The following is a 72,089-nucleotide window of genomic DNA, read 5'->3' on the forward strand; positions in this document are numbered from 1 at the left end:
AAAAAAGTCCCAGAGATTGAATTTTTACCATCTAGCTAACCAATTACCCAGCAGAGTAGACAGAGCTACCCTGTTTCTTTGAATCTGGCAGTGCCAATTGTGTCCCAGTCAAGCCCACCAGGAACAACCTGACCCAGAGTGTCTGGCAAGAGAAGAATTAGGTCAAAATGCTCTTCCATCCTGGATGGCTTTAAATAACAATATAGGATTAAAAGTCATACAAAGAATATACTTCAATTAACTGGTCCTCTTACTGTTTTCCTAAGATAACAATGACTGAATGGCTTCATAAGCCCTAGGACAGAGGCACATCATTTAACCCTGTTTGGAATGACAATTCTCATAAAAAGAATTGTCATTCCAAGCCTCAGAACCTGGTCAGCATACTTGTCCATCATGAATGAAGGGAAAGTTGGAAGTAACAGAGATAGACATGCAGTCAGAAGAGGATGGAAGTGGCAGAAATAATGTGATAAGCAGCAGATCCCTTTCCTTCTAGCCTGTTTCTACCAGAATCAATACAACTCTGCCACCCCCACTCCAAACCACCCCACACAAGGAGCCCCAGCAAGCACCAGCTCAGCTGCCCCTCTGCTAGGACCTGCCCAACCTGCTGAGAATGCTCCTGCTGTTCTTTGGTAAATGGTCATCCTTTTCCCTTCATCTTGCTTCACGGAACATTCCTGTTCTGTGACTCACAACCTTGTGACTAAGAAGCTGTGAATTCCAAACTTATTTCATATTCTAGCCATTTTCAAACTTGTTTTTAGAAAAAACAGCAGCTATGGGTTGAATGTTTGTCACCTCCAAAGCTCATGTTGAAACTTCACCCTCAACATGGTGTTTGAAAGGTGGAGCCTTTAAGAAGTGATCAGATGATGAGAGCTATGATCGAGCACCACATGTTGTACATAGACATTGATATTTAACTCCATACCCCACAGATACGTACCATCAACTAGGTTACAATAAAAAATAAATGAAAATTTTTTTAAAAAAAGATTATGAGAGCTGTGCCCTCACAAATGGTTAATTTGTGATTTCACAAATGGATTAATGGGTTAGTGGATGAGAGTGGGAATGGCATTAGTGTCTTTATAAGGACAGAAAGTGAGCATGTTAATACATGCTTGCCCCTGTCACCATGTGATGCTTTTCACCGCCTTGAGATTCTGCAGAGAGTCCCCACCAGGAAGAAGGTCCTCACCAGATGTTCTCCCTTGACCTTGGACTTTCCAGCCTCCAAAACTGTAAGAAATAAATTCTGTTTCTTTATAAGTGACCCACTTCCAAGTATTCTGTTATAAGTGACAGAAGACTATTACAACAGCTAAACTCTTTTTTTCTAATAAATATATAAAAAGGTAAAAGGGATTTTCCCTGGTTGAAGCAGGGGACAGACACAAAATTCCCACACTTCCCTGTGTCCCTCTTCCCCTGGCAGCCTCTGGGGACACTGTCCAAGGAAATCTGGCTTCTTAGAATACAATATGAAAACAACTGACAACTGAATGCCTGGCAAATGTGCTAAGGGGAGAGCATCCTCAGGCCTCCGTCCTGCTCCCAGGGCACAGAATTTCCTTAAATGACCGCCTGGGAACAGCATAGGTCAACAGCTTGGCTACTGCTCAAAAATGTACGAGAATTCTGTTATCTCTTTCCTCCAGGAATAACACCTATGCTCAAAGCACTGTTCTTGTTGTCAGAGGAGAAGGGAACCAAATTCTAGAACCTTCTAAATTGCATGAGTATAACAGGCAAAATAGATATGCCATCTTCAGAGCCAAAACAAATAATAAGCTAGATGGGAACTTTCTATTGGCTACTCCTGGTTTTTTGAAAAGCAGAGATCTCACCTCTCAAAATGAACTTTGGTTTTCTTATTCAAATTATATAGTTTCCCATTATGATTAGAAGTGAGCAGCTTATTTTCTTCCTTATTTATGCTTTTCTTAAAAATGAGTACTTTGTTTTAAAAAAAAAGGAGGAAAAAACCTAATATCAATAATTGTTGCAAAAAAGTAGATTTACAATACTTGCAGGTAGATAGGAAGAAATACACTGAAATACACACGCTTACACACATGCACCCACTCAGCAGACAACGACTTCATGCATTTAGACATTGTATACACTAATTCTTAACTACTGTAATCACTGGTCAATCTATTCTAGACTTTCCCCTAGTTTATGTAGTAATTACAAATGGATCTCTTAATCTGAGATTGGACCTCCTCAATAGTCCCTGTTTCTGAGATTTTCAACAACTTCACCTGGTATAAAAACCCTGGCAATATCTCTTCTGTTATACATTTCATTCCTTTAAAAGGAAGTCATTCGATAGCCAGAGGTTGGCTCTCTCTCTCTTGCACACTCTCTTTCTCTCTCATTCTCTTAATCTCTCTCCCCGAAGTGCTCAGCCTTCTATCTACACTTCAACCTTTCCTCCCTCCCAAACTACCTAAGACTTCCAGTGGCTACATGCTGATGAATCTAAAAACAATGCCATCCTCAGCAACCCTCTTTAACACAAGACAGTTTAAAACTTCCTCCTTTTAGAGGTATATTATCCATTTCGAGTTTCAAATCCTAGGGAGTGCAATCATTGAAATACAATTTAGACACAGCACAACAGAATTTTAGGCCACAATGTGAGATAATTTCCATCTAGGTATTTAAACTTGATGTCAAAGTCCATTGTGTATCTGTTCTTAGTTCTCCTATGGTTTCTAGAAATTGACAATGTTTAGAGAGCAAAATAACACCGGTGTTGGTTAACTATCTACAGCATTAACTCATCGAAAAACATCCAACATAATGGTGCCCAGGCTTGAAAGATCTGGCTGCACTAATTCTTTCAAAGTCCCTTCCTGGAAGTTCTATTTAAGTGGCCTACAGTGATGAGGTTTGCTGAACTTCCTGAGCGTAGGTAGTCCTAATTCTGCTAACAAAATAGGATACCAACAGGTTTTTCCTTCCTTTCTTTGGGTCTCAGGTGTTTTTTGTTTTTGTTTGTTGTTTTTCCTATTTGTAAATTAAAGGAATGGAACCAAAGACCCAGAACATCTCTTCTAGCAAGACCAGAGTCTTAGGTTTGAATCCCGACTCTGCCACTTACAATCTGAGTGGCTTGGGCACATTACTTGAGCCACCATAGCTCACTTTTCTTGTCCCAGAGTGGCTTGGGCACATTACTTGAGCCACCATAGCTCACTTTTCTTGTCCCAGAGTGGTTGTGAACAACAGACTTGGTGCTGGGCCAACTCTTTGCTATTCCCATTGAGATCTGGAGGCTAATTCCTCTCCCCTTGAATACAATCTGGCCTTAGTGACTTGCCTGAACAAGTGACCTCTGAGGCCATGCCACAAGAAGTCTTCTGGCTTCAATCTCAACCTCTTCAAACAGTAGCTCTGGAAACCCTGAGCTACCATGTAAGAAGTTCGACAACCTTGAGACCACCATGCTGGACAGGCCATGTAGAGAGATGCTGAGATAACATAAAGAAAAAGAGATTCCTGTCTCACCCCAAGCTGTTCTAGCCCCAAGATATTCATGTCTCATGAATGTCTCATGTCTCATCTGAGGCCCCAAACATCATGTGGAGCAGAGACTAAGCCTAGGTGATCCCACCAAGACTTCCTAAGTCACAGACTCATAAGCAAAATAATGATTATCATAATTCTAAATCACCAAATTTGGGGGTGGTTTGTTACACAGCAAGTGATAACAAGAGCGCCCACATGAGACTCTTAAGGAAGAGACAGTGCCTAACTCATCTTTATATTCCCCATGAGTGTCAAATACAGAGTTTCACAGGTATCTGTTCACTCTTCATTGCCAAAGAAATGCCATGCCTGTCAGCAGACCACGGCTGAAAACTGAGTCCAGCAATTCCCAAGGTAGTGCTGAGCCAAATGAAGCCTTCCTAATGCTCTACTGATTTATCCCCTCCTGGTGTTTAGCTAAAACTTTGCAGGTCCCCTGGATAGCTGTGGGGACACAAACAAACCCACCAGAGAAAACCTCAAGGAGATTCTGGTGAGGTTAAGATGTCAGGAAAATGCATAGGAGAGCACGTACGTTAATGGGATTTGCCTATGTAAGGAAGAAGCATTAGGGCCGAAAAATGGACCTCTACATTAACTTCCATGAAATATGTAGTCAAAGACTTTTGCGCCATACATAATATTTCTTGCCAAATTACTAGTAGCTTGATGCACAACAAATTCCACTTAGTTGCTGTAGCAAAACACAGATATGCTAATAGTGCCAGTGATTTGGGGGCTGTGGGAAGAGAAGTTTGTTGTATCTCTTTAATGCTACCCCATTCATATGGAAATGAATATACAGGCCGGTTGAACAGAAGCAAGCACTGATAACATACTCAGTGGATTCAGTCAGAGTAGGTTACTATGCTCAAAATAATGCCTTTACATACCCTCACCAGCATCCTAATTTTCTTTTTTTAAAAAAAGTTAAATTATTTAGAAAATTGCTTCTGATTTCACTTCAACTTGCCCATACAGATATACAACTAATATATTCTTAGTCATAATAGGCATTCAGAAATGAAGACTCAGAGTTCTTGAGTTAGAATCCACGGAGATTAAAACAAAAAATTAAACAGATATGGATCCACACTGCCCAAACCTCATCTTCCTCCTTCTTCATGCGTGTCATTAATTGCTGCAAGTTGGCCAGAACGTTAAGCCTCACCAGCCCAAATATTTGAGTAATTCTGGACTTTTCAGCTAAATTTCTCAGAGCAAGCCAAGCATGCACCCACTGTACGCCAGACATGACTTCAGAAAATGTTTTCTCCATCCCCAGTTTTGAAACAGCCTGATGCTGACTATAGTAACTTCCGCCCACTATTTAAATGACTAGGTAGTATTATAGGAGATTTATCAAATCAGCAACTTATTTAGCAATTTAAGGCTTGCTTGGGATTATGATATAAAAGACAATGTAAAGGCTAATGTATTGGGGTGGAAATAATTTTTATAAACAGGAAATTTTAAAAAGAGGCTTGTAGACACAAATAAGATCACATTTAACAGAACAGAATGAAGTCCCTGGTTTTTCTCTCAAAACCTTATCATTCAGTTTAACAATGTGAATGAACAGGCAGGCTCCAAATTTGGACCATCTGAGTTCAAGTTCTAACTTTACTCCTTATTACTTATGCGACCTTCAAAAAATGAAACATCTCTGTACCTTATAAGATGAAGATGAGGATTAAAATGAGTTAATAACGGTGCCTGGCTCAGAGTAAGATCAAAATAATTGCTTATTAACTACTGTTTTTCCCTCATAGGTTTGTTGTATTATAGGGCAGATATGAAGATTAAATGGCATTATTATGTAAATCACAGTACATGACATAAAAAGTGCTCAACACATGCTTATTATTATTATAATTATAATTATAAATTTTGAACTAAAAGAAATTTTAAAACTCAACCAGACCAAAACTTTCATTTTAAATATAAGGAAACTAAAGCCCACAGAATGGAAAAAAATTGTTCATGTCACTAAGCTATCACATTATAAAATTAGGATTTCATTTATTAATTCAATCATTTACATATTCAGCAAGTATTACTGAATAGCAACCAATCAAGTTGGTGAGCCCAGTTTAATGTACAGAATATAGTGAGGAACACAAAGGACAAAGTTTGTGGTATTTGAATCTTGGTCCTCATCCAGTACACTTTGCACTATAGTGCTTGTAGTGTGTAGTTGAAATAAACCAAAAACTGACCTGATATCAACCTAAAAATGTGCCTTAACTAGCTTTATCTTCTTGGAAAAACAACTTCAGCTCTCTGTGCCTTGATTACTTTGAAGATAAAATAGGAAGGTTGATCTAAGGGCCTTTCTAGATACGTTATATAATTGTTCTACCTACGCCTTTGTCTCTTAATCAATTATCTAATTCTTGATCCACTAGAACACACATTGTACTCATCAAAGACCTCCATCCCCAAGTGAGAAGGAATTAACACCTGTTGATAACACCAGATGGGTCCAAACCAAGTTTCTATTTCTATAGTTAGACAAGTTCAGATGGTAAGAAAATACAGTAATCCCTCCTGTTTTTAAAGCAAACACCATGACCTCCTACATTCTGAGACTGTTCATCAATTATAAACCACTTGACTCATTCAGTGAATCTGCTCCAGGGAGAGGTCTGCAAACCCAGTAAATTAATTGGAAGAAGGCTGATGAGATCACTCGTAGGATTCAAGGGAAACAGCAAAAACTGAAAGTAACACAAATTTTCAGACACTTCTGTATTAAAACTATCCAGCACTTCACTGAGGAAAAGAAAATACTACTTCCAGACAGGTCTGAAATCTTACAAACCATTGTGTGTATTAAATATTTAGCCTCTTACAGAACTTCAATATTAAACTTTTAAAAGTCCTCTTTACTTGTGACATTGTGGAGTTAACTTTAAACCAAAGAAAAACCACTTCACTATAATTTTCAAGTTTCTGTGGTTAAGGGATGCATTGTTCCATTTAGGTATGGTTATCATCTGTGGCAAGGAGTTTTCAAAGACAGCACTCCATGACCCACACTGGCATTCATGCCCTTCGGAAATGCCCTCCCCTTGAGTGTGGACTAGAAGTAGTGACATGCATCTAATGAGTAAAATACAGCAAGAAAGAGAGAATGTTGCTTTCATGATCAGATTACAGAAGACTGTCTTGCTAGACTCTATTGACTTCCCAGTCTGCATCCTTTGAGGAAACAAGCTGCCGTGTTGGAAAGATTCACATAGCAAGAAACAGGGTGGCCTCTAGACAACATCCAGTGGAGAACTGAGGCTCTTGGTACAGCAACCCATGAGGAACTGGATCCTATCAAGAGCCACATGAGTTTGGAAGCTAAGTTTCCCAAGTTGAGCCTTGAGATGACTACAGCCCAGCCAGCATCTTGATTGCAGCCTGTGAGAGACCTTGCGGTAGAGTACCAGCTAAGATGTGCCTGGATTCTTAACCAACAGAAACTGTAGTAAATGTATGTGATTTTACACCAGTAAGTTTTAGGGTAATTTTTTATGCAGCAGTAGATACCTAATGCATCATTCCAGATAACATGCACACACATACACACACAAAAACACACACACATGCATCCTGAAATTTTTAAAAAGTCAATCCTAGTCTACCAGTACTGAGACTGTATATATAGTCCCATCACTGACTATTTCTTGAGATCAGATCAGATCAGATCAGACGAGATCAAGGGAATAAGTATATTGATAGTTTTATATCCTTCTCTCCCAGTAGAGTTGGTCTAAAACTGATTACTCTATAACCCTGGCCTTTCATTTCCAGAGTGAGCCTTAGACATTAGCTTTTCTGGTCTTTTCCCTTACCTCTGACATGTTTGTGTAATTCCTGGAACAAGACTTCTTTGCTTTTTATTTGACCACCAAAATAGCTGAAGACATGTATTAAACACTGGTCACTTGGCTATGCCTAATCTTTGCCTGTCCCCTCCCTTAGGAAGCTGGAACTGACATTTCTACTTCCAGCCGCTATGTGAATACCTGCTTCAACCATATATCTACCCACAATCGGAAAGCTGCTTCCTATCTTATGTTGAAGAAAAACAAAGTGAATCAAAAGATTGTAATATTTTAATCTCTAGAAGAGATTTTAGTGATCGTGTTGACCTTCCAAAAGACCACCAGAAAAATGAATCGAGCAAAGCTAAGTTTACTGGAACTATTACAGTAAAAGAGATTAAATATATCTCAAATGGAATAATTAGAAAAAAATATTTATGGGGTTTTGGGTTCTGGGCTGCATGATTTTAAGGCAGGTCTCAGAAGGCATAAAACTGGGCAAAGTGTATGACACAGTAGCTTTGGAGTAGTGGACACAGTAAGTCAAGGGCCTTAAAGTGAGCCTTGATCCTTTTAGTTTATTTTTTAGCTGAAATTCACATAACATAAAATGAACCATTTTAAACTAAACAACTCAGTGGCAACTAGTACATTCACAATATTGTGCAATCACCACCTCTATATAATTCCAAAAAGAACAGGAAAACCCTCACCCACAGCAGTTGCTTCCCATTCCCTTAGTTCCCAAGGCTTACTTGTGGGTTTACATATTCTGGATATTTCCTATAAATGAAACCAAACAATATGTGACCTTTTGTGTTTGGTGCAACCTATTAGCTTAGATAATTGAACTGTTTTAGTTGGTCAACAGTCTTACATTCCAAGGGCAAATATGACCCACAGTAAGCAGCTAGATTACATTTTCTTGGTCCCACTATTGTTTAGCACAGAAATGGGAAAATGTGCTTGATCACAGAATTATTTAGCATAGGAACAGGAAAGAATGTTTATTTATTTCTAGAACTCCCATTTTTGTCATTCTTCATGTTTGTGGATATGATCAGTCCAGATCTTCATTAGTGTTTGATAGAGTTTCTTATGGTGGTTATTTCAACTCTCAAGTTTTCTTTTTCTTTTTGTTCTGGAATATAATTTCTTGGATCACTTGACTGGTGCACAGCAGCATTTAAGACTCTGGACACCAAACATTTGAGCACTGCAAGTAGGACAAATACTAAAAGAAGGAATTTGATTAGAGTTTATAGTCCACTTTCAAGCTAAGATCCAAGAACACCCAAATTAAATCAAGAAAATAGCTCCCAACCCCAATTCAAAGAAACTGAAGAACCATATATGGAAGTACTAACAAATTTACATAATTTCGTGATTTTTTGTTTGTCTCCTAGGTCTTTTTAGTAAAATTAAAGACACTAGAGAAGTCTGTAGAGCTGTGATGGCAAAAATTTTCTCCTAGCACACAATCCACCTCAAAGAGCCAGTGTTATATACACCTTGAACCATCTGCTAAATCTCATGAGCTTCTTAGGCAAGAAGTTCTATGGTATTTGTGACACTGTCTAGCTCTCTTCTTTTTCAAACCATAGCATATAAGATTCTCCCACTTTGGGGGCCTCTTGTAAGATATGAAGTAAAGGGACTTAATGACAAGAGAAGGCAGCCCAGAGTTGCACTTCAGTTGTTAAAGGCTTTGAACTCTAAATGAGGCCCAGTTTTTCTCCTTCTTGAATTAAATTATCTAGAGATCTGTTTTTCTTAGAAGAGAAATTCATGGCTCAGGATAGATTCTGGATGATATCAGGAACTCTCCTGAATTCAAACATCAGTTTAGCAACATAACAGATCTGTGCCCAATTTTATGGGTAGTTGCTAACATACTTTACACTGCAAATTCAATAACAGACATTAGGGGCCATCCGATGGTCTATTTTCAGGCAAAATTTTACAGTGGGGTTATTTAAAAGTACAGAAAAGTGTTGGGCCATTCATCAAGAGTAGTACAAGACCAGGAAATGAAATTTGTCCTGTAGAGATCATCAGTTTAGGCTAACCAAAGGACTCGGAGACAAGCCGAAGTAATGAGCTTTTCTTTTTTTTTTTTTTTTTAAATTTTATTTTCTCGATATACATTGTGGCTGATTATTGCTCCCCATCACCAAAACCTCCCTCCCTTCTCCCTCCCCCCCTCCCCCCCAACAATGTCCTTTCTGTTTGCTTGTTGTATCAACTTCAAGTAGTTGTGGTTGTTATATCTTCTTCCCCACCCCCCGGGTTTGTGTGTGTGTGTGTGTGTGTGTGTGTGTGTGTGTGTGAATTTATATATTAATTTTTAGCTCCCTCCAATAAGTGAGAACATGTGGTATTTCTCTTTCTGTGCCTGACTTGTTTCACTTAATATAATTCTCTCAAGGTCCATCCATGTTGTTGCAAATGGCAGTATTTCATTCGTTTTTATAGCTGAGTAGTATTCCATTGTGTAGATGTACCACATTTTCCGTATCCACTCATATGATGATGGACATTTGGGCTGTTTCCAACTCTTGGCTATTGTAAAGAGTGCTGCGATAAACATTGGGGAACAGGTATACCTTCGACTTGATGATTTCCATTCCTCTGGGTATATTCCCAACAGTGGGATAGCTGGGTCGTATGGTAGATCTATCTGCAGTTGTTTGAGGAATCTCCATACCATTTTCCATAGAGGCTGCACCATTTTGCAGTCCCACCAACAATGTATGAGAGGTCCTTTTTCTCCGCAACCTCGCCAGCATTTATCGTTCAGAGTCTTTTGGATTTTAGCCATCCTAACTGGGGTTAGGTGGTATCTCAGTGTGGTTTTGATTTGCATTTCCCAGATGCTGAGTGATGTTGAGCATTTTTTCATATGTCTGTTGGCCATTTGGATATCTTCCTTAGAGAAATGCCTACTTAGCTCTTTTGCCCATTTTTTAATTGGGTTGCTTGTTTTCTTCTTGTAAAGTTGTTTGAGTTCCTTGTATATTCTGGATATTAATCCTTTGTCAGATGTATATTTTGCAAATATTTTCTCCCACTCTGTTGGTTGTCTTTTAACTCTGTTAATTGTTTCTTTTGCTGTGCAGAAGCTTTTTAGTTTGATATAATCCCATTTGTTTATTTTTCCTTTGGTTGCCCGTGCTTTTGGGGTCGTATTCATGAAGTCTGTGTCCAGTCCTATTTCCTGAAGTGTTTCTCCTATGTTTTCTTTAAGAAGTTTTATTGTTTCAGGGTGTATATTTAAATCCTTAATCCATTTGGAGTTGATTTTAGTATACAGTGAGAGGTATGGATCTAGTTTCATTCTCCTGCATATGGATATCCAGTCATCCCAGCACCATTTGCTGAAGAGGCAGTCCCTTCCCCAGTGAATAGGCTTGGTGCCTTTGTCAAAGATCAGATGGCAGTAAGTGTGTGGGTTGATTTCTGGATTCTCTATTCTATTCCATTGGTCAGTGTGTCTGTTTTTATGCCAGTACCATACTGTTTTGGTTATTATAGCTTTGTAGTATAGCTTAAAGTCTGGTAGTGTTATGCCTCCAGCTTTATTTTTTTTTGCTGAGCATTGCTTTGGCTATGCGCGGTCTTTTATTGTTCCATATAAATGACTGGATAGTTTTTTCCATTTCTGAGAAAAATGTCTTTGGAATTTTGATGGGGATTGCATTGAATTTGTATATCACTTTGGGTAGTATGGACATTTTCACTATGTTGATTCTTCCAATCCAAGAGCATGGGATATCTTTCCATCTTCTTGTATCCTCTCTAAATTCTCTCAGCAGTGGCTTGTAATTCTCATTATAGAGATTTTTCACCTCTTTGGTTAACTCAATTCCTAAGTATTTTATTTTTTTGGTAGCTATTGTAAATGGGCAGGCTTTCTTGATTTCTCGTTCTGCATGTTCACTATTGGAGAAAAGAAATGCTACTGATTTTTCTGTGTTGATTTTGTATCATGCTACTGTGCTGAAATCATTTATCAATTCCAGCAGTTTTTTTGTAGAGGTATTAGGCTGTTCGATATATAGGATCATGTCATCTGCAAACAGGGACAGTTTGACTTCATCTTTTCCAATCTGGATGCCCTTTATTTCCTTCTCTTCTCTGATTGCTCTGGCTAGTACTTCCAACACTATGTTGAATAGGGGTGGTGAGAGTGGGAATCCTTGTCTAGTTCCTGTTCTTAAAGGAAAAGCTTTCAGCTTTTCCCCATTCAGGATGATATTGGCAGTGGGTTTGGTATATATGGCTTTAATTATGTTGAGATACTTTCCCTCTATACCTAACTTATAGAGGGTCTTTGTCAAGAATGAGTGCTGAATTTTATCAAATGCTTTTTCAGCATCTATAGAGATGATCATATGGTCCTTGTGTTCGAGTTTATTAATATGGTGTATCACATTTATTGATTTGCGTATGTTGAACCAACCTTGCATCCCTGGAATGAATCCCACTTGATCGTGATGAATAATTTTTCGTATGTGTTGCTGTATTCTGTTTGCTAGTATTTTAGTGAGGATTTTTGTATCTATAGTCATCAAGGATATCAGCCTGTAGTTTTCTTTTTTGGTTATATCTTTACCTGGTTTTGGTATCAGGATGATGTTTGCTTCATAGAATGAGTTTGGGAGATTTGCGTCCATTTCAATCTTTTGGAATAGTTTGTAAAGAATCGGTGTCAATTCCTCTTTGAATGTTTGGTAAAATTCTGCTGTGAATCCATCTGGTCCTGGGCTTTTCTTTGTTGGGAGCCTTCTGATAACAGCTTCAATCTCCTTTATTGTTATTGGTCTGTTCAAATTTTCTGCATCTTCATGTTTCAGTTTTGGGAGCTTGTGTGTGTCCAGAAATTTATCCATTTCCTCCAGAGTTTCAAATTTGTTGCCGTACAGTTGTTTATAGTAGTCTCGAATGATTCCTTGTATTTCAGATGAATCAGTTGTAATATCGCCTTTTTCATTTCTAATTTTTGTTATTTGAGTCTTCTCTCTTCTTTTTTTTGTTAGCCATGCTAATGGTTTGTCAATTTTATTTATCTTTTCAAAAAACCAACTTTTTGATTCGTTGATCTTTTGAATTGTTTTTTGGTTTTCAATTTCATTTAGTTCTGCTCTGATCTTAATGATTTCTTTCCTTCTGCTAACTTTAGGCTTGGATTGTTCTTGTTTTTCTAGTTCTTTAAGGTGAAGTGTTAGGTTGTTCACTTGCCATCTTTCCATTCTTCTGAAGTGAGCGTTTAATGCAATAAATTTCCCCCTCAATACTGCTTTTGCAGTATCCCACAGGTTTTGGTATGATATATCATTGTTTTCATTAGTTTCAATAAATTTTTTGATTTCCTGCTTGATTTCTTCTTGGACCCATATGTCATTGAGTACAATGCTGTTTAATTTCCATGTGTTTGTATAGTTTCCAGAGTTTCATTTGTTATTAATTTCTAGTTTTAATTCATTGTGGTCTGAGAAGATACATGGGATAATTCCAATTTTTTTGAATTTATTGAGACTTGATTTGTGACCTAATATGTGATCTATCCCAGAGAATGATCCATGTGCTGATGAGAAGAATGAATATTCTGAGGTTGTTGGGTGGAATGTTCTGTAGATATCTGCCAATTCCAATTGGTCTAGAGTCTTGTTTAGATCTTGTGTTTCTCTACTGATTCTTTGCCTAGATGATCTGTCTAATATTGACAGTGGGGTGTTCAGGTCCCCTGCTATTATGGTATTAGTGTCTATTTCCTTCTTTAGGTCTAATAGAGTTTGTTTTATAAATCTGGCTGCTCCAACATTGGGTGTGTACGTATTTATGATTGTTATGTCTTCTTGATGGATCAGTCCTTTTATCATTAAGTAGTGTCCCTCCTTGTCTCTTTTTATGGTTTTTAGTTTAAAGTCTATTTTGTCAGATATAAGAATAGCTACTCCAGCTCGTTTTTCTTTTCTGTTTGCATGGTAAATCTTTTTCCATCCTTTCACTCTTAGTCTATGTGAATCTTTATGGGTGAGGTGGGTCTCTTGTAGGCAGCATATAGTTGGGTCCTCCTTTTTGATCCAGTCAGCCAGTCTGTGTCTTTTGATTGGGGAATTTAAGCCTTTTACATTAAGAGTTGTTATTGAAAGGTGTTGATTTATTCCTAGCATTTTATTGGTTGTTTGCTTGTCTTAGGTCTCTTTTGTTCCTTGCTTTCTGATTTACTGATTGGTTTCTGTGTTTGTTGGTTCCTTACGTTGTAGATAGCGTTTTTGTTAGTTTGTTTTCTCTTCATGAATGCCATTTTTATTATACTAGTGGGTTTTGATTTTTCTTGGGTTTTTAGTGCAGTGGTAGTTATTTTTCAGGAACCAAACCCAGTACTCCCTTGAGGATTTCTTGTAAGGGTGGTCGTGTGGTAGTGAACTCCCGCAGTTTTTGTTTGTCTGAGAAATATACTATTTGCCCTTCATTTCGGAAGGATAGCCTTGCAGGGTAAAGTACTCTTGGCTGGCAATCTTTGTCTTTTAGTATTTTGAAAATATCATCCCATTCCTTTCTAGCTTTTAGGGTTTGTGATGAAAAGTCTGATGTTAGCCTGATTGGTGCTCCCTTATAGGTGGTTTGACGCTTCTCTCTTGCAGCTTTAAGATTCTCTCTTTGTCTCTGAGTTTTGCCAATTTGACTATGACATGTCTTGGAGAAGGCCTTTTTGGGTTGAATACGTTTGGAGATCATTGAGCTTCCTGGATCTGAAGATCTGTGACTTTTCCTATACCTGGGAAGTTTTCTGCCACTATTTTGTTGAATATGTTTTCAATGGAATCTCCATTTTCCTCCCCTTCTGGAATACCCATGACTCGGAAATTTGAGCGCTTAAGGTTGTCTGATATCTCTCTCAGATTTTCTTCCATGTCCTTGATTCTTTTTTCTTTCTTTTTGTCTGCTTGTGTTATTTCAAACAGCCCATCTTCAAGTTCAGAGGTTCTCTCTTCAACTTCGACAAGCCTGCTGGTTAAACTCTCTGTTGTGTTTTTTATTTTGCTGAATAACTTCTTCAGTTCAGCAAGTTCTGCTACATTTTTTTTCAGGACATTGATTTCTTTGTACATTTCCTCTTTCAGATCCTGTGTGCTTTTCCTCATTTCATCATGATGTCTAGCAGTGTTTTCTTGTATCTCATTCAGTTTCCTTAGAATTATCACTCGAAATTCCTTGTCAGTCATTTCAAGGGCTTCTTGTTCTATAGGATCTAGAGTTTGAGATTTATTAACTTTTGGTGGTGTACTTTCTTGATTTTTTGTATTTCTGGAGTCTTTTTTTTGATGTTTATTCATTGTGGCAGGGGGTTTCACAGTCCACCGGTTTGAGACTAATGAATAACTAGGATGTTGCTGTGGTTGCCAATTTCGTATGGCTACCTCCGTGGCTGCTCAGTTGGCCTCTAGTGCCTTGTGTGTGTGGTTGCCTCGGGTCTTGGGCTTCTCCGGGGAGCCACCTTTCTGGTCAGCTTGGACTCTGCTGGGCTGGTGGATCACATACCACAGGGTGTGTGATCTCTGTTGAGCTTTCACTTCCTGTGCAGGACTTCTCCCTTTTCCGTGTGCTCTGGCCCAGGCTGTTGGATCGTGCAGTGGCGACCCCACAGGGTATGTGGTTTCTGTCTAGTCTCCGCCTCCCTGGCCGCACTTCTCCCCAGTCTGTGCGCACTGTGCTGCGCTGGGGTGTGTCTTCCGCAACCCTCGTCTATCAGCTGGGCCTTCAAGACCCTGCTCAGCACCGCCTCGCCCAGGAAGTCTACCAGGTTTCTGCTAGGCACAGACGGCCAGTCCCTCTGGGTGCCTTTGTAGCACTGTGTAGATCTTTCTCGGGACTTGTTCACCTTTGTATCCCCCTGGTATAAACCGAGTCTAGCGCCCGCCTGCAGCCAGCTCTCCGGCAGGTTCAAGCGGACCTGGGAACTCTCCTACCACACTATTCCCAACCAGAAATTCGTTAGGCTTTTTTCCGAACTGGTGGCCGCAGAGATGGTATCTGCCTCCCAGTAACAGGAAGTTTACCGGGGGCAGGGGTCCAGGGTGCGGTGGAGTGAGAGTCAGCCCGCCCGTACTTCCTTGCCCTTCCAACACTGGCCGGGGATGCCCTACGCCACCAACCCGCCAGAGAACCACGGAGGGAGTGGGAGGGGAGGCCGGCCCGCAGGCTCAGGAAAGCCCCGCGCCAGGCCAAGCAAGTGGGAGGGCTCAGTGGTAGCCAAGCCGGGCGGAGCTGCCCGGACCTGGGAAAATGGAGGGAGCCCCGGGGCAGTGAGTGGCCTGGTGATGCAGGCGGGAGCCGGGTGGGCATCTGCCGCCCACAGGACTGGTCCAGGGGTCACTCACGGTGCTGTGCCAGGTCGGGTGCTCGCTCTCTGTCTCTGGTTTGCCGCCTATCCCGTTCTCGGCCGCTGCCGCCTCGGGCTGTTCAGTTGCGGCGCGGCTCGGGTGCTCCCAGGAATCCTCTTTTTTTTTTTTTTTTTTTTTAATTTTTATTTCCAGGAATCTTCTTTAATGCCGGCCTGAAAGCTCGACTCCTGAATAGCGCAGCTGGCCGCCTTCAGTGCGGCCCCGGCCTCCGGGATCCTGGCTGCATCCACAGCAGCCCTGGCGCCGTGTTCCCTGTTTCAAGACTCGCTTTTGCAGCTAAGAAACAGTTCTTTTCCTGCTCCACACTTCAAAGCTGTTGCCTGTAAGTGAGGCAGCCTCTCCTGCCGAGGGCAAAGTGGCGGTTACCCCCCACGACCGGCCAGCAGCAGCGGTCCTCCCTTAAGAGATGGCAAGAGGAGGGTCCACAAGTTTCCCGGCTGCCTGAGGCCCAGTGGCCCCCTTTTCCACCTCAGCTACTCCGCGCCAGCCGCCGCAGCCGCCGCCATCTTGAAAGTCTGACAGTAATGAGCTTTTCTTATAAGGTCTGGAAAAAAAATGAAACAGTCTCCAAATATACAATATTGTTCCCTAAATCTTTCCCAAGCTCTATTTCTAGCAAAGTTTAATTACAAAGCCAAGCTCCTTCAAAAGATCCTGATTTTTTCTATTACCCTTCCTTTTATAAGCTGAAGAAGTCAATCTTTGTGCTACCTAGTGGTCATACCAGGAAACTCAAAGATAAATTTTATTTAAAAGCCATCCTTAACAGTTTGATTGCTCTGATTTGGTGATTCTACCTTGGAAAGTGAAAATCAAGAAGAGATATCAAAGGGAACGAGATATGAATATAAGTCATTATATACAAAGGCAAAAACTACTAATAAGCAGTATTTTTTAATCTCACAAGAAATAGTAGCAATGGTTATTAAGTATTTAACTTGTGTCAACAAAAAAAGAACTTCTTGTCAAATAAATTAAAAATATTCAGTATTTAGCAGAATATTATGGTGATAAAAAAAGAACCTCTATTATCTGGATACAGAATAATTTGGTTATTTTTTTGAAAGAAAGCCCAAATCGTCTCTTGATTCTCCCAGGCAGGGGCAACGGGGGGCCTTGGGCCTCGGCCACGTCCCCCTGACACATACAACAAGAAGGGCCCTGGGTTCCTGAGCTGGGATGGTAGGGGGTGAGGGCTTTTCCACACCCCCCTGACATCTGCATCCAGCCCAGCAATGATCAAGCCACCACTAGAAGCCCCCCAGTCTCCCCTATGGGAATGAGGGGGGGTGCCACAGGCCTCAATCCCACCCGTCCTCCTTCCTCCTTCTTCCATCTCATTTCCTTCCCCTTTCCCCTCTCCCCCTCCCTCCCAACTGCTCCACAACAACACCCTAGAATGTAAAAAATATTAATAAAATTTCATTTTCTTTAAAAAACAAATTTAAAAAAGAAAGCCCAAATCTTAATTTTAAATTTTGTACACACTGACCAATGGAATAGAATAGAGAATCCAGAAATCAACCCACACACTTACTGCCATCTGATCTTTGACAAAGGCACCAAGCCTATTCACTGGGGAAGGGACTGCCTCTTCAGCAAGTGGTGCTGGGATAACTGGATATCGATATGCAGGAGAATGAAACTAGATCCATACCTCTCACCGTATCCTAAAATCAACTCAAAATGGATTAAGGATTTAAATATACACCCTGAGACAATAAAACTTCTTAAAGAAAACATAGGGGAAACACTTCAGGAAATAGGACTGGGCACAGACTTCATGAATACGACCCCAAAAGCACGGGCAACCAAAGGAAAAATAAACAAATGGGATTATATCAAACTAAAAAGCTTCTGCACAGCAAAAGAAACAATTAAAAGAGTTAAAAGACAACCAACAGAGTGGGAGAAAATATTTGCAAAATATACATCTGACAAAGGATTAATATCCAGAATATATAAGGAACTCAAACAACTTTACAAGAAGAAAACAAGCAACCCAATTAAAAAATGGGCAAAAGAGCTAAGTAGGCATTTCTCTAAGGAAGATATCCAAATGGCCAACAGACATATGAAAAAATGCTCAACATCACTCAGCATCCGGGAAATGCAAATCAAAACCACATTGAGATACCATCTAACCCCAGTTAGGATGGCTAAAATCCAAAAGACTATGAACGATAAATGCTGGCGAGGCTGCGGAGAAAAAGGAACTCTCATACATTGTTGGTGGGACTGCAAAATGGTGCAGCCTCTATGGAAAATGGTATGGAGGTTCCTTAAACAATTGCAAATAGATCTACCATACGACCCAGCCATCCCACTGTTGGGAATATACCCAGAGGAATGGAAATCATCAAGTCGAAGGTATACCTGTTCCCCAATGTTCATCGCAGCACTCTTTACAATAGCCAAGAGTTGGAACCAGCCCAAATGCCCATCATCAGATGAGTGGATACGGAAAATGTGGTACATCTACACAATGGAATACTACTCAGCTATAAAAACGAATGAAATACTGCCATTTGCAACAACATGGATGGACCTTGAGAGAATTATATTAAGTGAAACAAGTCAGGCACAGAAAGAGAAATACCACATGTTCTCACTTATTGGAGGGAGCTAAAAATTAATATATAAATTCACACACACACACATACACACACACACACACAAACCGGGGGGGGGGGGGAAGAAGATATAACAACCACAATTATTTGAAGTTGATACAACAAGCAAACAGAAAGGACATTGTTGGGGGGGAGGGGGGGAGGGAGAAGGGAGGGAGGTTTTGGTGATGGGGAGCATTAATCAGCTACAATGTATATCGACAAAATAAAATTTAAAAAAAAAAATAAATAAAAAAATAAAAAAAAAAATAAAGAACACTGAAAAGGTAATTACATGGGCAAATATAAAAAAAAAAATAAAAATAAAATAAAAAAAATAATAATAAATTTTGTATATAGGAGGTGTCATTGCTATGGACTAAATGCTTGTGTTCCACAATATTCATGAGATGAAGTCCTAATACCCAGTATGATAATACTTGGAGGCCTTTGGGAGGTACTTAGGTCATGAAAATGAAGCCTTCATGATGGGCTTAGTGCCCTTCTAAGAAGAGACATGAGAGAGATGATCTCTCTTCACCACATGAGGATACAGCAAGAAGACTGCTGTCTGCAAACCAAAATCAGGGCCCTCACCAGACACCAAATCTGCCAGTGCCTGGATCTGAAACTTTCCAACCTTCAAAACTGTGAGAAGTAAATGTTTGTTGTTTAAGCGACTCAGTCTATAGTATTTTGCTATAGCAACCCAAACTGATTAAGATAATCATCCATACAACAATTCGCAGTAAAAGATTTACAAGCCTTTTTTTTCTTTTCAAATAAATCCATTGATGTTCACCCAAATTTGTAAATACTATTTTTATTATAGACCATTATCTCCTTTAAACTCATGCCAGCATTACAAATCCAAACAAACTTTACCTTTCTCAGATATCTTACGTTTAGAATATGCCTTAAAATTATCCTGTTATTACAGTTTTTATTTTTAAACCTTTCAAATTAATCTTAATATTCCTATGTATGTATATACATACACAAATATGCAACTATGAAAATAGATCACTTTGATTAAATCTTTTAACTTTATCAGCATATAGACTAAAGCCATTATTTGTGTGTATGTAGGGAGGTGTGTGTATATAATTGAATTTACCATCCTAATAAACTGTAAAAATTTCCTTAAAAAGCAACAAACCATATTTTTATCTTATAAATGAGTTCATATTTTTCTAAAATTGGTTTATCTCATATTGTCTCAACAATTTATATTAATTACTTACCTCAGTAAAGTAACCATATTTTGTTTTTCCAGACATCTAGAAAACTGGAGAACACATACAATCTATCTAACTTTTTCCACACACATTTTATATCACTTTAAAAAATTTTTAAGTAAAAAAAATAAGCATATATATTGCATCACTTAAAGACATTTGCATATCCTGTTAAACTATAGTCATTTATACATAAAATAAGGAACCAGGATAATTAAAACTCTATTTAGTAACCAACATTTGCATTTTTTCTTACTTAAAAATTGCCCATATATCCAAAGTTTATGTATTAATAAGTTAAATTTTAATATTTGTCTAAGGTCAACTGCAGACCTGGAAATTACAGTTTGTGGTAACACATATTGTCCATATGATTTTTAGTGTTACAAGAATTTACAAGATCAACCCTTTTTAAAAGATATGCATTCTTGAGAGTGGGTGATCCGGCATAGTGTGGAAGACACTCCCAGGAGAGTGGGAGCCAGTGCTTTCCAGATCCCAAAAGCTGATCAGTCAGGGCCTCCTACAACCACAAGTGGCCCTGCTCCATTCAGTCAGGTGCTTGCTCTCTTGTCCCAGAGACACAGAGTCCCAACTGACTCCAGTGAACTTACCAGAGCCAACCACTCCATTAGGGAAGCTTCAGAGAGCCTGCCCACCTAGCTCAGGGGCACAGAGAAGTGCCCCAGTGCTTCTCCCAGGGGTGCATAATCCACCCAGTACCTCAGCCACCCTGCACGCTTGATCAGAAGAACAGCTGATTGCTACAAAACCTCTCTAGAAACTCAAAGCCCCAACAGTGACCCCAGTGATCCCATCCAGGGTTTCCCTCTTCAGCTGAAAAAACAGAGTGCACCAATGCATCTCCAAGGTTCTCAAGGCCCTGCATGCAGCCCCACGAAATGCCCAGTGTCACCCACTCTAACAAGAAACTGCCAAGTGCCTCACCACCTAGGCCACGGAGACAATCACAGACAATTCCAAAATTTAATACAGTTGCAGTCATACGAAGACTACACTACCATGCTCACCCAGAACTAAACCCTACCTGACTGTCACTATGGAACACATATACAGGAAAGTTTCTCCCTTGAAAAACTACTCAGAAGAATTAGAACCAACTGTCCCATCAGATGCCCAGACATCAACATAGGTATGAGAAGCATGAAAAACCAAGGAAAGATGACACCTCTCAAAGGAAGACAATAACTCTTCAGTACCAAACACCAATGGAAAAAAAAAATCTATGAAATTCCTGAAAAGGAATTCCAAATAATAATCTTAAGGAGAATCAATAATGCAAGAGAATACAGACAGATAAAACAACAAAATGAGAAAAACAATTCAGGATCTGAGGAGAAATTCAACAAAGAGAGAGATTTCATAAAAAGAACCACGCAGAAATCTTGGAACTGAAAAATTCTTTAAATGAAATAAAAATAGAACAAAAAGCTTAAGCAACAGGCTAGATCAAGCAAAAGAAAAGATTTTAAGACAGGTCTCTGAAATTACCCAGTCAGACCAAAAAAATTTTAAAAAGGAAAAAAAGAATGATGAAAGCTTGTGAGATCTATGGCACTACTTTAAGTGTACAAACATCCATATCATGAGAGTTCCTGAAGGAGAAAAGAAGGGAAAGGGCATTGAAAAACCTTTTTAAACAAAATAATATCTGAAAACTTCCCAAGTATTTGGAGACTTCCAGACCCAACAGGTTCAAAGATCCCCAAACAGATTTAAATCAAAATGGTCCTCTTTGAGACATATTTTAGTCAAATTGTCAAGGCAAAGACAGAGAGAGAATTCTAAAAACAGCAAGAGGAAGAGCATCAAGTCACCTATAAGGGAATCTCCAGCAGACTGACAGATTTCTCAGCAGAAACATTTTAGGCCAGGAAAGAGTAAGAAGATATATTCAAAGTGCTGAAAGAAAAAAAAAAACCCTGCCAGTTAAGAATACATTACCCAGCTAAGCTATCCTTCAGAAATGAAGGAGAAATGGTATTTTTCACAAACAAACAAAAACTGAGAGAACTTATTACCACTAGACTGGCCCTATAAAAAATCCTTAATAGAGTCCCACAACCATAAGCAAAGGAACAATGACTACTATCATGATAACACATGAAAGAATAAAACCCACAGGAGAGCAAATACACAAGTGAGAGAGAGAAATTATATATTATCACTACAAGAAGCTATCAAATAGCAAAGACAATGAAATAAAAAGAAAGGAACAAAGACATGTAAAACAATCATAAAACAATTAACAAAATGTCAGGAATTAGGCAACACATCTAAATAACAACCTTGAATGTAAATGAATTAAATTTCCCATTTAAAGATATAAACTGGCCGAATGTATTAATAAACAAGGCCCAACTATACACTGCCTACAAGAAACTCTGTTAACCTGTAAAGAACACATAGACTAATAGTAAATAAATGGAAAAAGATAATCCATGCCAAAGGAAACCAAGAAAGAGCAGGAACAGCTATACTTACATCAGGTAAAATAGATTTTAACCCCAAAATTAGAAAAAGAAACAAACAAGGTCATTATATAATAATACAGGGATCATTCACAACAGAATATAACAATTGTAAATATATATGTCTTAACACTGGAATGCCCAGACATATAAAACAAATATTACCCAAATACAATAATAATTGGGGCAGAGAAAGGGGAACTCTTCTACACTGTTGGTGGGACTATGAATTAATACAGCCACTATGGGAAACGATGTGGTGGTTTCTCAAACAACTACAGATACATCTACCATATGATCCAGGAATCTAACTTCCAGGTATACCCAAAGGAATGGAAATCATCATGTCAGAGGGATACCTGCACTCCCATGATCATTGCAATTCTATTTACAATAGCCTAGAAATGGAACCAACCTAATTGTCCATCAATGGATGACTGGATAAGGAAAATGTGGTATGTATACACTGTGGAATACTACTGACCCATGAAAAAGAATGAAATTCTGCCATTAGCGGGAACATGGATGCGCTTGGAGAAAATTATGTTAAGTGAAATAAGCCAGGCATAAAGGGAAAAATACTAGATTTTCTCACTTACAAGTGGGAGCTAAGAGAAAGAAGAAAAGAAAGAAAGACCACAGCAGTGTGTTGGACTTGCTGAGGGAGAAAAGATACCTAGGGTTGCTGGTGGTGGAAGCAGGGAGGGGGAAGAAAGGTCACGGAGAGGTTGAGTAAAAAAATAAAATATAAATTGGGTATCTCTACTATCTGGCATTGACACATTTGAATAAAACCTGAAAAAAATCATATAATATAGACTGATGTGCTATTTATTAAATTTAAATAATCTAAAAATCTTTAAAACCAGATTTTTTAAAAAAATTACTATAGAGTTTATTTAAAGCAATGGATTTCTCCTCTGGTTGAATATATTTCTTTTTTGAGAAAATCTGATTACATTATTTTTTTTTATTGTGATCAGAACAGAACTGCAGGGTAATAAAGCTGATTTTGATTTGCTTATCTAAAATAAAAATAATTAGGAACTTCTACACCCTTTCTCAGCAATAGACAGGTCATCTAGAAAAAAAACAACAAAGAAATATTGGATTTAAATTACACTATTAATCAAATAGATATAATAGACATTTACAGAATATATCATCCAACAACTACAGAACACACATTCTACTTATCAGTATATGGATTGCTCTCTAGGAACGGCCACATGTTAGGCTACAAATCAAGTCTCAACAAATTTTTTAAAAATCAAAATAATGTCAATAATCTTTTCAGACCACAATGAAGGAAAACTAGAAATCAATAATAAGTAAAACTCTGGAAACTTTACAAATACATGGAAATTAATCAATATCCTCCTGAACAGCCAATTGGTCACAGAAGAAATTAAGCTGAAAATTTAAAAATTCCTTGAAACAAATGAAAATAGAAGCACAATATACCAAAACCTATGGGACACTGCAAAAGCAATACTAAGAAAGAAATTTATTGCAATAAATTCTTACCTCAAAAAAATAGAAAGATTTAAAATAAACAACCTAACACTGTACTTCAAAGAACTAGAAGATCAAAAACAATCCAATCCCAAATTAGTAGACAGAAAGAAATAATAAAGATCACAGCAGAACTAAATAAAATGGAGACCATAAAAAAATACAAAAGATTGGTAGAACTAAAAGTTGGTTTTTTGAAAAGATAAACCATTAACTAGACTCACTAAGACAAAGAAGACTCAAATAAATAAAATCAGCAATATAAAAGGAGACATTATAACTGATACCACGGAAATATAAAGGATCATCAGAGACTACTACAAACAACTTTATACCAAACAAACTGGAAACTTAGAGAAAACAGATAGATTCCTGAACACTTATAACCTACCAAGATTGAACCAAAATGAAATAGAAAACCTGAGCAGACCAGTTATAAGTAATGAGATTGCATCAGTAATCAGCAGTCTACCAACAAAGAAAAGCCCAGGGCTGGATTGCTTCACTGCTGAATTCTAACAAACTTTCAAAGAAGAATTAATACCAATTCTTCTCAAACTATTCCAAAAAAAGTCAAAGCAGAGGGTACTCTCTCAAAGTCATTCTATTGGGCAAACATCACCGTGATACCAAAATAAGACAAGGACACACAAAAAAAGAAAGCTACAGACAAACATCCCTGATAAGCATAGATGCAAAAATTCTCAACAAAATACTAGCAAACGAATTCAACAGCATATCAAAAAGATTGTATAGCATGATCAAGTGATATTTATCCCAGAGATGCAAGGATGGTACAACATACACAAATCGATACACCACATTGACAAAATGTAGAACAAAAAGGGTATGATCATCTCAACAGACACAGAAAAAGCGTTTGATAAAATTCAACATCGCTTCATGATAAAAACTCTCATCAATAGGTATAGAAGGAAAGTATCTCAACCTAATAAATGCCATATATTACAAACTCACAGCTAACACTATCCTGAGTGGGGAAAAGTTGAAGGACTTTTCTCTAAGCACAGGAACAAGATAAGCATGTCCACTTTCACCACTCTTATGTAACATAGTACTGGATGTTTTAGCCAGAGCAATTAGACAAGAGAAATAAATAAAGGGAATCCAGATTGGAAAAAGAGGAAGTCAAATTGTCCCTGTTTGTAGACTGCATGACCTTATATATAGAAAAACCTAAAGACTCCACCAAAAAAACTCTTAGAACTAATAAATAAATTCAGTTAAGTTGCAGTATACAAAAACAACATACAAAAATCAATAGCCTTTCTGCACACCAACAACAAGCTAGCAGAAAAAGAAATGAAAACAACCCCGTTTACAATCTCTACCAAAAAAAATAAACTACCTAGGAATAAATTTAACTAAGGAAGTGAAAGACATCTATAATGAAAACTTAAAAACACTGATGGAAGAAATTAAAGAGGACAGAAAAAAATAAAAAGACATTCCGTGTTCATGTATTGAAAGAAATAATATTTTCAAAATGACTATACTATCCAAAGTGATGTACAGATTCAATGCAATCCCTATCAAAATACCAATGACATTCTTCACAGAAATAGGAAAAAAAAATCCTAAAATTCATATGGAACCACAAAAGACCCCAAATAGCCAAAGCAATCCTGGACAAAAATAACAAAGCTGAAAGCATTATGCTCCCTGACTTCAAAAATATACTACAAAGCTATATTAACCAAAAGAGCATGGTACTGGCATAAAAACAGACACATGGACCAGTGGAACAGAACAGAGAACCCAGAAATAAATCCATATATCTATAGCCAACTGATCTTTGACAAAGTCACCAAGAACATACATTGTGGAAAAGACAGCCTCTTCAATAAATGGTGCTGGGAAAACTGGATATCCACATGCAGAAGAAAGAAAACAGACTCCTACCTCTCCCCCTATACAAAAATCAATTAAAAATGGATTACAGACATACATGTAAGACCTGAAACTATGAAACTGCTAGAAGAAAACAGGGAAAACCCTCCAAGATATTGGTCTGGGCGAAAAATCTTCTGGAGATTACTTCTAAAGCACATGCAACAAAAGCAAAACTGAACATGGGATTATATCAAATTAAAAAACGTCTGCAGAGCAAAAGAAACAATCAACAGAGTAAAGAGGCAACCAACAGAATGGGAGAAAATATTTGCAAACTACTCATCCAACAACAGATTAATATCCAGAATATACAAGGAACGTAAACATCTTAGCAGCAAAAAGCCACAAATATTCCAATTAAAAAATGGGCTGATGACCTGAATAGACATTTCTTAAAAGAAGACATGCAAATGGGCAACAAGTATATGAAAAAATGTTCAACATCACTAATCACCAGGGAAACGAAAATCAAAACCACAATGAGATCTCATCTTTCCCCAGTCAGAATGGTTATTACTAAAAAGAAAAAAAATAACAAATGTTGGTGAGGCTACAGAGAAAAGAGAACTCTTATACATTGCTAGTAAGAATGTAAATTAGTACAGCCATTATGGAAAACAGTATGGAGATTTCTCAAACAACTAAATATAAAACTATCATATGATATAGGAATCCCACTAATAGGTATTTATCCAAAGGAAAAGAGATTAGCATACCAAAGAGACATCTGCACCCCCATGTTTCTGCAGCACTATTCACAATAGCTAAGATATGGAAACGACCTAGGTATCCATCAATAGATGAATGGATAAAGAAAACGTGGTGTATATGTACAATGGAATACTACTCAGCCATACAAAGAATGAAATCTTGTCTTCTCCAGCAACATGGATGAGTCTGGAAGACATTAGGTTAAGTGTAATAAGTCAGGCACAGAAAGATAAATACCATATGTTCTCACTCATATGTGGAAGCAAATAAATAAAGTTTAACTTTTAAAAGTAGACAGAATTGTGGTTTCTAGTGGCTGGGAAGGAGAGGGGGAGGAGAGTAGGGAGAGGTTAGTTAATGGACACAAAATTACAGCTTGATAGGAAAAATAAGTTCTAATGGTATACAGTAGTGCTAGGCATCTATAATTAACAGTAATGCATTGTATGTTCTCAAACGGTTAGAAGAGAGGAGCTTAAATGTTCTCATCACAAAGAAATGATTAAGTTGTGCAATGATGAATATGTTAATTACACTGATTTGATCATCACACATTGTATACATGTATTGAAATATAACTCTGTACCCCATAAATATGTACAATCAATATGTTTCAATTTTTTAAAAAGACATGCATTCTTACAAGTTCATATAGTTAAATATGATGATATATTTCTGTAATCTTAACCAATTTGTAGATACAATGATAACTTACTGAACTCATAGGAATTTTTAAATTTCTAAAAATTCTTAAATCATGAGAAATTAAACCCAAATCTTGTATTAAATAAAACATCACACTAACATTACATTTACATGTTGATAAAATCAATGGGAAGAAATAGAGTTGGAGAGCACAGTCAGCCTCCTAGGCAAGAAACAGAGCACGCCCAGGGTACTGAGGCAGGCGCTGAGGGCTGCATCCCCCACCAGGATAAAGGCGAGGAGCACACCGAAAACGCCACTTCCTCGCTGGTGGCCCACCACAGCCACAGCTGCTGCAAAAATGGCTCAACACCACAGCAGTAGGCACTGCTGTGCAGGCAGCCCGCCAGACACCTGACTGCAATGCCACAAGGAGAGTCACCAGCGGAGACCGGAAAAAAGAAGAAGACGTCTCTCCCCTCAAAGCTCACTCCAGCATGATAGAAGAAGCAACTGCTCTACCACGCCCCTGCTTTATTTCTGATTTTGGTAATTTCTGTCTTCTCTCTTTTTTCTTGGCCGGTGTACCTAAAGGCTTGCAAATTTTGTTGATCTTTTTAAAGAATCCAAAAGAAATTTTAAAAAGACTATTAAGCAGTCTACAATGCAGCATTGATGTAAATGTTTTCATCAAGCATTAACTTTACATAATTCTTTTAGGGTATAATAATCTTTATATATATTGTGTAACTTGTTAAATATATAACTATCATTCATTTTCTTTGACAGACTTTGTTATGGGAGATTGAAATTAAGCTCAAAATTCATTTCTCAAAAAAGAAAAAGAAAACTTTTTTAAAAGGGGGGGGCAAGGGGAAGTCCTTCCTAAAAAAAGAAAAGAAAAAATAAATCCATAAGTGCATATATTATGAATAATTTCAACCCAATAATTGCATAACTTTGAAATGAAGTGGGTAAATTAAAATGTAATATACCAAAACCATTTCAATCAGAAATAGACTAAGTATATAATGTCTTCCAGGCTCATCCTTATGTTGATTTCATATCTCGTCTATTGTGAATAATGCTGCAATGAACATATATATATATATATATATATATGTGTGTGTGTGTGTGTGTGTGTGTGTATGTATAAGTGCTGGGGCTTGGGGTACATTTTTAAGTTGTCAGTAACAGATTTCAAAATCCTGTGTATTTTATTACTATTTCCTTGAAAGGAATAAAATGCATTACAGATTTTGCTGTAATGGAAGATAGAAATTAAAAATAAAAACTCAGTTTATGTAATGTGGAGGGCTGTCTCTAGTCATAGGCTGTTAACGTGGAGGGCTGTCTCTAGTCATAGGCTGTTAACTCTCCCAGGTCTCATGCCTGGTTTCTCTGTTCTACCTCTGTTATATCAATTATTACAGTATCAAAGAACTGGGATGACAATGCTCAACTCATGTGACCCACTTGACTTGAGTGTGAAAGGGAAAGTTATTGTCACGTTTAGTATAAAGCACTTACACGTTATCTTTTTTAGTGTTTTGAAGTGTTATGTGTCACCCTGTTGAACAATTAATTCAACAAATCAAAATGTGGCCCCTGATTATTATGAGAGAAAGAAAGTCATCATGTTAAAAAAAAAGGAAATAGAGTTCTTTTTAAGCTAAAGGTAAATCTCTCTGTTTTGACAAAGAGGCATCTATTTGCCAGGAATATGAGGAATACTGCATAGATTATTTTTAATACAAATTAATCTCTCTATTCATATATCAAAAAAGTGCAGTGATAAGCTCCCTCAGGACAGAAGGGTCTGTTTCCCTCAGCTCAGAACCCTGTACCGAGAGGGGGGTTCAGTCCTTAGGATGGACCTGCACTTGTTTCTGGACTCGCAGGCCACACCTCTCCTGTTTTTCTCCACCAATAAGACTTACCAGTGAGTGTAAAAGTATGCCTTTCTCTACCCTCCCCGCTTACACACACAAACATATCTCAGATCTGTGCAAAGAGACCCTCTCAAGCAGCCTTGCTTCTTCTTGCTAAGACCCAACGCAAGCAATGATGGATGCCTGCCTGAAGACACCATTGCAGAAAGGGCCTTGACACCTTGATTGTCCTTTCAGAAACCAGCATCATCTGCAGCTGAGCCCTAGCCTGACAACAGAGCCACCACCTCCACATTACAAGGGCCACTTATGTCCAAAGATCTATTTTTTTCTTGCAAAAATGCTGTCTTCTCATCAGCCGCCACATCTACCTCTGAAGAGGTAAAAAAAAAAAAAAAAAAATTTTAAATACCAGAAGTATGATGATGTCCAACCTTCTTACTCTTATATTTCACAACAGCCAAGATTGACTCATGCTGCCCCCACCAATGAATGATTGAAGGAAACATGAGCTGAGTGCCTATTAATACTCTTCAGACATTCATGAAATTTCCACCATCCTTGCCATTATCATCCTCTTAATATATTTGAGTATTGTCACATAAAGCATCTATGTGATTCAGTCTCACACTAACACTCCAAAGTAGGCATCATTATTACTATTTTTATGTTTAGGAAAATTGAAGCCCCAAGACTTCAAGTGACTTGCCCAAATCAGAGCACCTCTAAAGAGTTAGAGTCCAAATGTGATTGAAGCCAAGTCTGGCATCACAGCAGATACTCCTTTTACTGCCTCTTCCCAGATGCTTGGTGTTTTCCTGTAAACAAATGGCTTGAGCTGGCCAACCTGGGTCACGCTGCCATGCTCCCCAAAAAGAGCCAAGGGGGTAGGCCACCACTGTGTGTCTACACCATTCATGCCACTGCCCCTCAAAGAAGTGTTTTCTGTATATTCTTTTACAACTTGAAAAAAAAATTAAATGCAGACATTCCTGAGAGGGTCACAGTGATTGAAACTCAAGTTAAAGTGTAAATCGGGGTCAGCAAACTGCCTGTTTTTATCCAGCAAGTACCTAAGAATGGTTTTTACACTTTCAAATGGTTGAAAAAAATATTTAAAAAGTAATATTTTGTGACATGTAATCATTATATGAAATCCAAATAACTTCAGTGTCTGTAAATAAAGTTTTATCAGAACACAGTCATGCTCACTCATTTATGTATTGTCTCTGACCACTTTCGCACTATAACATCAGAGCTGAGCAGTTGCAACAGAGATTGTATAGCCTGCAAAGCCTAAAATATTTACTATCTGGCTCTTTACAGAAAAAAATTGATGATCTGTAGTGTAGATGATTAATCACAGAGCAATTTTAGAAGCAAGATTTTTTGTTTTGTTCAAGGGGGCTAGGGAAGGAAGAAAGAAGGTGTGGCAGGCTAAGTGAATGTTTAAAAACAAGCGGGTGGTGTCATGGTGAGAGGAAAACAAAGAGTTCAGAGAGAAATGATTTATCCGCCTCATAATGTGGCTTAGGATCCAGTCTAGGCATAAGAAATAAAATGGCAACTATCCATTTAATCAATCAATTCTAATAAAAGTAACAGTGATGATAATAATCAACATAATAATAGCTAGCATAATAAATAACACTCCATATGGGCTTGTCCCTGTGCTAAATCCTGTACATGCTTAATCTCAGGGTCATCCTTACCATGATCCTGGGCGATAAATACTATTATTACTCCACTTTTCAAATGAAATTAGAGTAATAGGGTTTACTAATTTGCCCAAGGTTGTGAGTCCTGAACTGAGAATTTACTGTATGAAGGAGCAAGTTCATAGAAAAACTCTTAACAAATTACTATTTTTCTTTTTAAAAGCACTTTGCCAAATAGGCCAGTGTTGCTTGCGAGACTTATCTAGCCTTTCTTTTGGAATGGCCCTAGAGCTAGAGGCTCAGTCTTTGATTTCAGTGATGAAAGTCTCTAACCTAAAAGGGTATATTTGTTTTTAGAAGTCCTATGAAGCCAGGTCTGGTGAGTGGTCAGACTGGATGGTAATGGTTTGAATTACTAAAAACAAGGTGTTTCCATCACTATGAGTGATGGTTTTCTTAGTGAGATTCTTTGACTAACTCAAAAGATAACAAAGAAAAAACTACTGAAGAAAAAAAGACTTAGTTTTTCACTTTGTAGAGCTTCCAATCAAACTAACTCTTTAATTCAGTTCTGACTTTAAGTAAGTCACCGAAAATTTTAACCCTAACGTTCCATTTTCTTTTAATAGTCAAGCAGAAGTATAGTGCAAGCTATTCAAGCAGTCTTAAAAGACTGTAAATTTTGGAGTCAGAAAGAAAATGTTCTGATCCCTAGGCCCACCACTGTTGGTTGTGTGATCTTGAACAATTTCCCTGAGTTTCAATTTCTTCAGCTTTAAGTTAGGATACCTCACAACTTTCCACTCTGGGAGGAAGTTAAGACTAATGCCTTCAAACATCCATTGTACATAACCAATGCATATAGAATGGTACTAGTTATGTACCATCTTTGGGATAATTGAGAAAACAGCACTCAAATCATTTTCTGTGTTCTATGGTTCAGACAAAACCAGGTGCTAGGTGTGAAAGACTGCACGGGGATTCAATAGGATATAGACGTAATACACAGCATCATGTGTTGCATATGGGAGGTGCTCAATAATATTAGTTCCTTACCCATGCTACAGCGGGTTAGAACGAAATTGGGCTGAGGCTTTTATCAAAGACAACAGCAGTACCCCTCCACAATGTGACTCTCAAGGCCAGCTTCCTGGTACCCATCTATTCCAGAATGGTCATTCTTTTCGTATAAGAAGGCACTTTGGAGGAAGGAAAGGGGAGAGATGTCGATTGGAGGAGAAGAGAGAGAGGGGAAAGCATTAGGTCAGTCACTCCTTGAACTTAGGAATGAACGGGGACCACGCTGGTGTCTGAAATGGATCTGGCAGCACTGTATAGGCGCTCCTCCTCTGAATTTAATGATATGTATTTGTTTCTTTCTGACTCTTGACTGTAAGCTCCTTGAGGGAGCAGTCTTTGTTCCTCATGTGTGCAGTAACTAGCACAGAGATAAGATGTCTATGATGAATTAATGGGTTCCAAGGAAAGCCAGAAGGTGTGAAACTAGGACTGTGGAGCAAACCTGTTGTGTTTCATGGCACTTTCAGCCTATGGGGCACTTCAAGAGGAGTTCTTCCTCAGGCCCAGCAAGAAGAGTTCCTCACCTCTCTGAGCTCAGAGAATTTCATGTCCATTTCCTTTGGCTGAGAGAGCGAGGCGAGGGTGACAGAAAGAGTGCATAATTATCCCAGCCAGCTTGCGGTACAAGCTGTCCACGACCTCCGAAAGGGACAGGACACCTTTAAAATATGTTCTAGCGTTTCACAAGCTTTGGACAGGAAGTTCTCTAACCTCAGGTCCCCACGTGACTCCATAGTCCGTTTTTCTCCTCTCACTTGTCATCTAGTGGAGCTTGGCTAAAAATATCCTGCGAACCACCCAAGTAAACCTTTATCTTTGTCTCCTCAAATGGTGTGGATGATATGTCAATGCACGCACGCACCGGACTGACAGAGTATCGCTCGCAGTGTCTCTTTAAAGAGGAGGTCTTTTGGAAGGCAGGACACTGTACAATAAGAGCCTTTCGCTGTGCAAGGTTCAGAGCTGTTGCTGTGGCAACTCCTGCAACCTTGCTGAGTATCCAAATAAATAGTTTGTTCTTTTTTTTTTTTTTTCCTCCCTAAGTCAGAGGGGGGAGGGGGACGATCGATGAGAATTGCCATCGGCATATATTTGGAGTTCTGGAGTTAGGGGAACACTGAGGTTTCCGAAAACAGCAAAGAAATAATAAAGTCTCTGGGAAAAGCCCACGCCCCTCAAAGGCTGCGGATGTGAAAGGGAAAGGAGCTGTGCGCGGGGACCTTAGCAGCCGACGTTGCTTTGGAAAGAAGCTCCCGGCTGCAAACACCCAGGCAGAAAGAAAGGACGCTGCGGGGCATGCGACCCCACATTCCGCCGGGGGACGCCTCCTGCTCCGCTGCCCCCCACCCCCATTCTCCCTCCCCCGCTTCCCCCACCATCACGTCTAAACAACCCAGGACCAAGGGCCGAACAAAGGGAGTGGGATGCATTAAAAAAAAAAAAAAAGAAAAAGAAAAAAAAATCTTAATCTTTTTTCTTAGTGTAATAGGTGATATGTGGAAAATTAATTACAGGAAATGGCACAGCATTTGTCTTTAAAAAAGAAAGTGGGGGGAGGGAAGCAGCATTTGTCTTTAAAGTGATAGGGTCCCCCCTTCCCCGCCCCCCTCCCTGCTCTTCAGCCCTGCGCAGACAGCTACCGTCCCCACCCTCCCCGCCAAACTCTTTTATTATCAGTTGAGTCACGTCTCGTGCCAAGCAAAAGGTCATTTCAGGTCATCTTGGAGATGAAAGGACGGGGTAATGTATGTGAAGGTGCAGGAATTGGCAAGCCAAAAATATATACAGTATATATGAAGAGAGAGAGACGTGGGGGGCGGGGGGTGGAATATGAGAAGCGCCAGCGTTCGAACATGCACGTACTTCTGCCAGCAAGACACAGGAAATGTTTCAAAGCATGACAAGCCTACCCCATCTGTAACTAATTTCTTATAAAAATAAGAATGTGGTTTATAATTGTGAGATGTCTGGAGGGTAATTAAAGTTTCTAATTGTTCTCATCCAGAATCTCATTTTTGACCATTCATCAGAGAGAGAAATGTTGCCCATTGCGAAAGTTCACGTTCTGGAAACAAGCACGGTGTATTTGGGGGTTGGGGTGGGGGTGGGGTTCTGCCCAGGCAGAAGACGGAACATACCAGACTAAGAGAGCCTGGAATAGATTTTGGGTGGGAGGAAGAGGGAGGGTTGGCCATGGTGCCCTCTTGAGACTGGTTTAAAACCACCACGGTATGTGGGCAACGTATTTACCGTGTTTCAGTAACAAGCACAGATCTCTTTGTTTGGAGGTAAGAAAAGGAAAAACAAAAAAAGCTTGCATATATATTTTTTTCTACAGTGTTTACTGGGTAGGGATGGCCTGGGTTTTTGTTGTTGTTGTTGTTTTTATTTCTCTACTAAAGAAGATGCCATCACCTCCTCCTTTGAGTTTTTAATTAATGCCATTTCAATAAAGACAATGGACTGTCTCTGAATTCTTGCCAAGTGCGTTTTTTCTCTTCTTTTCGTTTCTATTGCTGCATTTGAATGTCCTGTATTTGCCTCACCAATTTTTTTCTTAAAAACAAGGACTTTTTTTTCAATAACACAGATGCCAACAGCAATCTATCAAGGGAGTGGGAGGTTTGGGTAATAAATTGCTTGCTCCCAGATTCTGAAAGTCCCTTACATGGAAATCCCCCCCACCCGCCACCTCTCCCCCATCAGTGGCCTCTACCCTGGTCCATCACTTCTTACTAGTCATCTATCATCCCCCATCCAAGCCAAACCCACCGAGATTCAACAAGGAGGCTTTTGAGGCAACCAATTGAAGATAAGCTGAAAATTGACAGGGTCTGTCAAAGTAAAGGCAAAGAGATTTGGAGAGATGCATTCGTTACTCAACCCATCTTGGAAAATAGCTCTTTACAATGGTTATCATCTCAATGTGTGGCACCTGCTACAAAAACCTCCCTCCACATACCCATCCCCCAGTTCACGCCATTGTAAAGGCATACTCACTATGTTACACCCGTCGCTCATTGCTAGAGTCATATGTTTCTGGAGAAATACAAGTAGGTTTTGTATGAGTTGTAGTTGTCAGCTGCAGAAAGTTCCATTTTCTTGGTGTTTAAAGAGAAGGGACTACCATTAGTTTATTTGGGATGGAGAGTGAGCCGTGGGGGAGGGGGTCAGTGTGTAGAATGGAAGGAGGAAGAAACAGAGTAGTCCACAATGTTGGGGAAGATACCTTTATTTAGCCAAATAACTCATGGACTGCCAATAAGTGGATGAGGATGGGCAGATGCTCACACCAGTCAGAGGATGTGGGCACCCACAAGTAACCAACGAGAGCTCTCAGAGCATTGGTCATCTCCCGTTGGTCACACGCACCATGATCAGAGGCCTCAAGGTATGTCTGATGCTGTAGGCTGGGACGTGCAGTTGTCACATACAGAAGATGACAATTCTCCACTCATAAGCATTGCTGCTGAGCAGCACTGATTCATACAAATGAGCAAAGCATCAATACTCCTCCATGTTCCTATCTTTCTAGGTCACCTGGAGTATAACGAGAGCTTCAAGCCTGACTAGAAGTTCTGACAGACTCGAAATACAGTCAGGCATTTCCCAGCGCCTTACTGGGAAGGAAGAAGGAAGAAATCTAATATTAATAAATAACTACGATGTATCAGGCACTTCACACAAATATAACTCATTTAGTCCTAACAACACCCCATGGATAGGTATGATGATTTCATTCACTGATGAGGAAACTGACAAGGTAAATAACTTTGAGAAACCAGGCACCTAACAAGGGGAGGGAGGTAAGCTCACTCTTATTTATTGAGAACCCCTGAGACCATGCTTAGCTTGTTACACATTTTTCAAGTGATCCTATGCTGTGCATAATATTGTCTCCACTTCATAGATGAATAAACTTAGATTCAAGAAACTTAAGTGACTTGTCCAAGTCACAGAGATAGTAAATGAAGGAGCCAGAATTCAAACTCACCTCATTCTGACTCCTGAAGCCCATGTTCTTGCCCTACAATTGATGCCCCTAATAGCCTGAGATAGAAGAGTGAAACATTAGTTGGGAGCCTCATTCCAAATTTATCACACAAGATATCCCCAATCTCTCTATAAGGCTTACCTCCAAAAAACTTACCTTGGCACTTCTACAAAGACTGTCCATGAGAGAGCATCACTACAAAGTCCAGTATATCTAAGGGATAGCATTTTAGACAATTTCATGGAGGATCACAAATAATTAGCTTCTAGGTCTAATTATTAGACCTAGAAGTAAGTGATTTTAAAGTAAATGATTTTAAATTAATGTCATGAGTTAGTTTACTTGATGTTCCAAAGGCAGCAAAAGTGAAAGACGGGAAATTCTCAGAGACTACTCTAATTCTAGCTTTTTACTATTGAGTCTAAGACTGTTTCTGAATGTAACCACCAAATCTGTCATTTTCAATTGATTTGGCCATTTTAGTGAATGGCATTTGTCTATTCAACAAATATTAATTGAGCAATGAGCTGTATGTTGGAGATACACCCGCATTTGTGCAATTGACTGGATAGTGCTACCATTCACTGTTTGGTGAATATCAGAAGAGGAGAAAAAGAAGGAAGAGAAGCAGGTTGGGATGGAGTAGGGGGAGACATTAATGAATTAACATCTGGCAGACTAAACTGAATCTGAGGTGCCCACAGAAAGACCCACTGCTGCTGCCTAGTGAGTAGTTAGAATTATGGGTCTGGTTTTCAGGAGACAGATCTGGACTAAAGACATAGACGTGGGAGAAACTGACATATGGTAAACAGTAATGGAAGTCATGGTGGTAACTGAGATCAGCCAGGGAAATAGGATAAAGTGGGAAGAGAAAGGGAAACAACAAAGCCCTGAAGAACACGATGCTTAAAAGGGATGTTTATGATCATCAAGTGCTTTCCCCAATTTCATATGTGGCAAAATAGGTTACCCTTTTCATTCATTCACTAATTCATTCAACAAGCACCTACTGACTACCTCCTATGTGTCCAGTGTTTATGATACACATGAGTGAGAAATTATCCCTTACCTTGAGGAAATATAATAGAAGACTAGGATAGATTCACGTACAAAGAGCTATCTATGTTCTTTCTGGAATGGGAAGGAAAGAGATCGACAGGATAGGGTTCATAGTGGAGATGAAGTGTAAAATGGACTTTGAGTACGAGTAGGGTGGAAAGTATAAGAAGTAATCTGACTTCTGTATCTCTTATGCAATATAGATACTTAATAAATGCTATTAATTGGTATAGACCAAGAGTGTGCTGAGAAGGAATAGAATATAATGGAAGAATAAACTTGAGAGCCATGTAAATGGGTGAGCATGAGAAACACCAAGGAAATGCATAAAAGAAAAAAGAATGGGAGGAGAGCTAAAAAGGGAGAAGTGAGACTGCACTGCTATAGGAAAGGATTTCATTAACCAGGGAAAGAACTGGAAAGAGCAGTTTAGGGAAGTTTCCTTAGTTTTCCAGGGAATATTAAGCACCTTGTCTGGAAAGCTGGAGAGAGTGTATTAGCCAAGGTCCTGTAATGGCAACTAATGGAAAAAAATTTAAGGTAACTTAAGAAAAAAGTGGGGCCAGAGATATTTATTTTATGAATGAAGTGGTATCACATAGAGTTCAAAAGAAAAGACAGCTGGAACTCAGGAAGGGATTGGAAGCATGAACTCGAAAGCTGTTAGATCGCCAGACCTGACTCTCCTTCTCTATCTCTCATCTCTGCTTGTCTGCCAAAAACTTTTCCCTTTGCTAACCATCTTTCTCAGCTTCTCAGTCCACATGCTGGAATGTGGGTGCCTAACAGCTTGAGGGTTTAGATGCTGCAGTTCCTGCCCCACACAGCATTTCACACATTGTTTCTGAAATCAGATTCCAAATTAAAAGGCAAGAAGTAAGCTAGCTATGCATCAGCTCTCCACCTGTGGCACAATCATATGGCTGGGAGACAGGGCACATGAAGGTGGAAAACAGACAAAAGAGTGGCTTGTGGATTGAACATATACCTTCAATATGTCCAGAAGACTCTGTAATTGTGACTCTGAAATGAAACCAGGTTTGTGCATGGAACCTATCACAACAGGTGTCATTTCCTTAAACAACAGAAGACTAGGAACCAATCGAACCACAGGATTAAATCAGGTGAAAGTAGGGAGAGAAAACAGACATGTATTGAGTTTGGCAAAGATACCCCTTGAAGCCATGCTGAGCATTTATAATTGGTCTTCCTGTGAGTGGTTGCATTGAGACAAGGTAGCTGATAGCTATCGAAACAGAAGTGCCAGGCTTAGGGGGTGTCAAGGGAGATAGGGTCATGCCAATGCAGGGTAGATCCTCTATCTTTATTTACAATGTTGATATTTTGTTTAATCATGAACTTTTTGTGTTAATTTTTACTTTTAAAATATTGCATCAAGATATGATTTATCTTGATTACTGAGGTTTTTGGCATCTCCTTAAATTTTGCACCTGAGGCAAATGCCTCATTCACCTCCTCCTAGTCCCCTGCTCTGCTAAACAGCTGGAGAAGGATGTGATGACTTGGACAACATCTTGTATGAAAAGGAGCTCAAAAGAACTTAGAGAAGCAACTTAACATTTATTAGTTAAGATTGCAACTACCAGAAACGATTTAAAGGAAAAAAACCTTTTAATCCTATGGCCATAGCACTAGAGAAGTGGCTAACATAGAGGGACTTTTGTTTGGATGTGGCTCTGGTGTTTTGTCAAAAATAAACTGTTCATCTATATACAAAAATCCAAAAACTCTACAGTAAAAGATATTACAATTAGTAAGTGAATTTAGCAAGGTTGCAGGATGCAAGGTGTTGTGGGTTGAATTGTGTCCCCCCCAAAATATGTTCAGGTTCTAACCCCTGGTACCTGTAAATGTGACCTTCTTTGGAAATAGGGTCTTTGCAGATGTAGTAAAATTAAGATGAGGCCATACTAGAATAAGGTAATCCCTTAGTCCAATGACTGTTGTCATTAAAGAAGAGGGAAATTTGCACACAGAGACTCACAGAGGGAGAATGCCATGTGACAATAGGCAGGGATTAGAGTGGCGCAGCCACAAGAGAAGAAATGCTAAGGATTGCAGGCGACCACCATAAGCTGGGAGAGGTACAGAGCACATTCCCTCTTGGAGCCTCCAGAAGGAACCAACCTTGCTTGCACTTTGATTTTAAACTTCTAGCCTTTCAGAACTGTGGGAGAATAAATTTCTATGATTTTAAGCCACTCAGTTTGTGGTAGTTTGTTACAGCAGCCCTAGAAAACTAATATACAAGATCAATATACAAAAATTATTTGTGTTTCTAAATAGTAGCAATAAACAACTGGACATTGAAATTTTTAATACCATTTAAAATAGCCTAAAAGATATGAAATATTTAAGTATAAATCTAATAAAGTATGTGCAAAATTTATACACTGAAAACTACAAAATATTAAAGAGAGATATTAAAGAACATTAAAGTCAATGGAAAGATATATTATGTACATGGATTGAAAAGCCAATATCGTTAAGGTGGCAATTCTCCTCAAATTAATCTACAGGTTTAATGTAATCCCATGCAAAGACCCAGCAAGCTTTTAGAAATTGACAAGCTGACTCTAAAATTTATGTGGAAATACAAGGACTGTAGGATAGACTAAACAATTTTGAAAAAGAAAAATAACTTGGAGAAATTACACTACCTGATTTCAAGATTTACTATAGAGCTGCAGTAATCAGTTAGTATGGTATTTTCCTAAGCATAAACACATAGTTCAACAGAACAGAAGTAGACCTACACATATATGGTCAATTTAGTTGCACTCAGGGGACCAAGATACAGTATTACAATGGGGATAGGATAGTCTTTTAAGGCCAAAGGACACTTGAACAGTTGCCATCCCTATGCAAAAAAAAAAAATAGACTTCAACCCTTACCTCACACATACAGAAAAATTAATTTGAAATGAACTATATACATAAATCTAAAAGCCAAAACTATAAAATATCTAAAAGAAAACACAGGATAAAATCTTGGCGATCTTGAGGTAGGCAAAGATTTTTTACATAGGACCAAAAAACCCATGAGCCGTAAAAGAAAAAAAGTAACTTGAAATTTATTAAAATTTAAAACTCCTTTTAAGAAATTTAACAGACAAGCTACACACTGGGAGAAAATATTTGCAAAACTTATGTCTGATAAAGAACTTTTATTCAGAATACATAAAGAACTCTCAAAGTTCAATAGAAGATAAACAATCCGTTAATAAAAAGTGTGAAATATTTGAACAGACATTTCACCAAAGAAAATATACATATCAAATAAGCACAGGAAAGGAGGCTCAACATGATTAGTCATTGGGGGAATGCAAATTAAAGTCATAATAAATCCCACTGTATACCTACTGAATGGCTAACATTTAAGACTGGTAACACTGGGTAGTGGCAAGGAGGCAGAGCAATCAGAATTCTTATACTCTGCTGGTAGGAATGCAAAATAGTACAGCTACTTCGGAAGACAGTGTGGCAGTTTCTTATAAAGTTAAGTGTACATTTACCATATGACCCAGTAATCCTATGCCTGGGTATGTACCCTAGAGGAATGAAAACATACATCCATGCCAAGACCTACATGCAAATGTTTATAGCAGCTTTATTCTTAATTAGCCAAAAGTGGAAACAACCCACATATGAATCAACTGGTGAACTGATAAACACATTATTGTACTTCCATACAGTGGAATACCGCTCAGCAATAAAAAAGACAAATGACTGATACATGAAACAACATGGATAAAGCTCAAAAGCATTAGGCTAAGTAAAAGAAGCCAGATTCTATTTATGTAATAATCTGGAAAAAGCAAAACTATAGTGACAGAAATCAGATTATTGACTGAGAAAAGAGTAGAAACAGGAGAATTACCTCAAAGGGGAATAAAGGAAATTTTAAGGTGATAGGAATGTACTATATCTTGACTGTGACAGTGTTTACATGACTGTATACATTTGTCAAAACTCACTGAACTGTATGCTTAAAAAGAATGAATTTTATTTCATGTAAATTACACCTCAATAAAACTAACTTAAAAATGAAGAAAACTGACTTGACCAGGCAATGAACTGAATAAATATTTGAGCCAACTGCAAACTTAAATATTGTTAAACATCTAATTATTTTTTTCTCTGCAGTCACAAAATAAGAACAAGTACAAGAACAATCTCATACATTTTTTATAAATTAATTTGATGCAAATTTTTCCATTTTACATAGACCTGCATTCTGGGCACAATCTGTACATTAATTAAAATCCTTCCATTCTCCCCTAAAACCGCTCTGACCTCCTCCTGCTCCCAAGGTTGTGGGATCCAAGAACACAGATGCTTACTTACAGCTAACGCATTCGGAGCTGTATCTATTCTCCTCTTCCCAGACCTGGGCATCATCCCAGGAAACGTGCACAAAAAAAAAAATATAATGAGAAAGGGTTCATTTCATTTCCATAGATCTATTCTCTGATTTTTTTTTTTTTTTTTTTTTTTTTTGGAGAGTGGCTGATCTGACCTCTATTGTTCGGTTTCTCAACACTGTCTGCAAAACTTTGGCATATCTCTCAGCAATCAGTCCTCTAGTTCAGAATGAAGAACCATTTTTCTTTAACAGATCATTGACCCAGATTAAAAATCAGTTATAGACCAGACACCAAATAGGTCTCCTGGTGGAGACAAACCTTGAGCCAGGTTCTGAAGGAGGATTGGAACGTGAATTGGCAGAGAGAAAGGGGAAAGCAATCGCCTAAAGCAGGGGATCGACAAGAGAGCAGTGAACAGGTCTGCCTGACTGGTTCAAATGAATTTTCTTTTGGAAAGTGCGACAGTATCCCACAGAGTCCACTCACCCGTGAAAAGCACAGATTTTCTGTGCCTCTTGTCTCCTCCCCCTTCAGACTTTTCAGCATGGCCAAGCTGCTTTTCCCCCCAAACTCTTGTGCATTCTCTTTTCCTACCCAAAAAAACTCTCTCCCGCAGGATAACATTGAATCATTCATCCTGACATGTAATAAGTTTTTAATTTGGTCCCAACCTGTTTCTCCTCCCACTCTTCCAATAACTACTGCTTTTCATAAATTCACCTCTCTAGCCAAACTTTTCGACACATCATTTCAGGAAGGTGCCAGATAAATTGCCATTTCCATGCATTTTCTCATGCACACAACTTTTTCTCATTCATAGTCTTTATGTCCTGACCTTCCTTGATGAACTTAGGAAGTCCCCCAGGGCAAATCACTACTCTGGGTGTTTAACATCTGCTATCTCATCCAATCTTCACACCTGTAAGATATGTACTAATATTATTTTCTAGATAAGAAAACTAAGTCAAGAAGACAAATAACTTACTTCATTACAAGAAGCTAGAAAGATACAGAATACAGATTCAATAGAAAATCTTAATTATACCAAAGTCATGCTATTCTATATAATATTCTGTGTCCCTGCATGAATACACAGCATATGTGCACAGCATGTCATCTTGTGATGATATATGCGTGTTTGTGTAAATTTTTAACTAAGGTGGGCAGAGACCTCATCTTTATTTGCATTACCTTCAAGCATTAACGATGGCACGTACTGCACGATCCTCCTGGTGCATCATACAGGAAGACATTTGATCAATAGCCTCCTTTTACTCCTACAAACAATTTACAAAGTCAAGTTCATTCTGCAGAAGATTCATCATTGGTAAAAATGCATATGGATGAAGCACCTATTGATACAATGTAGTCTTCCATAGGATTTAGAAAATTACTTTTCAAACACACTTTCAGTGGGTTTATGTCCACCAAAGACATATATAAAAATGTTCATAACAGATTTGTTGGTAACAGTCAAAAACTGGAAACAACTTAAGTATCCATCAATGGAAGAAATAAAAACAGAAATTGTTGGATATTTATACTATGGAATACTATGCAACATTTAAAAAATCTGTTGATATGAATAACAAAGAAAATAACCTCACACACATACCATTGAATGAAAGAAATAAGACCCAGAAAAGATATACCATATGTAACAGTAATGATGAAGTGACAGGGACCAAATATACCCTCCAACCTATACAATTAGAAAAATGGTTAGTGATCACTGAGCAAAGAGAAACAAATGAGGTGAGCCCTAGAATTGCCCCAGCTTACTACAAGGTAAAATTCATAATGGTGGACTAATGTGTACAAAACAACTCTCTACCCTAAGTGAATCATTGTGCAGTATATGCATGTATTGAAACAACACATTCTACCCCACAAATATGTATAAATAAATGTTAAAAAAAATGACTAGGTCTGTGTTATATGCCTGTGTTTATAGCAGCATTATTCACAATAGCCAAAATGCGGAAGCATTGCAAAAGTCCATTGATGAATGAATAGATAAACAAAATGTTTTATATACATAAAATGGAATATTATTCAGCCTTTAAAAGCAAGGAAATTCTTACATGTGCTATAGCATGGATAAACTTTAAGGCCATTATTCTCAATGAAATAAGTCAGTCACAAAAAGACATTTCATTTATATGAGGTATCTCGTGTACCCAGACTCATAAAAACACTAAGTAGAATGTTGACTGCCAGAGGCTGGAGTTGGAGGCAAATGGGGAATTGTTTTTTAACAAGTTAGAGTTTTAATTTTGAAAGATGAAAAGAGTTCTGGGGACTGTTTGCACAATAATTTGAGTATACTTGACACTACTGAACTACATACTTAAAATGGTTAAAATTTGGTAAATTTTGTGCTATACATATTTTACCACAAGTAAAAATATTTTTTTTTAAAAATCACCAGGCATGCAAAGAATCAGGAAATATATCTAATAACCTGGAGAAATATCAATTACTAAAAACAGATCCAATGATAGAGATGACAGAATTAGCAAGCAATGACATTAAAACAGCTATTATAAATATTATAATATAATTTATATGTTCAGGACGGTGGAGAAAAACATGCTGATGATGAGTAGAGAAACAGAAGATATATAAAAAGACCTAATTTGACCTTCTAAAGTTGAAAAGGAAATATCTGGAATAAAAAATACACTGAATGAGATTAACAGCAGATGAGACACTGCAGAAGATTAGGGAACTTAAAAGCATAGCAATGTAAACTAGGAAACAGAAATTTTTTTAAAAGGCAAAAAAATAACTGCATCAAGTGCACAGTAAAACAATATAGGCAGTCTAAATATGTGTAGTTGGAGTTTCAGGGAAAAAAGGGGAGGTCAGGGGTGACGGTAATGGACCTAAAAATTATTTGGATAAATAATGGCAGGCAGTTTTCTAAATTTGATGGAAACTGTAAACCCACAGATTAAAAACAAAAAAGCTTAAAATTTTTTAAAGAAAAAGATGAAGGAAATCATACCTAGACACATTATAATCGAATTGTTGAAGACCACATTATAATCGAATTGTTGAAGACCAGTAATAAAGAGAAAATCTTAAAGGTAGCCACAGTGAAAAGACATATTACAAGCAGAGAAACAAAGATAAAGTTGACAACAGACTTCTTATCAGACATCATGCAGGTAAGAAGACAATGTGTAGACATCTTTAAAGGACTGAAGGAAAAGAACTGTCAATATAAAATTCTATACCAGCAAAAATATTTTTCATAAATGAAGGCAAAATAAAAACTTTTTCAGACAAACTAAGTTAACTCATCACCAGCAGCCCTGCATTGCAAGATGAGAGAAAGTTCATTGCACAGATAGAAATAAAGAAAGAAAAAACACTGAAAATTGTTAAATGTGTGTGTAAATATGAAAGACGCTTTTAAAAATCTTTTTCTACATGTTTTAAAAAGATAACTGAGATGGCTGGCCAGTGGCTCACTTGGGAGAACATGGTGCTGGTAACACCAAGGTCAAGGGTTTGGATCCTGGAACCAGCCAGCCACCAAAAAAAAAAAAAACAAAAAAGGATAATTGACTCTTCAAAGTAAAACTAATAACCATGTGTTACGGGGCCTATAGCATTTGCAGAAGTAAAGTGTATAACATCAACAGCACCAAGGACAGGAGGAGAGATGAAACTATATTATTGTGAACATTTTACATTATACGTGAAGTAGTTTAATACTATTTAAATGTAGACTTAATAAAGATTAAGTTAAAATAAGTCCTAGGAAAACATTAGAAAAAGAAGCATAGCTAATAAGCCAATAATAAAGATAAGATGTAAAATGGACTCATAAAAAATGTAATCAAAAAAGGTCAGCGTAAGAGGATAAAAGTATCAAAGAAGATATGAGTGAACAGAAAACAAAAGGCGAGATGATAAATTTAAACCCCAAAGAGTATACACTGCAGTAAAATGTTAATGATAGAATTTGGGTGGAGATATACTGATGTTCATTATAAAATTATTTCCACTTTTCTGTATGTTTTAAATTTTCCATAATAAAATGTTGGAAAAATGCATTTCAACCAAAAGAAAAAAAAGTATATATGATTCATATGAATTTCAAAACAGGGAAAAAATAGTGGTCTGGGAGATAGCTTTATAGGTCCCTTTTTGGGGTGCTGGAAGTGTTCTACATCTTGATCTGGGTGGTGTTTACGTGGGTGTGTTTGGGTGTGTGTATGTAAAAATTCATGATTAGATTTCACACTGTACAGTATATGAGTTATTCCTCACTTTTAAAAAATTCTACCAGGTAAGTTCAGAGGTCATTGATGATTTTTAAAACTCATTTCTTTCCTACTTGTAAAAATACGTGGGACAGCAAACTCTTTGCTCAGTTCCTTACGAGAATAAAATCGAATGTGAATAATTTAGTGACAAGTTGGATTTTATATTTTAGAGTGTTCGGAGTCTAAATTACTCAGAATCTCTTAGTTTCACAGTTTGAAGCTGGCACATGAGGGTTTCAACTCTCTAAGAATCCAAATTTCGTAGTTGGCACCTTTCTATTAATCTCACTCCTGGACATCTCCACTTGTATGCTTCACCACCACATGAAAAATCTGAAGTCTAGAAGCAAATTCATTGTCTCAAAGTACCCTCCTCTTCTCTTCCTAAATTCCTGTCCTTGGGTTCTATTTCTGTCAAACAACTACTACTCTGATTGTTATCCATTTGAAAAATCATCTTTGAGTTTGCCCTGTCTCTAAGTCACCAAGGTTTTTAATGTTCTCTTTTTAACATCTCTCACATGCCTCCTTTTAGCCACCATCCTATCAGCTTACTGAGATAAACTTCTAACTAGTGTTCTGGCTCCAGTCTCTCTCCTTTGCTATCACAGTACCAGAAGATAAATCTTCCTTCTGTGTTCATGGTACTCCCCTGCTGCTAATGATTCAGTAGGTCACCACTGCCTGTAAGATAAAATTAAATTTCCCTAATATAACATTCAAGGCCTTCTGTGATATCCCAGTCTACTTTTCCATCCTAACCTCCCAGTTGTCCCTAACGCACCCCAGCACTCCATCGTGCTAATTATTAATTAAAAGTCCTCTGCATATTCCCCTCTCAATATCTCTGCTCATGTTTTGATTCCTGCCTACAATGTCCCTCCTCTTTATTATGTCCAAATATCACACATCCTCAAAGACAAACATTCACTGTCTCTCTGAGATACTTCTGCAGAAACAAATTCCTCTTGGAAATGCTTTTGTAGGTCTATGTGTCATTCACCTGGCAGGTAAGTCTAGGCTACATTTCTATGTTCTTCAACTTTTTCATGCATCCACATTCTGTGTCTCCAAATCTGGAGGAAGCTCTTTGAGGACAAGAGCCATGCTGAGATTTTGAGTGCTTATGAGATAAATCTGAGGATTATTTTGCAAGGGGATTAGTTCATACGTGGTACTTCAACTATGAAATGGAAGGATGGTCAGCTGTGCAGACTCAGAAAAGCTTAATTCACAATTGCATAACCAAACTACCTTTTAAAAACTGCTACACGTCTGTTTCTTTAATGTTAGGATATGAAAACTGCATATTGTTGCTTGGAGATACTCAGCCACGGTATCCTGACTCAATTGAAAAGTTAAGAGTAAGGACACCTGAGTTCCAGCCTTATTTTCTGTAACTAGCTGACCATAATCTTGAATCGGTCCCTATCAACCTCACCTTCTACAGAGGTGAAATGAGAAGTTTGGATTAGATGAGCTCTGTCTCTTCCAGTTCTAAAATTATATTGGTATTTGTCTTCTACTTACTTTGAACACTTCATATTACCCTCACCCCACCAAGAGTTAGAGTTAAGCAAAAAAGCTTACATTTATGAGCACCTATGTCTTCTTGATTAATCTTTGCCACAGTCTGTAAAGTAGTTACTGTTACACAGGCTCTGAGGGTTTAGGTGATCTAAATTCCCACAGCTATCAAGTAACAGAGTTAAAGTTTGATCCTCCGAATCTCCAAGTTTATTCACTTCAAAGCCAAGTCTTTTTCTACTACTTTACTGAAGTGACTCAATGAAGATCTGCTCAAAAAAAAAAAAAAAATGAGCTAATGAATGAATAAATCAGAAATATTAGCTAAGAACAAATGCTGACATATATTTACTTTGTATTTAAATAATAGTCTTGTGTGTAATGTTATTAGGATTCGTGCCAGTTTTAGAATTATAATACTTTACAACTACATAACCTTTTACAGTCCAGCTGGAGTATCTTATGAGCCTCACATCTATTGAGGGGAAACAACAGGCATTACTATCACCATTAGATAAGAGAGGAAATAAAGTGCTGGAGAAGTTAAGCAACTTTACCTTAAACACAATGTAGCTTGTGTAGAGATAGCATACTGCAGTAGTTATGGTTCTGGGTTTTAAAATTCTACACATGTGAGGTCAAATGCCAATTCATTCACTTTTTATCTGTGCAACATCACATGAGTTATTTAACTTCCTATTTAGGAAACAGAGTTGCAGAAATCCCTATCTCACAGGAATTTTATGAAGATTATATGAGACAATGTAAGGCATTTAATACTGTGTCTAGCAGGCATTAACAAATATTAACTTATCAATGGTAGAATCCCCATATCTAAACCAAAATCTCATGTTCTTTCTCCTACGCCTCATGACCTTTTCTTACTTCCAACAATCTTCTTTGGATAAGAGTTAAGACATGGTATTATTCTCAATTCAGTGCTGTACTAAGGTGTATTATAGCAAACCAAAGGGGGTATGTATGACCTGCTCCTGATAAAAGGTGTACTTCTGAGTAATTTTTCCAGGAGGAGTGGTGGCTGATTTGTCTTGAACCATTCATACTCTCCTGGCCAGTCCCCAAATGACCAATTATTGCACCTGCAAGATGACTCCACCAATTGTTTTGCCTTCCTAACTGTGGATCAGAGTTTTTCTCCAGGTAAAGATAGCCAGCCGGGAGGGGGACAGACCCAGGAGTCTAGCCTCATTAGCACCAAATGCTAACAATTGATTTAATCACTCTAGGCCCATTTTGGTATTTATTCACATGCATCAAGTTTACTTTTTGGTTGTGAATGAAAAATTCTCAGTCTGGAGAAAGAATTAATTAGGCTCCATTTTTGTTATTTTCCAGAATAGAAGCTAAAAATAAATTTTAGAACGGAGATATTATTTTTTTTCTTTTTCTTTTTCTTTTTCTATTTTTTTTTTTTTCCTACATGCATTCACTATTAAAATACCTGGAGTTTCAAAATGAGAGTGCTTATATAGTAATTCTCGTTGGTTGTGGGCATGCTGGCAACGGATCAAAATCCCAGCCAAGTTTTGCAGCCGTAATTTTATTTTGATTTTAATTAGTATCAATTAGGACTGAAAAATAGACAGTCTGGATAAACAATGTAAGGTTGGCTTTAACAAGTAAATTAGATATTTTGCAAGAAGGAAAGGAGGAAAAATATCAAGGAGACTCAGGGGTTTTTTTTTTTTTTTCCAGCGTCTTGATCCTCCCCTATAGTTGCTGCTGCAGGCAATTCAGACTTTCAGTGTTAGTATCTCAGCAAGATCCCCCCCATCTGTTTAGGGGTATCAAAGATGGGAAATTCATACATCTTGGATTGCCTCCCTACAGGCTAATGGGGCTTATACCAGCTAGCATTGGGTTCCTGCCCACATATAAACATCCTTTTTCCTCTGAATTCTTCAAGTTTTCTAACCAAAAACTCACTGAGAAAATCCTTCTTCCCTTTCTCTTCCTGAATCCTCACATCTAGGCCCAGTTTATCTTGTAAACAAGACACTTTATGATGGAAGGCATCCAGTAGTGTGCTGGTAAGTGTTTAACAGCTCTCTAAAAAAAATGTATGCTTATATAAGTACACATATATAGATATTTGCATTGTTTATTACAATGCTACTGATAAAAGGATATATAGTATACAATTTACAAATAATTATAAATTATACAATACTCTTTATCACAATGTTCATGCATCTAATTTGTTCTCAGTATGATTTCATTCACTGATTTTTGCCAAACTCTCATATTCACAGCTGTTAAGAGAAGCAGTCCCCTCTGGGTTCCAGATATCCCTGCACGTCCTGACTGAGTATGCCAAACTGCGTGACCTTGAGCCATTTTTGTAGCGAGTCATCGGAAATTAAGGAAGGGCAGGTGACCATAGCATGACTATGGGAAGGGGGTGGTTTGCTTGCTGCTTGCTACAAACAGTGCCGCAACTTTGCCCCTGAGCTCCTCACCTACAGTGCAGCACACTGCATGCCTAGCTTCCATGTGATCCTATCATTCCACCTTGAGTAGCCCTGAGTGGCTGAATTTGAGCTGCCAATGTGATGTCTCTGAATGCAGAGTTAGGAAGAGGTGAGCAACAGTGTGCCATTATATAGTATTTCCTTTAGGTAGATATAATAGACATAAATAACATGAAGGACATAGGTAATGATAAAATGTAGTAAAACAATTAGAAAGTGATGAGTGATGAACGTTTATTATTTTTGTTTTAACAAAATTTATTCAATTGTAACTTCACATAATTTAATTTTTAAGAATGACCATGTTTAACAATCAAGAGGAAAAATTCTGAAAATTTAACAGTCACCTTTTATGAGCCATATAAACCAGGTCCAGTGCATCACTGAATACACCTCAGCTTGGTGGCCACAGTGCATATCCACTTCTTAATTGCATGCAGGTCTTCAAGAGATCTGAAAATTAAGTTGTGAGGAGATGCCCCAGAAACTGACGGGGCCAGACTGACCCTTTCATATAGACCATCTGCCTTCATCAAATACCTCTTATCACTCAAATTTTTGTGTAGTGGATCTTATGTAGATATGAGCTTCAAGTCTCAATTTTATTCATTGTTGAGATCATCTAACCAGAAACTGAACAGAGTTTGGATCAAAGCAGATGAATATAGGCCAAGTTTCCGACCTTGGAGTGAGGGAAGGAACATGCCTAAGCTGTTCTCCATAGCTTTGGGCAAATTTGGTTCCTAACCCATAATTTTCAGGGTTTTCAGAACAGACCAATGACTTCTTGGCTGACTTACCTCTATTCCTTGGTTGACCTGCCCCTTATGAAATATGACTCAATTTTGTCTCTTTAGAGTTCATGTCTGTTTTAGGGTTATTTGGCTTTGAGAAAAGGAAATCACAGAGAACCTGAAATCAAATCCTAGTTAATGATGATCAGATAACATGCGATCACATCCTCTTCAGCAAGGTTCCATGAAGCCAGCCTTTTAATCAGATACCAATTCTCAGGTGTCCTCTTCTGTGCCAATTACCAAGGCTGTACCAGAGAAGCCTTCCCCAGCCACCAACTTATTACTTATGCCTTTTATTTAAAAAAGAAAAAGAAAGATGCAAATACAAACACAAACACTTATCATTTAAATGTACTGGTTTCCAAAGTAATTATGTACTCTCTTCATAGGAACCCATGATCAAGTATCAAATACATAAGTGTGTGTGAATTTTGTAATGCACAGAGATTATACATAGTAAGTACATATAATTTTCATTCACTCAATTTTGTAGATCATCTATAGTATACTTTCAAGCCAAGCTGCCTTTTCTCTGCTTATGTGACTAAGCAAGTTCAAGGGTGCATTTTTAGCTATGCAGTCTTGACTGAATCATGGGTATATGTGTTCGTATGTGTGGAAACACTTTTGAATCATTTCAGCCAGAGTAATCCTCTAGATCAATGGTTCTCAACAAATTAGACTCACATGAAGAGCTCTTAAAAATTTTTGAAGCCCAGTCCACACCACGGTCTAATTAAACCTCTATAGTTTTTAAAGCTCTCCAGATGATTCCAATGTATAGTCAAGACTGAGAACCACTGCCCTAGACAATCAATGAATCAATGTTAATAGTTCAGTATATGTCCTCTTTCACCCTTTTTTCTATGCTCTTACAATCATATACAAATATATTCAAATATATAGAGCTGTCATTAATTAAAACATAACATATTATTATGCACATTATTCTTCAATTTGCTGTTTTAACCTAACAATTTACCACGGACATCCCTCCAGGCCAATACATATAGTTCTAACTGATAGAATCATTTTATTAGAGGAGTAGCACACTAAAAACAGTATTTTGAGACTAACAATCTGGTGGTATTCTACAGGAAGAATCAGAGATTTCAAAAAAAGGTCAGAGACCACCTAATACAAGTCTAACAAAACAGTGTAGGAATGAGAGCTAAGGGCTCAAAATAGAGAGGAGGCAGCGGGAAAGGAAAGAGATGGAGGAATGTCAAAATTATCAGGAAGAAAGAACCACTGCCCTTTATAGCTGACTGGTATAGGAGACAGAATTAGGAAGAATTAGAGGTGGTCCCAGAGTTTAAGCTTGGAAGCCTAAAAGAATAATTCAGAAGAAAGGTGATTATGAGAACAAGTTAAATGAGGAAAAGATGATTGGCTCAATTTTATATAATCCTCACAGCCTGCCCTACAGATTTCAGACTTGCCCAGCCAGCCCTGACAACAGAGTAAACCAGTTCCTCACGATAGGTTTCTTACATGTGTATCTCCCACTGGTTCTGTTTTTCTGGTTAAACCCTGGGTGTTATGGCAGCCTCCATTTATACAGAAAAATGGAAGGCAAGAAAGGAAAGGATGGAAGGAGAGATAGAAGAAGGAAGGAATAGAAGGAGGGACTGGGAACTAAGAGGAATGGGATAGTTTGGAACAGCCATTGGAAGATTCCACAATAAATTAAAAAATAAGCTACGTGTTAATCTCGTCTCCCCAATTATATGATGATCCCATAAGGGGTTAAGCCTACGTATTCCATATCTCTTGTAAAATCTCTCATTACACCTGCCATGTTGTTCCTGACTTAGTACATATTTATCACTTTACTGACTCTCCCCTTGTAAAGCTGTGGATATATTTCCCTACCTCTGCTCTCCTGACCCTTTTTCCAAGCAAGATCTAAGACTTAATGAGACAAATTACATGTCTTTTCTTGTCATAAAGGGGAGAATCCTCTAGTTTTCTCTAGTTGGTTCAGAACTCTGGTAAAATTTCTTTTAAAAAAGAGAGAAATATTATTTATTGGGTGCCTCAATTACCCAGCAATAGGATTCATAGGAATTGTGTAAAAACAGCATCTCGACTCTTAATTGCCTGGTATCTATAGCTATGACAATGCAATCAAGATATTGCCCACAACAGACCTGCCTATACACAATCTTCATCTGTCATTTTTTTTACATAGATAATGACGGAAATCTTATCTATCATTAGACAAATAATTATCATGGACAACTGCTGATTTTGTTTTTCCAATACACTCATTTCTTCTGGTCACTCTAATTCACTGAGGTGGACATAAGACTTAAGCTAAGCCATAAACATAATACCTCATCCCCTGGCCCAAGCACAGGGCTCAGATCCAAAGTTGGCCAATCAGAATTCCCCGGAATTGCTTACTCTGGAGCTAGGAAAGAGAAAACGTTCCTTCCTTTCTACACAGTGGTGAGGCTGTGAGCCCAGAGCTACAGGCTGCCACGTGACATCCATGTGCAGAAGTCTGCCTACGATGGGAAGTCTGCCTACAACTGTCAAGAAAAGCAGAGCAGAGATGGAGGGGCAGTACCATCAATGTTGCATCTTGTTTCAATTGTCCCCAGTTGCATCCTGTCCTTCCTGTTTATGTCACCCAGTGTAGGCTTCTTTTTTTTTAAAGCTAGGTCAAGTTAGCCTCTTGTTACATGTGCCTAAAAGAGTCTTGCCTAATGCAAATCGTAATCAGGGACAGAATTCCAAAGCTGAGAGCTGCATAAAAGGGACTAATAGCGAGTTCTAGCAGGCAGGCAAGCTTGTAAACAGGAAACAAATCTGAGCAACAGGAGCCAAGGAAATAAAGGAAAGGTCAAGAATCAGTGTACGAGGCATGTTGTGCAGGTTTTTAAGCTATTGTCTCTTAGCTTCAAACTTACACTTCTAGACTCTTCTTCATGATGCGGGGCAGGGACTCAGAAAACCTCATTTCTCCTTTGCCAGTAGATTGCCATTGGGCTTTGCCCCTAGACGGTAGGGCAAGAGAAGAAGGAAGGGACTTTTTTCCTGTTTACTTGCTGTTTTTCTAAGAGTTGCTTGGCAAAGGTTTTTCATCTCAGCAGTGGCAGTTAGTTCCAGTGTCCGGATTTTTCAGACTCCCTCCTCAGGACCCTTCAGAGCTACCTGCACCAGCTGTGTGGTACCCCTCTTCACGTGTCCACGTCCCAGCTCTGCAGGGTCCCTGCACCAAGCTCCTGAGGCACCAGCAAGCGCAGAATCCCCTTTTCTAAGGTCTACATCCAGCTTCACGGGTCGTTCTTCTAAGCTTCTGTTTCCAACATGGCAAGAAGTCTCTTTGTCCTCCCCAGGGGAGCAGTCTTCGGGGTGGGGGCTGCCGCTCCCTGCAGTCACAATCTGCATGCTAGCTCAGTGTTTCTTTTTGCCTTTTATTCTTCTAACACCTGTTTAACCAATTCCTAACATTAAATTCTCTGTGTGTAAAGATTCATGTGGTTTCTGTTCTCCAGACTGATGCCTGTTTAGGGTTATGTCTAAGAATGAAAGTAGTTATCAGAGCAACCTTAGCACAGGCTCCAGGCTCTTAACTATCCAAAACTCTGGAGAAATGGGCATTTGGGAGGAGAAGTTGGTCTGTGGGATGGGGGGAAGAGGCTATCTCCTCTTATTGTTTGGGAGGGAGAATGCTATAATTTTTCTCAACTCTTATTGTGTGTGAAGTGCTCTGCATTCATTATCTCATCTAATCTTACAAAGCACCTACTTTCATCATTTCACAGATTGAATTGAAAGAAGTTAGGTAATTTAAAGCTCAGCATCTCCTAGCTAGTCAGTGGCAGATGTGAGACCAGAATCCAAATCAATCTTTTACCAAAACTCATGTTCTCTGAATCTGGAACCTATCAGACCCATCTCCGTTGCTTCGCCCAGAGGACAAGTGAACCCCATCTCTGATGTCCCCCTTGGTGCACATGTCTTTGACTGCCAGGCCCTCAACTTGCAGACAATGTGTGTACTCAAGTGCCCTTTTCAAGGCCTAACCACCCATTTAGGGCATGAAGGATAGTCCCCTGCACTAAAACGATATCTCACAATGGGAGCTGGGAATGGTAGGCCGCAGAAAAGGATAGAGTTGTTCTGACTGAAGCACCCCAGTAGTGGGGGCAGGGGGAAAGAGTGGGAAGTAGGAACAATTACAGCCATACCAGTTGAACCAACTCATAGGAGAATACAGTGTAACTTAATGATCAGTAAGGAAGAAACCCACTTGTTCTAGATGGCAGTATATGCCTCACCATTATGCAGTATCTACCCTCAACAAGCAGGCTAACTTGTGTAACAGTCTGAGCTTCCATTCAGATCCAGTCATGATCAAGAGCCTTACCTTTTGTATAACACATTCTGCACAAATGTGGCCCTTTCTTAGACCCTTGACTCTCTGGTCTATCCGGTTCAACTATTTCAACGGGAGCTAGCCATGGTCAGTGCTGACATTACAGGGCCTTTCATGTTGGAGTCTCTAGGAGGGAAACCAACCTTGCTGCTTACTAGCTGTACAAAATTGAACAAATGGCTTCTTCTGGGTTTCCCTCCAAATCGAGATGTTAATAATATCTATCATGTGTTAAGCATTTACTATTTGCCAGGAACTCTGCTAATATTTCACATGCACTTCCTCAATCTAATCCTCACAGAAAGTCTTGTTATTATCCTTGTTCTACAGATGAGGACACTGATGCTTACAGAAGTTAATGACCAGCCTTAGATCCTCAGTTAATATGTACAGAGTCAGAACCAGAAAACAAGTTTGTCTGACTCAAATGTCTATGCTCTTGACTTCCACCCATGAGGAGGTAATTGGTATACGACTTGCCCTCTAGTAAACAACTAGAAAACTAGACAAAATGGAACAACTATTTTCAGAAACTGGACGACAGGCAGCACAGGAGTGCCATCCATGAGCAAAGAGAAGCAAGATGAGCCCTGCAATGCCCCATCTTTTCCCTTGAGGCACAGGGTGGGAACCCACGTACAGCCCCAGGATTTCACTGTGTTGAAGAGTCAGAAATAAGAGCTCAGGCACAGTAAGGAAGATGGAACTTGTGAGGAAGAGTATGGGATAGGAGAAAACTATGCAAAGAAAGGGATCCAGAAATCTCTATAAGAGTCCCTTCAAGTCTTTGGCTAAATACTAATTATGCACGTGTAGGGTGAAACTCTGCAAGGCAGGACAAAACTTGACTAAATTCCGGGTAACTATAAGCAGAACCATTCCAAGATTGTGGAAGGTATTCTAGTGCCTGTCAGCCAGAAGGGAGAGTCCTTACTGAATATGCAGAGCATTGAGGAAGGATGCCAGCAAAGTCACACTTTGGTAGTATGGCTAAAGTAGACCCCAAAATAAAGGCTCAAAGTTATCAAGCTGATCTGTAAGTAACTTATCAACCTGCCAAAACAAACCTAAAGACTTTAAAGACCATAAAATGCAAACATTTGACAACATAACATTCATAACGTCCAACATCCAATAAAAAAATTACCAGACTTGTGGAGCAGCAACAAATGAAGGAAAAATATGAGTCAATAGAAATAGGCCCAGAAATGACAGAGTTAACAGAATGAGCAGACAAGAACTTTAAAACAGCTATTATAGGATTATATGATTTAAATCAGGGATTTAACATAGGGATTTGCAAACTTTTTTGTGAAAGGCCAGATTGTAAATATTTTAGGCTTTGGAGGTCTCATACAGTCTCTGATGCATATTTTTATGCGTTTGTTTGTTTGTTTGTTTGTTTGTTTGTTTGTTTGTTTACAGGCTTGTATAATGTAAAAACCATTCTCCACTCAGAGACCATACAATAACAGGCCATCAGCCAGATTTGGCTCACAGGCCATAGTTTACTAACCCATGACTCAAAAGAAAACATAAACAAAATGTAGAAAGAAATGAAAGATGTAAAAACAGAACCAAATGTATTTTCTAGAAATAAAAACTACACATCTAAGGTGAAAATTTTACTAGATTACAGCATATTAAAAGAAAAGATCAGTAAACTTGAAAACATTGCAATAAAAACTATCCAAATTATGCAAAATAGAGAAAAAGAAACTAAAATAAAATGAATGGAGGCTTGGTGATCTGTGGAACAACCTCAGGCAAGCTAATATACGTGTAATCGAGTCTCAGAAGAAGAGGACTGAAAAAATATTTGAAGAAATGGTAGCTGAGATTTTACCAAATTTGATTTTTAAGAAATATCAATTCATATCATAACCAAATTGCCAAAAAACAATAATAAATAGAAAAGTTTAGAAGCATACACAGAAATAAAATGCATTACATTATCTAAAGCTAGAAAACACTAATTCTATAGAATTCTTACCAGCAATAATGCAATTTGGAAGACAATGGAACTACATCATCAAAGTGCTGAAATAATGTCTTTCTTTACCTCTTCACTAATGTGCCTCTCAATGAATATAGTAATAATCCTTGCCACAATGATTTCTATAAAGACTTAATGAAATAATATATCTTATTAAAATCTCTGAATATAAAATTTATTATTCTATTATTGTTAGTTTTACTGTTACTATTATTACTATTTAAACATGAAGCACTCTTGTTTTTATATCTCTATTACAAATTCCCAAACTTCTAGTATGATAATCTGCCCTAAAAGGTCTTTAAAATTTATCTCCGATTTTCCCCATAGAGCATTTGCCTCTTGGATTATTCCTTGTTTTCTAGCCCATGTTTTATCAATTCCAAGTCTTTGCACATACTTCTCACTACCAATTTCCAAGACCCATCTCAGTCCTCACTTCTCTTGAAGTCTTCCAGAAGTAATCTCTTCCTCTTTTATTTTCCCATACTATATTACAGTATTTCTCAAAATTTATGTGCCTGTGAATCACCTGGAGTGGAGCCTGAGAGCTGCAATTTCACAAGCTCCCAAGTACTATTGATGCTGCTGGTTGGAGCAGACCCCACTCTTGAGGGGCAAGGTCTTATGCCTTTTTTTATGGTTATATTTGTATCATCTCACCTCTTAGAACAATAACTATTTAAAAAAGAGAACTGAGTGATTTTTATCTTTGTTATTACCATAGCACCTAGAAGGGACTATGGAGCTCATTGATACTTGATGGATAGAGGATAAATATATGATTGATACATAGATAGACAGAAAGATAGATCAGTGGACATATCATCTTAGCCAATCTCCTGCCTCCAAGTCAAACCTTGACTTCTCACCTTAACTCATTTATAAATTGAAATCTAATTCTTAAGTGTTTAGGGCAAGTAAAACCTAAGTTCTCCTTCGAGTCCTTGTACCAATATATAGCCCACTACTCTGTGATAGCTACATAGTATTATAAGAAATTCATTAGGAATGATACTGTTGGTAAAATCATCACCCATTTTTCTGAATTTTAAAATGTGGATTTTCCAAAACTTTTTCTTTACACAAACATCATAAGTACCTTCTGTCTCTAGGGTAAAAAAAAAAGAGCACATGTGTGATATGGTGCATTCCGAGCAGGAAGACTGTTATAACTGAAAACAGACTGTCATAAACTTAATGGAGTCTCTATATTTAAAAAGCTTCAGAGACTTTTTCTCCCCTTCTGCTCCCCCAGCCCCCATGCTCTCACAGCTGCTGGGTAGCACTGCTTACCCATGCACTGTATCCTATCACGTGAGGGACAGCACCAGCTATCAGCACATCAATATTGTTTTCTACTGCAGGACTCAACATGTGTTTCCCCTTTGCAAAAATTACATCATGTCTCAGGAAGTCTCTTTTCTCCAACAGAACCAGCGGATATTCTCAGCCAAGGCTTTGCAAATAAGAGAATAAGATAAATGAATCCTGGTGCAGTTGTTTAAAGTGCACGTGTTTGCTGCACAGTCTTTGTCTCACAGTTTAGCCCCAGCCAATTCATCTGTGCATTGTGTCCCAGCCATCTTGCTCCCCGCGAAAATGAACACCAGGAGGAGGAGGAGGAGAGTTTGCGTTTGTCTGCTGTGGATTTCTTTTTATAAAGTACAATTGTTTTCTATCCTCAGCCTTTGCCCAGACATGAGCCAGATAATAACTTTGATTTCCACTCAAACACTTTAACCTGTTACCAAGAGTTCAAAACAGCAAAATTCTATGAATTCATTTTCATGATACCTTCTCTAGTTTCTCAGAGGAAAGCTAACAAAATTTCCTTGTCTTGCCTAATTTGGAAAAACAAAAATTGTCTGTGACTACTTTCTTCACTTTCTACCCAAAATATACTTGCCCTTGTTCCTCGACTTAAAATGCATTTCCTATATATGTGCATTATGTAAAAATCTTCTTTTCTAATCCTTTCTGGAGGATTAGGTTGTGTTCGACTCTTACTAAGCCCCGTATATTCCCAAGGGTTTTCTGCCTATGATATTATCATCATCATTCTTCATTTATTTCACAAATATTTATTGAGCATTTACTCATGACAGGCTCCACGCAAGGCATTTGTAGGGGTTACAATTGTAGATAAGAGATACAGTCTCTGCCCTAATTTAATTTATATTTGGTGAATGTTTATTGAGCTCCCATGAGGTTCTTGACACTCTCTGCTGGTGATTTATTTACAAAAGGTATAGATTTCTTTATTGTGCACATCAGAAGCCTGAGGCCTGGAAAGCTTGAGTGATTTTTCCCTGTCCACGTAGTTAACTCTGGGTACAAGGATTGCAGCAAACACCAAGTATTGTGATGGAGGTTGACCAGAGAACCTGGGTGGTCAGAGGATGCCTATATTGTATCAACTAGCTTTCAAACCAAGATAATAAATAAATTATAATGCTTTGGCATAGTGGAAGAAACATGACACTAGCAGTCAGGTTATTTGGATTTGGGTTCCATCTTATTATTTTCTAATGCACTGAATAAAGTTAGTTGTTTTCCAACAGTGTTAATCAAAGTCTTAGAGTTCTAAACAAATGACTTGGGAGTCCTTGAGGGGAGCAATGAGAGGATGAGTCAGCTACAAGCAATCTGTTCCAGATTTAATCAAATCTTTGATCTGTCTTATATATTGAGGTTCTGCATATAATTTTACTTTTAAAAGGTATTTAAAACAAAAAAAGGGACTGGCCAGTTGGCTAGAACACAGTTGGTTAGAGCACAGCCTTATAACACCAAGGCCATGGGTTCAGATCTCTGATTGGCCACCCACCAAAAAAAAATTAATATTAAAAACACAATAAAAACAAAATTATTTGGAAACTAATTAACTGGATGACCTTTAAGATCTTTTTCAATTATCATCATCTAAACTTGGTAAACCTTTCAACATTATGAGCTAAGAGTCTGTTTCTTCTCTATTTGAAATGGTTAACATGGGACTCGGTTCCCAACAGGCCGATCAGCCTGGTAGATGCTAGAGTCTTGCTACTCAAAGTGTGGTTCATGTATCAGCAACAGCAGCTTCACCTGGAAGTAAGGTAGAAATACAGAATTTCAGGCCCCACTCCAGACCTCTTGGATCAGAATTAGAATTTTGCCAAGATGTCCAGATAATTTAATGAACACTAAAGTATGGGAAGCACTAATCTACAAGATTTTGGAAACTTTCTTGGTTGGTTTAAATCACTGGCTCCCATCCCATTCTCCTCTTTGTTGACTATACCAAGGGAAAAGGCAGAGTCAGCATTTGACATTTTTGCCCATATCCTAGTCCTTATAAGTGGCCCCCCAGTACCCGTGACCATTTAGAATGTTAGGGATATTGAAAACAGCTCTTCTTCAGTACAGCTGAGGCCCCTCTGATGAGATCATCTTTCCAATACAGTCCAATCCTGAGACTCACTAATTTTATAACACAGACATTCATAACAAAAAAACTCTCAGATCCTTTACAAATTGCCCCAGGCTTGTCCATGTGTTATTAAAGTTGGGCTGAGTAATAAAAGCTATAAATGTCCGAGGAGACAGCACTCATGCCCAGTGAGCATGACATCCCATAATAGACCTATTTGGCTTGTTACCCTGGCGCCTTTCTCCACCCTGATCACTGGAAACCAGAGAAAGACAAACATCAGAATGTCAATCCAAAGGCATAGGCATGGGTATAAGATGCTTTGCTTGGAGAGTTTTCATAAGATCATATTTCTGGCTAGATTCCTCTTACTTCTGAGTTTTAGTCAAGAGGCGATTTTTTTCATTAGCATTTCTCTTCCCAGAAGGAAAACATTATCCTCAAAATAAAATTCAAGTGAACTAAATCGCTTCCAACCTCAGTATCATTTCAGGCTTGGTGTCATTTGTGGATTCAAGATTGAGTCCTATTTAATCTGCTCAAGATCCATTCCTAACAGGAACAGTGCCAAGAAACAAAGAAAAGATGCATCCCATTTTGAGAGGCAATCACCTTCTATGTTTTAGACTGATCATAAAGCAGTTCAATTTATCAGCTTCTTACAGAGTCAGCTCTTTCTTTCTGGCAAAGTCGAATCTGACTACATTCATTCTTTCAACAAACATTTATTGAGTGTCTACCATATGCCAGGAACTGGTGCTGGCCAGTAGGGAAACAAAGACAATTTTTTAAATCAAGAAACTCATAGCTCACCTGTAAAGACAGAAATATAAATGGCTATTAAGTCATATAATCCATACCTTACTGGTGGTTTGAACAAGATAATATGGAAACACAGACCCGTAAGTCAGAAGGATCCAAACATGGTTAAGACTGTCCTTGCTTTCAAGTAGGTTTTAATCTAGGTGGGAAAACAATAAAAATATACCCATTTAACACTGGTAGACCATTTGTGCTAAGCACCAAATGTATAATTAGATAAAACACAGCCAGAGCTAAACGTTGATGGTGAATTCGTTGCAGTATCTACATAGCAATTGAGAGCTATTATGGTAGGCTGTGGAGATCAGAGACAGGTAGAAGAAAGAATAAATTTTAGCTTAGTGTAAAAAATGAGAAGAATTTCTATTGCAGAGAAGAATAAGGAAGAGCAGATCTGAGCCGGGAAACTAGTATGAACAAAGGTACACAGGTAGGAAAGCACCCCTCCTCCCCACCCTGGAGCAGAAACAAAGTTCTCGGTCCGCTTGGAATAGAGACTTTTTGCATAGAATATGTTCAGTGACAAATTTGAAAGGCAGATTGAGCCCATGGTAGGGGACCGTGAATAACATATATGGGAATGTGGATTTTACTCCATAGTCAATGAAGAGCTCACTTGTGTTTTTAGCAGGTGAATAAAAGAAAATCAGTATGGAAATTAAATTGGTGGTAGGAAAAATTGGAGTAAACAGTACTGGTAAAGAACAAGGTATTTGGAAGTAATTTTTGTGAACATAATTCTATGCCTACATTTAATAATCATTAATAAGCATTTCTTGTGTTGGAGGGGAGGGGATTCCCATGAAAGGGAATCTAGGGTAAATGCATCATTATTTCTGAGGAGGGTTCTTTGTGCAAAAAGTATTTGAGGGTCCTGGATTTTAACTTAAAACACCAATTCAAGGTCATTTTCTTCAACTGAGTTGGTAAAATCCAATGAGCAAGCAACTGTAGTGGGCATTCAGGAGGTAACATCTAGAATCCCAGAACAAAGAGAATATTAGAGCAGTAGGAAGCTTAGAGGCTATTTTTTCCAATGACCTCATTTCGTGTGTGTACACAGATCCCCCAGATGACAATAGCCAGAGTCTAGAGTTAAAATGCAGGTGTCTAATTCTGAATCCAATGCTCTTTCCACTACACCAAACTCTTCCTTCAATAATAGGCACAATGCCTCCCCTCAAAGAGTTTACATGTGAAGAAAAACCCAAACACCGTTTTTCATGCAACGAAGGTATAAAAGCACAAGCTTATCCTACTGTGAGAACAATGGGGTAATCTCTCTTAAAGACTGATAGAAAAACAAACCTTCTGTGCCTTAAGAGAATAAAGTTTCTTGGCAGCATTAAAAGCCACATAATAAAAAGGCACATTCCTCCTTGAGTTTCAGCTTCTGAAGACAAAATTGGCCCTGCAAGATAAAGGGAGGAGAGATCTTTTTCCTGTAGAAATAATGCCTTCACCTTATTTGCCTAATGCTGTCTCCTTTCTAAACTGTTGGCCTCAAAAAATCTACACCAAAAAATTTGTAATTGGGGGTCACAATATTAAGGGCCCAATTATTTTAAATAAGTACAAGAATCAACACAATATTTTAGGGCCTTCAAAGGAAGGTATTTATGGAATCTCAAACAACTAGACATTTTATCATGTGTTAAATCCTTTCTGAAAAACTAAATACTTTGATATTTGGGTGCAGAAGTCAACCAAACAGAATCATAATTGCTCATTAAAGCATCTCGGGTTTGGTCCCTAATCCTGAAAGACACAATCTCAAATGCCATAAACCCAAATGTTGAAATCCTGAAAGATCAAAATCCCTAAAGTCTAAAACACTCAACATCTAAAATCCCAAAAAATCGTAATCCAGAGAGATTAAAATTCTAAATGTTGAAATCCAGAAAGCCAAATTCTGGGGAAGAGATGTCCTGTTTGTACATCTGCATTTGTGAAAGATATCATTTCTCAAAATCTTGGCTCTTTGGGCTACCGCACGTGCAGTACTGATCCATCACGATTTTTGATTGATTTCATCAAAAAACTTAGGCTGTCTGTCACAGTATTTCAGATGACCACAGTATAAAAGGGGGTGCACACAATTACCAACCATAGTAATATGTGTTTATTTCACTTTATGAATATTCTTTATAAGTATGAATCATCTGCTCATAACTGTTATACCTGAGCTACGGTCATTAGTACACCTGAGTATTTATGCTTGCAAAAATATGTGTGCTATTACTGCCTATTTTACTGTGTAAAGGGGTCTGTGAAGTGTCCTGTCATGTTTTTATGTTTCTCCAATAAATCCCCTTTTAAAAATGTGAATAAATGTCTTTGAAAGGATTTTTTTAAAATTTTTATTGAATCATGATTATACGTATTTTGGGGGGTTCAACGTTGACATATGTTGATCAAATCAATATTACTAGCGTATAGATTGTTACAAATCATACTTATTCTTTATGCCCCTTGTCCAATCTCTCCCCATCCCCTTGTCCCCCCTCTAATTACCCTAGATTTCTTCTCTCCTTCCGAAAGAGTAATGGTTACTCTGTTGATTTGTTGCCTAGATGATCTGTCCAATGCTGAGAGGTGTGTTCAGGTCCCCCAATATTATTGTGGAGCAGATGCTTCTTCTGTCACTCTGAAATGGGCTTTGTGGAGAGAGACACCCTCTTCTTTTCTTTATCTCCGCTGGCGACTCTCCTTGTGTCAATGCACTCCAGGTGGCTGGCGGACCATCTGCATGGTGGTTGTTTTTAGTACTTTTTGCAGAATTATATTTTTGGGGGCTTGATCTTTCCAGATTGCAATCTTAGGGATTTTAAACTTTATGGATTCTGATCTTTCAGAATTTCAACATTTGGGATTATGGCATTCAGGATTGTGTCTTCAGGGATTCAGTATCCAGATGTATAGAAAGGGGTGTTTAACCCAGATTTGGAGAGTTAGGGAAAGTCTTATGTGAATATTTAAGGAAAACAAGTTAGCCAAAGAAGTAATTCCCTAGGGGAAAAAAATTAAACAAAATTACACAAGTGAGAAATAATATGGTATATTCAAGGAACCACAAATAGAATGACATGAGGGGGAATGGTAGGCAATGGGGTTAGAGACATAGGCAAGAATCAGGTAAAGAAACTTGTACATCATGCCTAAAACCTCTGGAGTGACTTTAAAAAAAGAATGATGAATCAGATTTATCTTTTTGTTAGGTCATCGTGGTGGCAGTGTGGATAAACAAGAGTAGAAAAAGAGAGGCCATTTGAGAAGTTACCCCAGTATGCTAGGTGAAAGATGATAAAAACCTGAATTCAATCTGTAGTTATGTGGATGCATTTAAGAAATACATATAAAGTAAAATTGACAGGTCTGGATAACTAATCAGATGAAGAGGGTAAAGCAGGGTGATGGCTCCAAGATGATTCCGTGGCTTCTAACTTGAGGAACTGGGTGACTGTTGGTACCAAACTGGAGGTGGTAGTATGGTGGAGGCTGAATTTGTTAAGTTTGAGATAACTTTAAAATATTGTCTAAGATGAATGATTAGTAATTGTATACAAGTTTATAGCTTAGAGAAAGATTGAGTTTGGAGAAATAAACCCAGCTTCTAATAAATAATTATGAGCTAAAGAGTATGTGCAATTACCCAAGGATAAAACACAACCTGAGAAAGGAGAAGCGTAAGAATAGAGCCCTGGGAACAAAAACAACACTTAAAGTGGTTTCCAACAGCTGGAGATAGTCACTGTTCCTCCAGACTCTTCCCTTTTCTAAACTAAACATTCGTAGATCTTTCTATTGCATCTATTACTCAATTGTTTTCTAATGTGTTTTCCTTTACTAATATTCCTCTAAAATGGAATGCTCTCAAATGATAGTAATCCATGAGCTGTGGATGGACCAGAGCTGAAAATATCTCTATTATGTACACCAGAAGGGGCAGAGAGGGCAAACAATTCACCAATATGTGCGTTCCTACTTCTGTAATACAGATTTGTCAACAGAAAACATTGGCCCGTCCAGGGGCTATATTCCCTAGCCTCCCTTACTAGTGAAACGTGAGAGCAAATGACACGTGATACTTCTGGGCCAAGGTTTTTGTGAAGCAGAGGTCCCCTCTCTACTCTTTCTTTCCTGTTCTTCAAGCTAGAAGCAAATGACAGTGAGGCTGAAGCTTAGAGGGTTGCTGAGCCACCACGTGGAAGGAAACCAAGACTCTGGATCTGCACATGGAAGAAAATGATACATAAGACAACGACTATCTCTCTGACTTGGACAGTTAAGGGAACAAGAATTCAATTTCAATTATGTTATGCCACTGAGATTTGGGGGTCTATTTTTTACAGCAGCTATTACTCTAACTAATGCCATACATCTATTAAAATAGCATAAGAAACCATTAAGTTTTACAGAAGAACATCACACCCTTGTATTGTCAACTAAACTCCTCATATTTACAAATTTTGATTATTTTTTCTTTTTTACTTTTTTGATCCAAAAGCAGAACTTCTCATTTATCCCAACTAATTTCATTTTACTAGATTTAGCTCATCTCTGAATATTTTAGATATGTGTTTGAAATTTGATTTTGTCCATCCAGTATATTAACTATTTCTGTCAACTCCCTGGCATCTACAAATTTGATCAAGGACTCTGTCTTTAAACTATTATTAAAAATAATTGAAATGTTGGGCTTGGACTAACATTTCCAGAAATATTCCCATAATTGCATTTCATGTGAGCTCTCTATGGGCCTTTCCCAACACTGATGATAATTCCCTTAATTTAAGCATACTTATGTCATTCTACTCAATGACTTCTTTGAGTTTTATAGGACTGAAGATGAAAGAATCAAAACAATAAAAATGGAATATAGTCAAAGGGAGCCTGTTGTCCTCCTTTCCAACCCTTAGCCCAAGCTTGTCACCAGTTCCAAATCACCCCTTTGGATGCACTGACATCCCAACTGGCCTCTCTGCTTCTGGTCTTTCCCCACTTCCGTTTACCCTAGAACCCTCTCTCACAGACCTTTCTCTCTAAAACCAATCTGCTCACATTACTCTTCTTCTAAAGACTTCTAATGACTTCCCATTGAATCCAAATCCCTTTGCTTGGTGTACAAAGTTTTTTTGAGACGGACTCCAGCTACCCACCCAGTGTCATCTTCCTCCACCTCCATCGTAAACTGCTTGTCGCTCACCCAAATAGGTTCTTTCACAGGCCCCTGCCTTGTAAATATCGTTCTATAGTTTGAACTGGTGTTTTCTATCTTTTTCTACCTCCCTTTGCTTTGGTTATATACCCAGATGAGGGATTGCTGGATCATGCAGTAGTTCTGTTTTTAATTTTTTGAGGAGCCTCCATACTGTTAATTGTCTTCTCTTCTATGCTTTCGCATTTACTCTGCACAGCTTCACTGTAAGTCCTTCTTTCTCTAGCCTGTGAGCACATTGAGGACAAGGCTGTGGCTTTCACCTCTGCTTCCCCAGCTGCTAGCACAGTGTATTCTCTGGTTCTCAATAAATTGTCATCGAAATAATGAGTGATGAGAGGGGAACAAAAACGACATGAATGGAAAGGGTGGTAAAAGGCACAAGACACACTCCTGACTAGGTAAGAAAAAGTCCAAATTGCCAATGCTTATGCAGTGCTGGGAGAAACATGCAAGCTTTCTTTTCCAGCCTTATTAAAGTACTTGACAAATAGAAATTATATATATTTCAGGTGTACAACATGATGTTTTGATGTAATGTATACATTGTGAAATGACAACCACAGTCAAGCTAATTAACATATCCATCACCTCACCTCGTTACCGTTTGTGTGTGCGGTGATCAACTCTCTCAGCAAATTTCAAGTATACAATACTTTATTATTAACTATAGTCACCGTGCTGTCCGTTAGATCTACAGACATATTATGCATAACTGACACTTTTTACCCTTTGACCAACATGTCCCATTTCCTCCATTCCGCAGACTCTGTCAGCTACCATTCTACTCCAAACTCCTATGAGGTCCACTGTTTTAGATTCCACATATAGATGAGATAGTGCAGTCTTTGTCTTTTTCTGTCTGGCTTATTTCACTTAGCATAATGTCCTCCGAGATCATCCATGTTGCTGCAAATGACAAAATTCCCACTGTGTGTGTGTGTGTGTGTGTGTGTGTGTGTGTGTGTGTGTGTGTGTGTGTGCGCGCACCACAGTTTTTATTCATTCACCCACTGATGGACATTTTAGGTTGACTCCACATCTGGGCTGTTGTGAATAATGCTTCAATAAACTTGGGGGTGCACATACCTCTTTGAGATACTGATTTCATTTCCTTTGGGTATATACCCAGATGAGGGATTACTGGATCATATGATTGTTCTTTTTTTAATTTTTTGAGGAATCTCCATACTGTTTTTCATAATAAAGTACCAATTTACATTCCCACCAACAGTGTGTAAGTGTTCTCTTTTCTCCATATCCTCACCAATACTTTTATTCTTTGTCTTTTAGAGAATAGTTATCCTAATAGGTGTAAGATTATATCTCACCATCAGACATAAGCTATTGCTCACCCTGTTACCACATGATTTTAAGAACCAATAGTTTTTTCTTTCCATAATGACTGAATATCGCCATATGAAGGTCAATACAAGACCTGAGCTTACATTGATATATACAGTACAAGAAAAAACTCTCTTTAGATTTAAATTTAGATATATTTAAGAAGCATGAGATTTCCTTAATATTTCAATCCTTAATATTGGCTTTAAACTCAGTGCTCTTATACCTGGTCAGATCAAATTATTATTATTATTTATTGTTGTTGTATGTTTTAGTATAATAATAAATAATATCAATAAAAAATGCTAAAATGCCTAGAAATAAATTGAGTAAAAAGACTAAACTCAGTAATTAGCCTGGGAGTACAAAGCAGGGTTGATTTCATTACATAATAGTTTCCAAAGGGAACTAGCTGTCTTCCTCTTGAATCTTGATTAAAGGTGTGCATAGGAAGGATATTCTATTCAATGTTCCTTGGAGATTTCTTTCCATGATCTGTTTTCCCTCGAGTAGTTGGTATGATTAACTAGGCTGGTTTCTTTCATAATTGTCCTGAAGCCCTTTGTATTTTCAAACTGCTTTGCCATTGTTTTTTCTTAGGATGTACATAAAAATGAATTTATGATGTGATGTCGTGGGGCAAGCAAAGCTCAAGGAGGTTGTTGTTGGCAAAACCAGATAAAATCATAGAAAAATTTTCAATTTTTTTAGGGTGCTCAAGATGCTCTTTCCAAAATATTTATATTTCCAAAATGCAAACATGTCCTAAAGAACAGTGAGCTCAGCTTTCCCTCTTTGGACTTAGGATAGGGTTGTCAGATAAAATGCAGAACGTCCAGTTCAATTTAAATTTCAGATAAACAATGAATATTTTTGTAGGCTAAGTATGCCTAATGCAATACTAGGAGTTCTAATACTAGAAGTTCTGTATTTTTATTTGCTAAATCTGGGACCATAACTTAGAAAGGAATTACTATTCACCACAGAGCTGTATGAACGTGGGCAAGAAACTTAATCTTTCAGTTTTGAAATTTCCTCATCTCTAAAATTAAAATGTGGTACCATATAATCTCTAACTGCCTTCTGCTGCTAACTAGGCTAAGGTATAATATCTCTCCATCATCCAAGACTTACCTACAGATATAGCTACAATGTCATGAGAAGGGTGCAGCATTTGGAGTAAGAAGACCTGAGCTTGAATCCCACCATTAACTAACTACATGATCTTAGGCAAATCAAATCCTCAAACTCTCAGATTCTTAATCTACAAAAATGGGGAGAAGATACTTATTATAAGGTTCAAATTAGTCAATATGTGTAGAAGTGCTTTGAGTCTATGTAAAATTATAAACATATTATGACTTTCCAGAAAGTCACCCAGCTCCTACTAGAAGTTACTCTCAATCATTCTGAAGTGAGTTATTATCAAAGCTACCCAGCCAGAGTCTCTGTTCCCCAGTGTGACTGAAACCAAATTTTCAAGCTGAGATAAATTCTTAGAAGGCACCCAAAGCAGTTGTTTTACCATGCTTGCTCTTTTTCAGGAGACTCGGTGTCGTTCTCACCTCAGTTTATTCAAATAACCAATGGGCAAAATAAAACCCACTGCATACATTTATTATGAGAACTGAGTAAGAAAAAATAAGCAAAATGCCTGGTGTACAGAGCTTCTCACTAGAAATATCAGTTCTTTCTCTTCTCTATTGTTTTCTTGGATGCCTGGGTACAGGCCACCCATGAGTGAGTGCGTTTAAGGAGCGGGCCTCAGTTTCCATTTTCTTCTCTACCTAGCTGCTGTATTGTCAGAGCCCAGCAGGACTGGGAGGTCTACCTCCATTCTCCAGACGTCCCCCAGAATGGAGTCTGTAATACCCAACACATTTTGTATCCTCTGGTTTCTGTGGACCCAAAAGACAATAATAAACTTCCCTAACCCCAAACCAGAAAGCAGCAGGAGAAAAGTTGCTTTGACCCAAAGGGGCAGCCACCCTCTCCCACACCAGATGCAGGATAATGCAATCCAGACCACACGAAAATCCCCGTGTTGGACTCTTGCCTCAGCCCTCGCTGCACCAGGGCTTCCAGCCTTGCTCCTTCTTGCCTCAAACACAGCTCTTCCTCAGCCACATTTTTCAGGTAACAAGACTCGTCCTCCACAGTGATAGAAAGATGTCTGCACTAGGAAGCTTCCATAGGCCACTGGATGTTGGATTGACCGCTGGCAGAAGCCAACTTGGAAAGGGCATCTTGGTGCTTTACAAACACATCTACGGTGCAACAGTGACCTCCAGTGGCAGACAGGCTTCCAGCTGAGCCAGGAGGGAAAATCTGCCCACACTGTCTCCCTTAAGGGAACCATTTCCTCCCAGGAGACTGGCATACAGGATGACAGGATGACAACCTCTTCTTGGAATCACTTTCCAGCACCTAAAGAAAAAAAAAAAACCCCAGAGTCACAAACAATTGAATCTAGAATCTAGCCATGTCAGTCCCCCACTTACAAACCTTATGTCCAGTGGCCCCTACATTGACTATTGGGTAAAGTCTGATGTCCTTAGTACAGCAGATGGGATTCTTTAGGATCTGGCATGACTACCTGTCATTTCCTACAACTTCCTCATTACTTAATACACACCAGACTTTCCCCTAGTCCCTGAATGGCCCACGCTGTTTTCTCTACTTTAATTGACCTCCTTCATTTCTCTGCCTGGTAAAAACCATTTTCTTTTTGAGGGTTTCAAATCAGAAATTGTCATCCTGGTGACACCTTCAGTATTCTCTCTCCTAGCTACTGCAGAGTTAGTTCTATGTTCAAAACACAGAGCAAGCGGAGCTAATACTGATCCATTTTTTTTTTTTCAAGAAACAATAGTAGGACGTCCACGAGTATTATAATGCCAGTCATTGTGCATGATGTGAGAGATAATAAATAAAAGAAGCATGGTTTCTGACCTCAGAATGCTCACAAACTAGAGAGGACATAATTGCTACAGACTGTAGGGAAGAGCTATGTGCAAGTTACACAATTGGCTTTAGAACAGGGGTCATTATTTCAGCCTGTCAAAAGAAATAAGAGACCCTGCCCCGATAGTGAGAGGTTTTGGCTGGGTCTTAAAGGATGAGTAGAGTTAGCTAGGCAGATGGAAGAATTTACTCTAAAACTTGGATTTTATAATAAAATTCTACTTAAATTTAAAAATAAAAACAAAAACACAAATTGCATCTGGTTCTATGTGTTTTTATTCGTTTCAATCTTTCTGGAACAAGTGGGGTATAAATAAAGATTTCTCTTGATCTGAAAAAAAAATTAATTTGAAAAAAAGAGAAAAAAGGAAAGAAGCATATTTGGGGCATGAAGTGACTTACACAGAAGCAGGATCTGTTGGGGTCAGAGAGTTGTTCTTATTGGCTGGAGCATGGGTTTTATGTCACACAGTGAGACATACAGGTCTACAATGCAGACTGGGATCAGAAGACGGGCCCTAGGGTTTAAAATGTTGGCTACGAAAATGAAGAGTTGTTGAAAGCTCTTGAACGAAAGAAATATTTAGGTTAAGAATAAACTGACACATGAACTATCAATGGCATATAGAACAAGCAAAAAGAGATCAAAATCAGATTCCTGTCTGTTATTGGTACTCAGGGACACTGGGGTGTCACTGGAATCCAGTCTCAGAGGCTGCGGCAGCCATGAGTGGGTAAACAGACAGGTCAGATGCAAGACATCAAAGGAGAAGACTCTAAAACACAAGAAGGGCAGGATCTTGATGCATAGATGTCAATAGAAACTCATGTCAAGCCTTCAGAAAATGAGAGGTCCAGGTAGAAGCATGGGGAAGTCCAATTTTATTCTGGTGAACAGTGTCTTGCTGGACCCTGGTTGCTTTTAAAGGGCCGGGGTCCTGACCATCAAGGGACAGGTCTAATGAAGCTGCCCAAAAAGGTACAGTTCTGCAACTCTGGAAGTCCTGCCCCGAGGGGCTAATACGGCTCCAGTATCGGTTCAGGTATGTGTCCTGAGCATCTGAGAGATGATAGAGTCGTGGGCCTGCTCCTCAGCCTCCAGGTAACAAATACCGACTGGATGTCCAATTGCAGGGTCTATGTGTCCCTTCTGTACATTTTATCATGAATGAGGAAGATAGCTTTTTCTTGACATACAGGACCGGGGACTGATTGGTGGCTGAGATTGGAGGTAGTGTGAACCGAGTGGCTGTAGATCTATGCAGTTTTGTGTTTGCGTATCCCTCCCAGTGACCTCTTGTACCCGAGGAAGGACCTCAGCCAATCTATAATAGGGCCTGCCTTGGGGAGACAGCCAGCATGATGAAGAGGATGACAAGGATCTCTATCCAGGACCCTGGAGCAAGCTGCTTCTCTCCATTGTGATACCTAACACAGCGGAGTGTACCTGTCTGTTTCCTTATCTATTGTCCCACTAGAAAATAAACCCCCTGAAGGTAACAGACACATCTTCTTCAACTAGCATTGTGTCTGTCACAGTCAGCACTCAATACATACTGGTTGAATTAAAGAATAAACAAGCAAAGCTGGGATGGAGGAAACTGGTTCTGCAGTTCCCACAGACACCTATGGGTTGGGCAGGTGCACCAGAAGGTTCTATATCTTCCCAGATTTGTCCTTTATCCTTTTATAGTCATTGCTAACAAGTCTATTAGAAAGAATGTTAATTTTGGAAACAGGTGAAAGTGATTTTGAATTCAGGCCATGCCATTTCATTGGCTTGGGTGATTTACTCAAATTGTCTAAGACACTGTTTCCTCACCTAAAGTACAAAAATAGTAATAATAATGCCCTTCTCACTAAACTGCAGT

This window comes from Cynocephalus volans, chromosome 4 (genome assembly GCF_027409185.1).
Source record: "Cynocephalus volans isolate mCynVol1 chromosome 4, mCynVol1.pri, whole genome shotgun sequence".
Lineage (NCBI taxonomy): Eukaryota > Metazoa > Chordata > Mammalia > Dermoptera > Cynocephalidae > Cynocephalus > Cynocephalus volans.